Source organism: Triticum aestivum, chromosome 1D (genome assembly GCF_018294505.1).
Source record: "Triticum aestivum cultivar Chinese Spring chromosome 1D, IWGSC CS RefSeq v2.1, whole genome shotgun sequence".
NCBI classification, from domain to species: domain Eukaryota; kingdom Viridiplantae; phylum Streptophyta; class Magnoliopsida; order Poales; family Poaceae; genus Triticum; species Triticum aestivum.
In genome coordinates, this window is record NC_057796.1 from 61455985 (window position 1) to 61528073 (window position 72089).

Below are 72089 nucleotides of genomic sequence, written 5' to 3' on the forward strand. Positions count from 1 at the left end.
AAGCAACTCATGCCAAGCCGGACTGTGTTCCATGGCATCGTACCCGGCCTGTCCTGTTCACCAATAGGCAAGATCAAGATAGATGTTCTCTTCGGAGACAAGGATCACTTCCGCCAAGAAGAAGTCTGGTGTGAAGTGGTGGATCTAGAGAGCCCTTACCACGCATTGCTTGGCCGACCTGCCCTAGCCAAGTTTATGGCTGTGCGCCACTACGCCTACCTCAAGATGAAGATGCCAAGTTCAAAGGGGATCATCACCATAGCCGGAGACTACAAGAAATCCTCTGAGTGTGCTGTAGCCAGCAGCCGGCTAGCCGAGTCCCTCGTGATTGCTGAAGAAAAAAAGATGCTGGACCGAGTCGTGGCCATGGCCGGCAAGCAGCCGGCCCTGTCCCCTGACCCTAAGGAATATGATGCTCAAGGCTCCTTCCAGCCGGCCAAGGAAACAAAGAAGATACCTCTGGACCCAGAGAACCCGGAGAGGTTTGCCGTCATTGGAGCAAACCTGGACATCAAATAGGAAGGCCAGCTCGTCAATTTCCTCCGTGAGAATCGGGACATCTTTGCATGGTCCCCAAAGGACATGCCAGGTGTTCCGAAGGATTTCGCCAAGCACAAGCTACACGTCCGAGCAGACGCAAAACTAGTCAAACAACCTCTCCGCCGACTATCGGAGGAAAAGACAAGGATTGTAGGAGAAGAGATAGCTCGGCTTCTGGCAGTCGGCTTCATTATGGAGGTGTTTTTTCCAGAGTGGCTTGCCAACTCGGTCCTTGTATTGAAGAAAAACAATAAATGGCGCATGTGTATAGATTATACCAGCCTCAACAAAGCCTGCCCCAAAGATCCGTTTGCCTTACCTCGAATCGATCAAGTGATAGACTCCACAGCCGGATGTCAGCTGTTGAGTTTCTTGGATGCTTACTCAGGCTACCATCAGATCAAGTTGGATCCAGCCGACCGCCTGAAGACCACCTTCATCACACCATTCGGAGCTTTCTGCTACCTGACTATGACATTCGGCTTGAGAAACGCCGGTGCCACTTTTCAGCGTTGCATGCAGAAATGCCTCCTCAAGCAACTCGGCAGAAATGCCCACGTCTATGTAGACGATACTGTGGTGAAGACGGAGAAGCGCGGCACCCTACTGGAAGACCTCAGAGAAACATTTGACAACTTGCGCCGGTTTCAGATCAAGCTCAACCCTGAGAAATGCGTGTCCGGAGTACTAGCCAGCCAGCTTCTAGGCTTCTTGGTCTCCGAACGCGGCATCGAGTGCAACCCAGTGAAGATCAAGGCCATAGAGAGAATGGAGATTCCTACCAAGCTGTGAGACGTCCAAAAGTTTGCCGGGTGCCTGGCCTCACTGAACCACTTCATCAACCGGCTAGGAGAGAAGGCTCTCCCCCTGTACCGACTCATGAAAAAGTCCACCCACTTCGAGTGGAATGACCAAGCAGGCCGAGCTTTTCACGAGTTGAAGAAGATGCTGACCATGCCACCTGTCTTGGCGGCGCCGACTAAGAAAGAGCCCATGCTCCTTTACATTGCCGCGACTAGCCGAGTGGTCAGCACAGTTATTGTGGTCCAACGCCCAGAAGAAGGCCGGGCTCAGTTAGTCCAGAGGCCGGTGTATTATTTGAGCGAAGTACTGTCCACCTCGAAGCAAAGTTATCCGCACTACCAAAAGATGTGCTATGGAGTATACTTTGCCGCCAAGAAGCTGAAGCCCTACTTTCAAGAGCATCCCATCACGGTCGTATGTACTGCCCCGCTTGCCGAGATCATAGGCAGCCGGGATGCATCCGGCCGGGTGGCCAAGTGGGCCATTTCGCTGGCTCCTTACACGATCTCTTACCAGCCTCACACCGCCATAAAGTCCCAAGCATTGGCCGACTTTCTGGTCGACTGGGCCGAGACCCAGTACCTACCGCTGGCTCCCGACTCCACTCATTGGCAAATGCACTTTGATGGATCCAAGATGCGCACCGGCTTGGGAGCCGGCATCGTCCTCACCTCTCCCAAGGGCAACAAATTCAGATACACATTACAAATTAATTTTGCAACCTCCAACAACGTGGCCGAGTACGAGGCGCTCATACATGGGCTCCGGCTAGCCAAAGAGCTCGGCATCCGCCGGATCCTGTGCTATGGCGACTCGGATTTGGTAGTCCAACAATCATCCGGCGATTGGGACGCCAAGGACGCAAACATGGCGAGCTACCGATTCCTCGTTCAGCAAATCAGCAGATACTTTGAAGGATGCGAGTTCCTCCACGTGCCTCGGGCCGACAACGAGCAAGCAGATGCCCTGGCATGAATCGGCTCCACCCGACAAACTATACCAACCGGCGTCTCTCTCCAACGCCTCCTCAAACCGTCTGTCAAGCCGTCTCCAGAATTAGACTCCATCTTCGTACCGCCTGACCCTGATGCAGTTAGATCTGACTTGGGGAACCCAATAGGCGGCTCGGGGACTTTGGCATGCGGCCCGGGGACTGCCGTAGTCGCACCCGGCTCGGGGACTTCAAAACCCGGCCCGGGGACTGCAGCAGTCGGCCCGGGGACTACAACAGTCGGCCCAGGGACTGCAACGACACAACAGGCGGTGGCCGACTCCAACTCTTCACCACCCAACCCACCCACCCTGGTCGCAGTAGCTATATTGGCAATAGAAGAAGTCACAGCTCCATCATGGGCCCAACCCATCCTCAACTTCCTGGTAAACAGAGAGCCGCCAACTGACGAGATCTCGGCAAGACAAGTTCAACGCCGAGCCAGAGCATACACAATAATAAACAGAGAACTCCTTAGGCGCAGCGTCACTAGAGTCTTCCAGTGCTGCGTCAAGCCAGAGAAGGGCATAGCAATCCTCAAGGACATCCACCAAGGCGAATGCGGCCACCACGCGGCCTCAAGATCACTTGTCGCCAAAGCTTTCCGCCATGGGTTCTTCTGGCCGACTGCTTTGGAAGACGCCAAGGAATTAGTCAAATGTTGCAAAGGGTGCCAAGTCTTCAGCTCCAAGCAACACCTGCCGGCTTCTGCACTCAAGACCATCCCCCTCACCTGGCCCTTTGCCGTCTGGGGATTGGACATGGTGGGCCCATTCAAGACGGCGCGCGGCGGCATGACACATCTGCTTGTCGCCGTGGACAAATTCACCAAGTGGATTGAAGCGAAGCCAATCAAGAAGCTGAACGGGCCGACTGCCGTGACATTCATCGCAGATATCACCACCCGGTATGGCGTACCACACAGCATCATCACCGACAATGGCACGAATTTTGCCAAAGGAGCACTGGCACGTTTCTGTGTGACACAGGGCATCCGACTGGACTTAGCGTCCGTTGCCCACCCGCAGTCAAACGGCCAAGTCGAGCGAGCAAACGGCCTCATCCTCTCCGGCATCAAGCCCCGACTGGTTGTACCACTGGAGCGTTCGGCCGGCTGCTGGCTCGACGAGCTGCCGGCCGTCCTCTGGAGTCTGCGTACTACCCCGAACAAGTCAACCGGCTTCACCCCTTTCTTCCTTGTATATGGTGCCGAGGCTGTCATCCCAACTGACATTGAGTTCGACTCACCTCGGGTCACCATGTACACGGAGGCGGAGGCCAAGGAAGCGCGAGAAGACGGTGTTGACCTGCTGGAAGAGGTCCGGCTGTTAGCACTCAGCCGGTCCGCCATCTACCAGCAGGGTTTGCGCCGTTACCACAACCGGAAGGTCAAGCCAAGATCCTTCCAAGAAGGCGATCTTGTGCTCCGGCTGATCCAGCGAACAGCCGGCCAGCACAAGCTCTCGGCCCCTTGGGAAGGCCCCTTCGTCATCAGCAAGGCCCTAGGCAACGACTCCTACTACCTGATCGACGCACAGAAGCCGAAGGCACGCAAGAGAGATGATTCCGGCAAGGAGTCGGAACGACCATGGAACGCCAATCTCCTCCGAAGATTTTACAGTTAAAAGCAGTATGTACCACGCTACCTTTTGTATTAAGTACAAGACAACGGGCCCCCCGAGGAGCACTCGGGGACTACCATCTTTTATCTATGTATGACGAGTGTCATACCTATGAATGTATTACTACATTTGTTTTTCTGTCCGGCACCGGGTTCGATCAGTCGGCCCGGGGACTTGCCGCCTTGAGTTATATTAAAGTTCTACCTGCAGTCAGACAAGTAGTGTGCCGGCACCCAAGCCCTCTCTTGTTGAAAGTCGCAGCTCGAAGAATCGACTGTCCGACTGGCAAGAGTCAAAGGCAGGAAAGGATGCCCACACGAAAAACGGCTAAGGACTAACGAACTTATATAACACAAGCCGGCCTCCCACCCCGCCAACCGGCTGTCAGAACAGCCGGCTGGCCGGCTTCCCATTCACCTTGCTACAATCTAAGAAAGCTAGAGTACTTGCCCTCCCAAACGGCCAAGCCCTTCCCCAGCCACAGACTGCAGAGCAGCTGTCCGGTTGGGAAGAAGGCGACCAAGGGAGGGCGACAAAGGAAACAACCAAAAGGATGAAAAGCAAATACAATCGGAAGCCAAGCACATGCATGATTATATTTACACAAAAGGCCTTCGAAAGGCCGGCATTCAACATAGTTTTAATACACCCCCAGTGGGTGGAACTGCGCAAACTTAACAAGTATTGTTCAAAGAGTAATAAACAGGAAAGCAAAGGTGGCGGATTAGGCTAAAGGTGCAACAGGCGAGCCAGGCAGGTCAGTGGAGACGGCAGTGCTGGCTGGAGGAGTGGTCGGCTGGCGAGTCTCGGCTTGATCATCACCGGCTGCAGGCGGCGCGCTCGCACGCGCCTCGTTGCTGGAGGCACGATCAAGCTGAGGCTGGCCGGTTGCTCCACCGTCTAGCACGACGTCTTCACCATCCTCTCCCTCCTCCTCTTTGCCCTCGTCGCTGGAGTCGATCTCCTCTGCCGAGTCCTCACCATCCGCTGGGTTCAGCCCAAACCACTCCTCCGGCTGAGCAACGCCCTCATCATCCACCTCAGGGGCAAAGACACTGGTGTCAGTGTAGTCGGCGATCGCCGAGGCGCGTTGGATAATAGCCGGCCGCACCGCCTCCAGCTCCTCGTCGGCCTCCTGCCGCCAGGTGGCCAGCTGGTCCATTTCTAGCCCAGGATACCAAGCTCGAATGAACTCGAGCGCCCGCCTGGCGCCTGACCGAGCTGCAGAAGCTTTCCAGGCCTCGAAGCGGCCAACCGCTACCTCCAGCCAGTCGGCAGTCCGACTGGGGGTACGGGGAACCACCTCGCCGGGCCAAAGGGCGGCCAGCACTTGCGCCCCAACGCGCTGAAGACGGCGGACATGCGGTGAGCTGGCTGGAGGCGGGCATGGATCGCCAGAAGCTGCTCCTCAAGCGACCCGCGAGCATCCGGCGCGATCTCAGCTCCAGCCTGCCTTTGCGCCTCGCGGTGGGCCTCGATGACTTGGCTGGCGGCAACAGAGTAACCAGGAAGTACTCTGTACAAGTAAGAAAGGAAGAGAAAAAACACAAAGTCAGAAAATGGACCAAATGGTAGGTGGCAAGCAAAGGAACGAAGAAGAAGGCGGCCTACCGTCAACCAAATCTTCGATCTGGCCGTAGCCGTTGATCAGCGATTGCCTTGCCTCAGCCCGCCTCGCCGCCTCGGTCTCGTATTCGGCTTGGAGGGCGGCCTCGCTGTCCTGCGCCACCTTCAGGGCCGCCTTATGGCTCTCCTCCTGGTCGGCCAGCTTCTTGACCAATCGGTCACGCTCCTGAGCCAAGGCGTTGCACTCGGCTTCCTTGGCACGAAGGGCGGTCTGGGCCCCACCCAACTGCTCCCTCAGGTCGGCATTGGCCTCTGCAGATATGGCAAAGAAGAAAAGAGCAATAAGAAATAAGTCGCCAGGAAAGATCCGGCCCGACTGCTCAGCAGTCGGCCCGAATCTCGGGGACTACACCCAGTGGGTGCGCTGACGCGCCCCCACGTGAGATAAAAGATGAAGCACTTACTCCGGCTCTTAGTCAGATCAGTGGTCTTCTAGTTCAGCTCGCGGGCCTGGGAGTTGAAGGTAGCCACGCGGAGGTTGTGATAGTCCTGCAAATAGGACAGAGGAGCGGATAAGAACAAGATAGCAATCGAAGTCTACTAAGAAGTTCCAAGCCGCCTGCTTAGCAGCCAACTTGGAACTCGGGGACTACACCCAGTGGGTGCGCTGACGCGCCCCCACGGAAGAAATCAAGAAACAAAAAAGCGGGAAGACTCACCTGAATGGCCGTCCGTGTCGCGAGGAACTCTTGAGTATACTGCTTCAGCACGGTGGCCTGGGATTGAAGCCGGTTCCGGACTTCTTGCGCCGCCACGTTCAGCACGGCTGTCCCACCACCCGGCGTCCAGCCCGAGCTGGCGCTGGCCGTCTCCAGATCCTGGGCCGACGAGCTAGAGCCCGCGGCCTTCTGCGGGTCCGGCGCCGAAGTCGCCTTCCCCGTGCGCTGGCGCGATGGCGAATCGGACCACAAGGTCTGCCCTCGCAACCGGCTCGCCCCCAGCCGGTTGCACGGGCGGCGCGCTAGGCCGGCTGCCTTGGTCCGCCCCAGTCGGCGATGGCGGTGCCGCCTCCCTCTCCCGGACGACGACGTCGTCCTCCTCCCTCTCCATCCCCGGCTAGTCGCCACCGGCTTCTTCCGGCGGGGGCTCCGGGATCTCGGGCGCCACAGTTCGCAGGGGGACGACAAGCTGCGGAGGCCGGTTACGCAAGGCCTCCGCCGCCCTCTCTGCGGCTGCAGCCTCCGCCTAAGCCTTGTCCACCGTGTCGGCTTGTGCCTCCGCCGACTCCTCCGCCGTCTCCTGCATCGCCTTGGCAGCGGCCGCCCTCAGCTCCTCCGCCTCCCGCTCCTCCCGCGCCTCCCGCGCATTCCGCTTCATCGCCGATTGAAGCTCGGCACGGGGGTCCACGCGGCGGGCGCTTGTAGATCCTCCCGCCGCTCCAATCACGGAGGCGACAGCGGTCCGCTCAAGAGAAAGCGGAGCCCTATTTTTTAAGTCAAGACATGGACTCAGAAGAATATCGACAAAAAAGAAGAAGGAATACGCGAGAGAATTGACACTTACGCCGAAACCATTTGTGGCTGCTTCACCACCTTGCGGAAGCGGGCAGCCTTCGCGGATGCCTCGTCCCGCTTGGTCGCCGCCGCGTGCTCTTGGGCTTCTTCGGCCGACTGCCGAATAGGCTCGGCGCGGCCCGGCGCTTCTGCGCGCCGCCTCGGGCAGCCGGCGCGGCAGATGACCCGCGCCATGATCGGACGCCGGCTGGCGGCGCGGGACGACTTCTGCCTCGTCATGATCCGGCCAGTCGTCGAAGCTGGCTCCAAGCTCGGAGCCGCCTGCCTCGCCGCCTCCCCCCACGGTGTCGTCGTCCAGAGCGGCCGCCCCCAAGTCGGGGTCGTCCAAGTCGTGCGTCGTTCGGTCGGGGAGATATTGGTGCTCCACCCCCGCTGCCCCGGCTGCCGGTCGAAGGAGGGGGCTCTGTCAAGACCAACCGACTGGTTAGAGTCGGCCAAGACAAACTTGGTCACAAAAGAAAGAAGAGAAGAAAAAGAAAGCTTACCATAGGCAGGGGATTGGCACGGGAGTACGGCTCCATGCCAAACTGCCACTCATCGGTGAGCTTGCAGTTCGCGAGGTAGTTCACCATGAGAGCTACCTCGGCATGAGGCATCTCCTTGTTACACAGCCGACTCGGATCGAGTTGGCCGCTAATTTGACAAATCATATGAGGGCGGCCTTGGAGCGGGAGCACCCGGCGCACCACGAAGGTGGCCAGCAGGTCGGGCCCGGTCAGGCCCTCCGACTGGACCATTACCCGGAGTCGCGCGACGGCGGCGGCTCCAGCAGGCGACAGCGTTCTGGCCCGATAGGACCACTGGGGCCGCCTCCCAGCTGGCGGGCCAGCTACATAAGCCGGCAAGTTGACGAAGTCACCTTGCGGAGCGACATTCTTCACATAGAAGTAGGATTTCTGCCAGAGCTTCACCGACTGGATCAGCGTGATGGGAGGAAAAGGGTTGTCGGCTACCGGCCTCCGCACTGCGATGAACGCGCCGCTCTGAGCCGGCACGCCCCTCATAGCGGTGCCGAGCTTGGACTGGAAGAATTCCCCCCAGAGCTCGAGGGAGGGAAGGACGCCGAGGACGCCCTCGCACAAAGTGACGAAGGCAGACAGCAGCACCACCATGTTTGGAGTGAGGTGGTGCGGCTGGAGCTGGTAGAATTCGAGGAAGGAACGGAAGAAGCCGCTCGCAGGCAGGCCGAGGCCGCGCAGGAAGTGCGAGCGGAAGATTACCCGCTCGCCCTCCTCCGGCGCTAGCGAGATCTCCCTCTCCAGCGCAAGACGGACCCGCACATGGTCCCTGCCGGGCAACCGCCGCGTCCTGCGGAGGAAGTCGATGTGGTCCACGTGGACGTTGGAGCCGTCCCATTCTCCGCCGCGCAACATGAGGGCAAGAAGTCGATGAGAAAGGCGCGGCGACGGCGAAACCACGGCCCCGCGGTGGCGAAGCTGCGGGGTAGTGCGATGACTAGAGGGACGGCGCGGCGGCGAGGGGCTGCAGCGACGGAGAGGAAGAAGAAGAAGATGGCGGAGCGAGGGCGAGCGTGCGAGCGTCTGCCGCTCCCCCTCCTCCCCCTATTTATAGCCTCGTGCGGCGAAGCCGAGGAGGTGAGGTGTAGGGGGACGTGGGATTAACTGCGCCCACTCCCCCACGTCCCACGATTATTGCGCCCAAACGGCGTGCGGAAACTGCCGTTCAAAGGCGAATGGCCCGTTTTGGGCCACAGAAGATCCACACCTGGGCCTAGGCGTGGAAGTGGTGGGCCCCGGCCTACGGCGGCGTCCCGTCACGCGCGTGGGCTGGCAGGCTCTTCCAGCCGGAGGGTTCCACGTGGCGCGCGGGCGGCAAGCGGCCGGCCAACAACCCGGCGTGCGCGCCCGCTGGCTCCCACCTTCAGACTTCAAAACTTCACCAAGACGGTGCACCTGATCAAAGCCGGCTCCTAGCTGCTGGCTCTTCAAGATAGGAAGCTGATTGAGCTTCTCGTCCTCCTTTCAGCCTCGAAGCCCAACCAGCTTCGGGGACTACTGTCGGAGTAAATGACCACGGGTAGCCTAACCGACTCCCCCTGGCTCTTTGAAAATTATCGGGCCGATCGAGCCTTCAAGCACCCAAAGCAGAGGGCCGCCTTCCCCTGGCCGGCTGTCTCACAGGCCGACTACTGGAAGGCGACCCGGCCCTAAAAACCCTCCCGAAGAGAGTCGCAAGAAGGACAACTCCAAGAAGCCGGCCACAAGAGGACCGACTCCCTGAAGCCGGCCACGAGAAGACCGGCTCCAGGATGCCGGCCACAAGAGGGCCGGCTCCCGGCAAGCGGCCAAGAGTGCACCCTCAAGGACTGCAACCACATAACGGTGACGAGACGGGGCGTGGCTACAGTAAAGCCTGCCACCCCCGAATCCCGGAGCACGCGTCGCCACAGTGCGTCGTACGGGTCGGCCATCCCCCGTCCGGCACGACACTGTTGCCATGTTGACCATGACGCCACCCACGACAGGCTGTCAGTACGGCCTGCGGGCGGCGGGCCCCTTCAGCCAGAGAGATGCTCGAAGACGGCCAAGCCTCCCCCAGTCGGCCTGGGGTGTAGCCGGCTCCCAATAGCTGGCTACCTCCCTCCCTCAAAGTATGTGCATCATTAAGGAGACAAGACGAGGTAAGGCTACAGTGAGAGCCCGCCAGGCGCTGGCACTGGAGCCATGCTTACCTCGGCAAAGCCCTTGTCATCAGGGGCGAGGCTACAGTAACCAGCCGCCGGCAAGACCCCCAGGTAGTGGGGCCGGCCTGTCGGCCAAGAGGTCGGCAGCCGGCGGGACCCACCAGTCGGCGGGCCCCAGCGGCCGGCGGAGAAACCGGCGAATACAGACACTGACGGCTAGGACCCGCGTCCAGCCAGATTACCATTGTACCCCTGGGGGTAGGCCTATATAAACCCCCCGGGGCACCCATGCAAAGGGTTGATCTCTGAGAGTTTTAGACACCACATAGGGAGAAGAGGAGAGCTTGCCTTGCCCTTCTTCTTCCTCTAACCAAACAGCTCAAGGAGCCACTTGTAGCCACTTGTGTTGATCTAGTGATCATGCGGAGACCCTGCAGAGCAGGACTAGGGATGTTATCTCCACGGAGAGCCCCGAACCTGGGTAAGATTCGCCGGCGTGCATGTCTTCGCCTTATCCCGTTTCCAGGCACCGGCGATGTCTTACTGGCTCCCACAATGATAAGCCACCCGTTGGCATATGTCGCACCTACCACCCGACAATTGTGGACAAGCACCGTATCCTTATGGGTACGGTGATTGAGAGGGTCCAGTCCGCCAAGAGCGGGCTGACCGAAGCCTACAGCAGCCTGCTGACAGGTTTTGAGGTAAGCGACGCAAAAATCCCAATATAGTCAGTAGCCCCTGAGACACTGTCCCGTGTCTGGAAAGAAAAGCCGGACAGAGGGTCGATCCTTACTAGTAGGAAACTAACTAAATTTGTCGGGAATGAATATGCAGGCGTCGCTGCTGTCCGCGGCCTCACATGCTGCCGAAGTCTCCGAACTTAAGCGAAGACTGGAGAAGGCCGAGGAAGAGCTCGGCCAGGTGAAGAGGCAGCTCCAGGAGAATCAAGGTATGTAATAACCCGAGAAGTATACGAAAAGAGTAGGATGTTATATATTGACCGAAGTGTCTTGATATAAATAGGAGCAACGACCGAGGTCGAGGCCCTGGGCGAAGCCGAGGGGAAGGCCGTCAAGGAGCAGGCTGCCCGTAAGAAGCTCAAGGCCCGGATCAACGAGGTCCAACAAGAGCTCCAGGACGCGGTGAAGAAGTGTAAGACCTTGGAGCATAACGCGTCGGCTAAAGAGGCCGAACTCTCCAAGGCTCGTCAGAGCACGGAGACGGTCCGGAACGGGGCCAAGGGCGCCCTCCAAGAGGTCCAGGAGGCGAGGAAGATTGCGGCGGGTAAGGCATTCAGTATGCATAGCAAATATGCGAAGAGGAAGTATCTTTTACTAACCCGGATTCGGAGTGTTGGGGAACGTAGTAATTTCAAAAAAAATCCTATTAACACGCAAGATCATGGTGATGCATAGCAACGAGAGGGGAGAGTGTTGTCCACGTACCCTCATAGACCGAAATCGGAAGCGTTAACACAACGCGGTTGATGTAGTCGTACGTCTTCACGATCCGACCGATCAAGTACCGAACGCACGGCACCTCCGAGTTCAGCACACGTTCAGCTCGATGACGTCCCTCGAACTCCGATCCAGCCGAGTGTTGAGGGAGAGTTTCATCAGCACGACGGCGTGGTGACGATTATGATGTTCTACCGACGCAGGGCTTCGCCTAAGCACCGCTACGATATTATCGAGGTGTAATATGGTGGAGGGGGGCACCGCACACGGCTAAAAGATCGTTGATCAATTGTGTGTCTATGGGGTGCCCCCTGCCCCCGTACATGAAGGAGCAAGGGGGAGGCCGCCGGCCAAGGAGGAGGGCGCGCCAAGGGGGGAGTCCTACTCCCACCGGGAGTAGGACTCCTCCTTTCCTTGTTGGAGTAGGAAAAGGGAAGGGAGAAGGAGAAAGAAGGAAGGGGGCGCCCCCCTCCCTAGTCCAATTCGGACTAGTCCCTGGGGAGGGGTGCGGCCACCCTTTGGGGCCTTTCTGTCCTTTCCCGTATGGCCCATTAAGGCCCAATACGAATTCTCGTAACTCTCCGGTACTCCGAAAAATACCCGAATCACTCGGAACCTTTCCAAACTACGAATATAGTCGTCCAATATATCGATCTTTACGTCTCGGCCATTTCGAGACTCCTCGTCATGTTCCCGATCTCATCCGGGACTCCGAACTCCTTCGGTACATCAAAACACATAAACTCATAATATAACCGTCATCATAATGTTAAGCGTCCGGACCCTACGGGTTCGAGAACTATGTAGACATGACCGAGACACCTCTCCGGTCAATAACCAATAGCGGAACCTGGATGCTCATATTGGCTCCCACATATTCTACGAAGATCTTTATCAGTTAGACCGCATAACAACATACGTTGTTCCCTTTGTCATCGGTATGTTACTTGCCCGAGATTCGATCGTCGGTATGTCGATACCTAGTTCAATCTCGTTACCGGCAAGTCTCTTTACTCGTTCCGTAATACATAATCCCGCAACTAACTCACTAGTCACAATGCTTGCAAGGCTTATAGTGATGTGTATTACTGAGTGGGCCCAGAGATACCTCTCCGACAATCGGAGTCACAAATCCTAATCCCGAAATACGCCAACCCAACAAGTACCTTTGGAGACACCTGTAGAGCACCTTTATAATCACCCAGTTACGTTGTGATGTTTGGTAGCACACAAAGTGTTCCTCCGGTAAACGGGAGTTGCATAATCTCATAGTCATAGGAACATGTATAAGTCATGAAGAAAGCAATAGCAACATACTAAACGATCGAGTGCTAAGCTAACGGAATGGGTCAAGTCAATCACATCATTCTCCTAATGATGTGATCCCGTTAATCAAATGACAACTCATGTCTATGGCTAGGAAACATAACCATCTTTGATCAACGAGCTATTCAAGTAGAGGCATACTAGTGACACTCTGTTTGTCTATGTATTCACACATGTATCTAGTTTCCAGTTAATACAATTCTAGCATGAATAATAAACATTTATCATGATATAAGGAAATAAATAATAACTTTATTATTGCCTCTAGGGCATATTTCCTTCAGTCTCCCACTTGCACTAGAGTCAATAATCTAGTTCACATCGCCATGTGATTTAACATCAATAGTTCACATCACCATGTGATTAACACCCATAGTTCACATCGTCATGTGACCAACACCCAAAGGGTTTACTAGAGTCAGTAATCTAGTTCACATCGCTTATGTGATTAACACCCAAAGAGTAGTAAGGTGTGATCATGTTTTGCTTGTGAGATAATTTTAGTCAACGGGTCTGTCACACTCAGATCCGTAAGTATTTTGCAAATTTCTATGTCTACAATGCTCTGCACGGAGCTACTCTAGCTAATTGCTCCCACTTTCAATATGTATCTAGATTGAGACTTAGAGTCATGTGGATCAGTGTCAAAACTTGCATCGACGTAACCCTTTACGACGAACCTTTTTGTCACCTCCATAATCGAGAAACATATCCTTATTCCATTAAGGATAATTTTGACCGCTGTCCAGTGATCTACTCCTAGATCACTATTGTACTCCCTTGCCAAAATCAGTGTAGGGTATACAATAGATCTGGTACACAGCATGGCATACTTTATAGAACCTATGGCTGAGGCATAGGGAATGACTTTCATTCTCTTTCTATCTTCTGCCGTGGTCGGGCTTTGAGTCTTACTCAATTTCACACCATGTAACACAGGCAAGAATCTCTTTCTTTGACTGTTCCATTTTGAACCACTTCAAAATCTTGTTAAGGTATGTACTCATTGAAAAAACTTATCAAGCGTCTTGATCTATCTCTATAGATCTTGATGCTCAATATGTAAGCAGCTTCACTGAGGTCTTTCTTTGAAAAACTCCTTTCAAACACTCCTTTATGCTTTGTAGAATAATTCTACATTATTTCCGATCAACAATATGTCATTCACATATACTTATCAGAAATGCTGTAGTGCTCCCACTCACTTTCTTGTAAATACAGGCTTCACCGCAAGTCTGTATAAAACTATATGCTTTGATCAACTTATCAAAGCGTATATTCCAACTCCGAGATACTTGCACCAGTCCATAGATGGTTCGCTGGAGCTTGCATATTTTGTTAGCACCTTTAGGATTGACAAAACCTTCTGGTTGCATCATATACAACTCTTCTTTAATAAATCCATTAAGGAATGCAGTTTTGTTTATCCGTTTGCCATATTTCATAAAATGCGGCAATTGCTAACATGATTCAGACAGACTTAAGCATAGATACGAGTGAGAAACTCTCATCGTAGTCAACACCTTGAACTTGTCGAAAACCTTTTTGCGACAATTCTAGCTTTGTAGACAGTAACACTACTATCACTGTCTGTCTTCCTCTTGAAGATCCATTTAATCTCAATGGCTCGCCGATCATTGGGAAAGTCAATCAAAGTCCATACTTTGTTCTCATATATGGATCTTATCTCAGATTTCATGGCCTCAAGCCATTTCGCGGAATCTGGGCTCATCATCGCTTCCTCATTGTTCGTAGGTTCGTCATGGTCAAATAACATGACCTCCAGAATAGGATTACCGTACCACTCTGGTGTGGATCTCACTCTGGTTTACCTATGAGGTTTGGTAGTAACTTGATGTGAAGTTACATGATCATCATCATTAACTTCCTCAGTAATTGGTGTAGGAGTCACAGGAACAGATTTCTGTGATGAACTACTTTCCAATAAGGGAGCAGGTAGAGTTACCTCATCAAGTTCTACTTTCCTCCCACTCACTTCTTTCGAGAGAAACTCCTTCTCTAGAAAGGATCCATTCTTAGCAACGAATGTCTTGCCTTTGGATCTGTGATAGAAGGTGTACCCAACTGTCTCCTTTGGGTATCCTATGAAGGCACAATTCTCCGATTTGGGTTTGAGCTTATCAGGATGAAACCTTTTCACATAAGCATCGCAACCCCAAACTTTAAGAAACGACAACTTTAGTTTCTTGCCAAACCACAGTTCATAAGATGTCGTCTCAACGGATTTAGATGGTACCCTGTTTAACGTGAATGCAGCTGTCTCTAATGCATAACCCCAAAATGATAGTGGTAGATCGGTAAGAGACATCATATATTGCACCATATCTAATAAAGTACGGTTACGATGTTCGGACACACCATTACACCGTGGTGTTCCAGGTGGCGTGAGTAGTGAAACTATTTCACATTGTTTTAACTGAAGGCCAAACTCGTAACTCAAATACTCTTCTCCACGATCAGATCATAGAAACTTTATTTTCTAGTTACGATGATTTTCCGCTTCACTCTGAAATTATATGAACTTTTCAAATGTTTCAGACTTCTGTTTCATTAAGTAGATATACCCATATCTGCTCAAATCATCTGTGAAGGTCAGAACCTGCTACGAGCCTCAATATTCATCGGACCACATACATCTGTATGTATGATTTCCAACAAATCTGTTGCTCTCTCCATAGTTCCGGAGAACGGCGTTTTAGTCATCTTGCCCATGAGTCACGATTCGCAAGCATCAAGTGATTCCAAAATCCCATCAGTATGGAGTTTCTTCATGCGCTTTACACCAATATGACCTAAACGGCAGTGCCACAAATAAGTTGCACTATCATTATTAACTTTGCATCTTTTGGCTTCATTATTATGAATATGTGTATCACTACGATCGAGATCCAACAAACCATTTTATTGGGGTATGACCATAGAAGGTTTTATTCATGTAAACAGAACAACAATTATTCTCTAATTTAAATGAATAACCGTATTGCAACAAACATGATCAAATCATATTCATGCTCAAGGCAAACACCAAATAACACTTATTTAGTTTCAACACTAATCCCGAAAGTATAGGGAGTGTGCGATGATGATCATATCAATCTTGGAACTACTTCCAACACACATCGTCACCTCGCCTTTTACTAGTCTCTGTTTATTCTGCAATTCCCGTTTCGAGTTACTACTCTTAGCAACAGAACTAGTATCAAATGCTGAGGGGTTGCTACGAACACTAGTAAAATACACATCAATAATCTGTATATCAAATATACCTTTGTTCACTTTGCCATCCTTCTTATCCACCAAATACTTGGGGTAGTTCCGCTTCCAGTGACCAGTCCCTTTGCAATAGAAGCACTTAGTCTCAGGCTTAGGACCAGACTTAGGCTTCTTCACTTGAGCAGCAACTTGCTTGTCGTTCTTCTTGAAGTTCCCCTTCTTCCCTTTGCCCTTTTCTTGAAACTAGTGGTCTCGTCAACCATCAACACTTGATGTTTTTCTTGATTTCTACCTTCGTCGATTTCAGCATGACGAAGAGCTCGGGAATTACTTTCGTCATCCCTTGCATACTATAGTTCATCACGAAGTTCTACTAACTTGGTGATGGTGACTAGAGAATTCTGTCAATCACTATTTTATCTGGAAGATTAACTCCCACTTGATTCAAGCGATTGTAGTACCCAGACAATCTGAGCACATGCTCACTGCTTGAGCTATTCTCCTCCATCTTTTAGCTATAGAACTTGTTGGAGACTTCATATCTCTCAACTCGGGTATTTGCTTGAAATATTAACTTCAACTCCTGGAACATCTCATATGGTCCATGACGTTCAAAATGTCTTTGAAGTCTCGATTCTAAGCCGTTAAGCATGGTGCACTAAACTATCAAGTAGTCATCATATTGAGCTAGCCAAACGTTCATAATGTCTGCATCTGCTCCTGCAACAGGTCTGTCACCTAGCGGTGCATCAAGGACATAATTCTTCTGTGGAGCAATGAGGATAATCCTCAGATCACTCCAATCCGCATCATTGCTACTAACATCTTTCAACATAATTTTTCTCTAGGAACATATCAAAATAAACATAGGGAATCAACAACGCGAGCTATTGATCTACAACATAATTTGCAAAATACTATTAGGACTAAGTTCATGATAAATTTAAGTTCAATTAATCATATTACTTAAGAACTCCCACTTAGATAGACATCCTTCTAATCATCTAAGTGATTACGTGATCCAAATCAACTAAACCATAACCGATCGTCACGTGAAATGGAGTAGTTTTCAATGGTGAACATCACTATGTTGATCATATCTACTATATGATTCATGCTCGACCTTTCGGTCTCAGTGTTCCAAGGCCATATCTGCATATGCTAGGCTCGTCAAGTTTAACCTGAGTATTCTGCGTGTGCAAAAACTGGCTTGCACCCGTTATACATGGACGTAGAGCTTATCACACCCGATCATCACGTCGTGTCTGGGCACGACGAACTTTGGCAACTGTGCATACTCAGGGAGAACACTTTTATCTTGAAATTTTAGTGAGAGATCATCTTATAATGCTACCGTCAATCAAAGCAAGATAAGATGCATAAAAGATAAACATCACATGCAATCAATATAAGTGATATGATATGGCCATCATCATCTTGTGCTTGTGATCTCCATCTCCGAAGCACCGTCATGATCACCATCGTCATCGGCGCGACACCTTGATCTACATCGTAGCATCGTTGTCGTCTCGCCAACTATTGCTTTTACGACTATCGCTACCGCTTAGTGATAAAGTGAAGCAATTACATGGCGATTGCATTGCATACAATAAAGCGACAACCATATGGCTCTTGCCAGTTGCCGATAACTCGGTTACAAAACATGATCATCTCATACAATAAAATATAGCATCATGTCTTGACCATATCACATCACAACATGCCCTGCAAAAACAAGTTAGACGTCCTCTACTTTGTTGTTGCAAGTTTTACGTGGCTGCTACGGGCTTAGCAAGAACCGTTCTTACCTACGCATCAAAACCACAACGATAGTTTGTCAAGTTGGTGCTGTTTTAACCTTCGCAAGGACCGGGAGTAGCCACACTTGGTTCAACTAAAGTGAGAAAGACAGACACACGCCAATCACCTTTAAGCAACGAGTGCTCGCAACGGTGAAACCAGTCTCGCGTAAGCGTACGCGTAATGTCGGTCCGGGCCGCTTCATCTCACAATACCGCTGAACCAAAGTATGACATGCTAGTAAGCAGTATGACTTATATCGCCCACAACTCACTTGTGTTCTACTCGTGCATAACATCAACGCATAAAACCAGGCTCGGATGCCACTGTTGGGGAACGTAGTAATTCAAAAAAATTTCCTACGCACACGCAAGATTATGGTGATGTATAGCAACGAGAGGGGAGAGTGTTGTCCACGTACCCTCGTAGACCGAAAGCGGAAGCGTTAACACAACGCGGTTGATGTAGTCGTACGTCTTCACGATCCGACCGATCAAGTACTGAACGCACGGCACCTCCGAGTTCAGCACACGTTCAGCTCGATGACGTCCCTCGAACTCCGATCCAGCCGAGTGTTGAGGCAGAGTTTCGTTAGCATGACGGCGTGGTGACGATGATGATGTTCTACAGACGCAGGGCTTCGCGTAAGCACTGCTACGATATTTTCGAGGTGTAATATGGTGGAGGGGGGCTCCGCACACGGCTAAAAGATCGTTGATCAATTGTGTGTCTATGGGGTGCCCCCCTGCCCCCGTATATAAAGGAGCAAGGGGGGAGGCGGCCGGCCAAGGAGGAGGGCGCGCCAAGGGGGGAGTCCTACTCCCACCGGGAGTAGGACCCCTCCTTTCCTTGTTGGAGTAGGAAAAGGGAAGGGAGAAGGAGAAAGAAGGAAGGGGGCGCCCCCCCTCCCTAGTCCAATTCGGACTAGTCCATGGGGAGGGGTGCGGCCACCCTTTGGGGCCTTTCTCTCCTTTCCTGTATGGCACATTAAGGCCCAATACGAATTTCCGTAACTCTCCGGTACTCCGAAAAATACCCGAATCACTCGGAACCTTTCCGAAGTCCGAATATAGTCGTCCAATATATCGATCTTTACGTCTCAGCCATTTCAAGACTCCTCGTCATGTTCCCGATCTCATCCGGGACTCCGAACTCCTTCGGTACATAAAAACACATAAACTCATAGTATAACCATCATCATAACGTTAAGCGTGCGGACCCTACAGGTTCGAGAACTATGTAGACATGACCGAGACACCTCTCCGGTCAATAACCAATAGCGGAACCTGGATGCTCATATTGGCTCCCACATATTCTACGAAGTGTTCCTCCGGTAAACGGGAGTTGCATAATCTCATAGTCACAGGAACATGTATAAGTCATGAAGAAAGCAATAGCAACATACTAAACGATCGAGTGCTAAGCTAACGGAATGGGTCAAGTCAATCACATCATTCTCCTAATGATGTGATCCCGTTAATCAAATGACAACTCATGTCTATGGCTAGGAAACATAACCATCTTTGATCAACGAGCTAGTCAAGTAGAGGCATACTAGTGACACTCTGTTTGTCTATGTATTCACACATGTATCTAGTTTCCAGTTAATACAATTCTAGCATGAATAATAAACATTTATCATGATATAAGGAAATAAATAATAACTTTATTATTGCCTCTAGGGCATATTTACTTCACGGAGTTCTCCAGGGGCTTTTGCTGATCTGCCGTGAAGTGTGTCCGACACCGCGGAGTTCTTTCGAGCCGAAGAAGGGAGCTCCATGGAGAAGCTATTTTGGTCGCAATATCTTGCGCCACAGCATCCTGTGCCCTTCACCGATCAGCTGAAATAGCTGGTGGAGCTACATATGGTGGCCGAACTAGCCATGAAGGTTTTGATAATCCGGTTATAGCCAGCCGAAGCTATGCCCGACTGCTCCTTTGGACTTGTGAGGCGGATGGTGAACGCCTGTCCTCGGCTGGACATCGTCAAGCGATCAGCCTGTATTGAAGGTTCTCGTATGGCCTTCGCTCGTTGCAAGATGTGGTGGGTGAAGATGAACATCGTCGAGCTGGCCCGGGGGCCGCCAGAGTGCAAGGAGCACCGCACACCCGAGCGCTATTTTGCGGATGTCCTGGAGGGGTCTCGCATTGTAGCAACGCAGTGTCGGAAGGACATTATTTTTGAATGAATACATTTGTGTTGTCTTTGCCTTGTATGGTGAAACAAAGTGGGTTTGTAATATAATGATTGTTATGTTTTTAATTTTACCTCCTGTGCGGCCGTGTTTATATGAAATCTGAGGGTTGGCCAGTCATCGGCTTCTGCCCCCACGTAGGTAGTACGGAGGTGTTCGGGATGGAATCTAAACAATCTTGATCCAATTATATGGTCCTTGAAGGAGTTGTTTAGCGCAACGAACCAAGCAACCAGACTATTCGGCTTTAACGCCCTCACTTAGCCATAGGAGTTCGACAATAAAAACATTGACGCAGCCCCTAGTTTTCGAACTAGAGTGCTATAAGTGTCTGATCGGGAAGTACCGGTCCTTCGTGCAACGCGGAAGAAATCTCCAACGATTTGCAACCTCCGAACAGCTGACCGGCTCTCGCTGCATCATGACAGTCAGTTTTCGGCTTTCTCTACTGAGGTGCTCCTTTGGATAAACCAGGGCACAATCGCAGTAGTTCTCCCTTTACTACCTTAGCCGATGTAGCGGAACGTAAGGTAGCAAGCACAGGAGCCGGGCAACCCAACTATTGAACAAAGACATGATTCGGAGCCAATGCATATAATGCTAAATTCGGGGTGCCGAACTATACTATAAGAAGTGTTCGGACTTTGTTGCCGTAATGTAGGGCGCCTGGTAGCCCCTGGCAAATATGATACGTACCAAAGTGTACAGGTGCTAGAAGATAAGTTATTAAAGGAAAACAGAGAGAAAGCAGAGGTCATATCTTGGGCCCTTAAACTTGAGCCACGAATTGTTTCCATTATAATTGGGTTAATGCGTCAAAGCGCATTGATGCAAATAGTGCGATAAGCAACCGGCTATTTAACATGCCATCACCAAGGGCGAGCTGCGTGTGGGTCCTGACAACAGGTAGGGTGGTCGTTGAATTTACCTCTAGAGCTTCCCCTATACGTCTTTGCTTCTTGCCATCCTGGTGTTTTTATCCTTTGACAGGACTGGTAGTGGTGTTGTCGAAGAAGGCCTATGTAAAATAAACCTGGAGAAGGAAAAAGGAAATATTGACAGTATATGTGTGTCTGGGATCGGCCGAGCCAAACTGTGGATCACAAGCTACTTGTGCCTCCGTCGATGCCCATGGGATTTCTAGTGCGTAATTATGCACACGTGGTACGAATGCCACAACCTGATCGGGGCTGGGACGGAGGCCAAATTGCTAGTCGAGCTCTTGATGAGCCGAGCTGTCCTGTTGTAGCGTAGTCCGGACCCTTTTTACGATGTCCAGGGGCTCGGCAGCCGGATTACGGTTCTGCTTGAGAAGGCCGCTCTGTACTTCTGCTGCTAGGGCAGCGGTGTGCTCCTCTGTGCGGAGGGAGCGTTCCGTGTTTCCGTTGACCGTTATGACGCCCCGTGGACCCGTCATATTAAGCTTAAGATAAGCATAGTGTGGGACCGCGTTGAACCGAGCGAATGCAGTCCGTCCGAGCAGTGCGTGATAACCACTGCGGAATGGGACGATGTCGAAGATTAACTCCTCGCTTCAGAAGTTGGCGGGGGATCCAAAGACAACCTCTAGTGTGATTGAGCCCGTACAGTGGGCCTCTACACCTGGTATGACTCCTTTGAAGGTAGTCTTTGTTGGCTTGATCCTTGATGGATTAATGCCCATTTTGCACACTGTGTCTTGATAGAGCAGATTGAGGTTGCTACCACCGTCCATGAGGACTCGCGTTAGGTGGAATCCATCAATGATTGGGTCCAGGACTAGTGCCGCTGATCTGCCATGCCGGATACTGGTTGCATGATCCCGACGATCAAAAGTGATCGGGCATGATGACCATGGGTTGAATTTTGGGGCGACTGGTTCTATCGCATAGACGTCCCATAGTGCGCGCTTGCACTCCCTTTTGGGGATGTGTGTAGCATATATCATGTTCACCATTTTGACTTGAGGGGGGAACTTCTTCTGCCCCGCTAAGTTCGGTTGCCGGGGCTCTTCGTCATCGTCCTCACTTTGTGATCCCTTTTCCTTGTTCTTGACGTTTAACTTTCCGGCCTGTTTAAACACCCAGCAATCCCTATTGGTATGATTGGCTGGTTTGTCTGGGGTGCCATGTATCTGGCACGGACGATCGAGTATGCGGTGCAAGCTGGATGGTCCTTGATCGCTCCTTTTATACGGCTTTTTCCGCTGACCAGACTTGGAGCCGCTGAATCTGGCATTAACTGTAGTGTCATCGGTATTATCACCATTGCTTCGGCTCTTGTGTCTATTACGTCGGAGCTTGCCGTTGCTGTTTTTCACCTCAGAGGGGCCCGCCTCACTGGCCGTGTTTTTCTATGAGCCAACCAACTGTCCTCACCCGTGCAAAAGTGGGTCATGAGTGTCGTGAGGGCTGCCATAGATTTGGGCTTTTCTTGGCCGAGATGGCGCGCGGGCCATTCGTCACGGATGCTATGTTTAAGGGTCGCTAGGGCTTCGGCATCCAGACAGTCAACGATCTGGTTCTTTTTAGTTAGGAATCTAGTCCATAATTTCCTGGCTGACTCTCCAGGCTGTTGGAATATGTGACTTAAGTTGTCGACGTCTGGTGGCCAGACGTATGTACCTGGGAAGTTGTCAAGAAAAGCTTCTTCCAAGTCTTCCCAGCTGCCGATGGAAATTTCAGGCAGGCTGTTTAACCAGTGTCGGGTTGGCCCTTTGAGTTTTAGTGGAAGGTATTTGATAGCATGGAGGTCATCTCCGCGGGCCATGTGAATGTGGAGAATAAAATCCTCGATCCATACCGCGGGATCGGTTGTTCCATCGTATGATTCAATATTGACGGGTTCAAACCCTTCGGGGAATTCATGGTCCATTACTTCATCAATTAAGCAGAGAGGGTGTGCGGTGCCTCTATATCTGGCTGCATTGCACCGTAGCTCCGATGGACTTCATCTGCGATTATCGGCTCGGGTGTGACTAGGTTTGTCACGCCCGAATAGGTAGCCATCATCGTGTGTCGAGGGACGTCCTCGCGATCCATAAATCGATCGGGTATGTCCTGCTCTACTATCCAGGGTCTGCCGAAGGTCGTATGTGTGACCCCGAGCTGTTTCGTCTCTATTTTTACGCGGTGGTGGGGCAGGCTGCTGTTCGTCCTGAGCTGCCACTCTGTCCCGACCACGTGGTGGTCGGTCCGCCGCACTGTCCCGACCGCGTGGTGGTCGATCAACCACGTTACGCGGGGGGGGGGGTATGAGCTCCGTCGCCTCTTCATCGAAATGGGGTAGCAGCCTTCGCTTTTGGTAACTCTTGGCTGGGCGTCTGAAGCCATATTCTTCGGCTGCCAGGACATCGGTCCATCTGTGGACGAGCAGATCTTGGTCAGCTTGAAGCTGCTGATGTTTCTTTTTCAGGCTCCTCGCCGTTGCTATTAGCTGGTGCTTGAAGCGCTCCTGCTCGAGAGGTTCCTCAGGCACGATGAAATCTTCGTTGTCGAGGCTTTCCTCATCCTTGGAGAGCGGACGGTAACTACCGTCCTCCGAGTCGTTGGGCCTGGCCTGTTCGTCGGGGCTGGCTTTCCTATTTTCTTGCTCCTCCTGCTCGGATGTTACCTCAGCAAGGTCTTCATTGTTTTTGGTATCGTCCGGAGTATTATTTTCACCGGTGCCAGCATTGCTGTCTTTTGAACGAAGTGACTTAGAGCGGCGCCGAGGACCCCGTCGTTTTTGCTGTGTCTCAGGAGGTTTATTCTCGACTGGATTTTCTTTGTCGTCATCGTTGGTTGTTTTGGGTGTATCAACCATGTACACATCGTACGAAGAAGTGGCCGTCCACTGTCCGGTAAATGGCGGATTTTGGTCTTGCTCCTCATCGGCATCGTCGTCCATACCGTCGATGTCTTCGGAGTCGTAATCAAGCGTGTCGGTAAGGTCCTCGACAGTGGCTATGAAATGGGTGGTGGGTGGGAAGCAAAATTCTCGATCATCAGCCCCCAGTCCGGCCCGGATAGAGTTCAGCTGTGAGTCCCCCGCCAAGGACAGGCGTTTTAATGAGTTTAGCATATCGCCCAAAGGCGAGTGCTAGAAGATGTCTGCGGTGCTGAATTCGAAGATCGATGAGCGATCCAGTTCGGCGTCCGCAGGCTCACATAGTTCGAAACTTATAACCAGAGACAAGTCCACAGTTCCGGTGACATAGATATGGTGTGGGGTTAAATCCATGTGCGGCTCCAACGCCGGGGAATCTGTGGCCTCCGTGGTGGGGTCGAGCCTCCGATCCTTGGATGCCGCTATGTGCTCTGGATCTAAGGCCTGAGTGGTCACTGGAGCTATCTCCTGGATGCGGTCTGACGACTGATTTAAGTCATGTTCATCAAGGTGGACAGGAGCGGTTGCCGCGGTCTCGAATCTGGTGAAGATAAAATCTCCACGGATATCCACAACGTAATTCAAGCTCCCAAACCTGACCTGATGGCCAGGGGCGTAGCTATCTATCTGCTCCAGGTGGCCAAACGAGTTGGTCCGCAGTGCGATGCCGCCGAACACGAAGATCTGTACGGGGAGGAGGGTTTCTCCCTGGCCAGTGTCATTGTTGACGATTGAAGGGGCCATCGAACCTTTCGTCGACGGCACAGTGGAACTCTCAATGAAAGCACCAATGTCGGTGTCAAAACCGGCGGATCTCGGGTAGGGGGTCCCGAACTGTGCGTCTAAGGTCGATGGTAACAGGAGACAGGGGGCATGATGTTTACCTAGGTTCGAGCCCTCTCTATGGAGGTAATACCCTACTTCCTGCTTGATTGATCTTGATGGATATGAGTATTACAAGAGTTGATCTACCACGAGATCGTAGTGGCTAAACCCTAGAAGTCTAGCCTGTATGACTATGGTAATGAATATCTCCGTTTTCGGACTTAGTCTTCCGGTTTATATAGACACCGGGAGGATCTAGGGTTACACAAGGTCGTTTACAAAGAAAGGAATCTACATATTCGATCGCCAAGCTTTCCTTCCACGTCAAGGAGAGTCCCATCCGGACACGGGTTCAGTCTTCGGTCTTCGCATCTTCACAGCCCATCAGTCCGGCCCATGGCTAACTGGCCGGACGTCCGAGGACCCCTTAGTCCAGGACTCCCTCAGGTATTACCTCCATAGAGAGGGCCCGAACTATTGTAAATATCGTGTCCCCGTCTCCTATTACCATCGACCTTAGACGCACAGTTCGGGACCCCCTACCCGAGATCCGCCGGTCTTGACACCGACACCCCTGCAAACTTAAATAATACTAGCAAACGTGCCCGTCTGTTGCAACGGGAGAGTAAACTTTTTTTCATCTGAGCCACTATTTTCATTACGATTCAATTTTGACTGACTCGTCATATTGATGGCGTGCACCTACGACCATACTCATGCAACATCTGGGTCGTGTTCTTCGAAAATGAGGCTGCATCTATAAATTAACTTTATTTAAGAATTCCTATATGTATCACCGTCACATGCAACAGATATAGCATAAACTAAGATCGTATTTATCGGTTCCAATATCAACGTTGGTGACTATCACATGAATAGTTTGGATATTTTCAAAATAAACCTTCATGTACTTATGATGTTCATGAATTTTATAAATGTATGTACATCCTATAAAAATTGTTTGTGTACTCACTAAAATAAATTGTATTGTCCATTGGTAAGTATGTGCGTGGATTTCACCAAGAAAAGGTACATACGTAGGATCTTAGATCATGAAATATGTACAAATAGAGAACACACTGAAAGTATAGCATGCCCAAAGATTTTTTAGCGCCTCCCCTTGCTCTCCTAGCGCCTCCTCCTCCTAGCGCCCCCTCCTCCTAGCGCCAGCCGCTACTCTAGCCGGTAGCCACCACCCCCCTACCAGCGCCGGCCGCCACTCCGGCGCCGGCGACCACCCCCTCGGCCCCCCATGGCTTCGCGTGTCTCTCTCTTGACAGCCTCTTCGGGCTCCCCTTCCCCCTCCCCTCCCCCCTCCACCACCAGCCCTGTGCTCCCTCGTGCTGGTCCCAGATGTGGTGGGCACGACCAACGGCCCAATCTTCCTGGGAGGGCCTTGCGGCGCGTGCCGGCCGACTGCTCCGGCGGGGGCGGGCTGGCAGACCACGCGGAACTGCAGCGACCAGGGCCAACGGCCTTCTTCCCCTCGGCGGTGCGGTTCGGCGGACCTCGACGTCTCCTCACCACCCCCTGCCGACCAGCCAGCCCAGTCCGGATTCGCTTATCCCAACAACGTTGTACGGCTGCTGCTACAACTGCGGTGGCCCCGGGCACATCTCAGCCAAGTGCACCAATGACACCCTGTGTCTGAGGTGCGGTGGGGAGGGCCACATCGAGCGGGGCTGCACCTGGCACCGCAGCCCCTCTCCGGTGGACCAACCACTAAAGCTGCCCCCGGCGATCCGTCAGCTTCAGGCCCTGGTGGACGCCCTGTTAGGGAATGCAGTAATTTCAAAAAAGTTCCTACGCACACGCAAGATCCATCTAGGTGATGCATAGCAACGAGCGGGGAGAGTGTGTCCATGTACCCTCGTAGACCGAAAGCGGAAGTGTTTAGTAATGCGGTTGATGTAGTCGAACGTCGTCTCGATCCAACCGATCCAAGTACCGAACGCACGGTACCTACGCGATCTGCACACGTTCAGCTCGGTGACGTCCCTTGTACTCTTGATCCAGCTGAGACCGAGGGAGAGTTTCGTCAGGACGACGGCGTGATGACGGGGATGATGAAGTTACCGACACAGGGCTTCGCCTAAGCACTACAATGATATGACCGAGGTGGAAATCTGTGGAGGGGGGCACCGCACACGGCTAAGACAACTTTCAACTTGTGTGTCTATGGGGTGCCCCCCTCCCCCGTATATAAAGGAGTGGAGGAGGGGAGGGCCGGCCCTCTCTATGGCGTGCCCAAGGGGGAGTCCTACTCCCGATGGGAGTAGGATTCCCCCCTTCCCTAGTTGGAGTAGGAGAAGAAGGAAGAGGGAGAGGGAGAGAATGAAAGGGGGGTCGGCCCCCTCCCAATTCGGATTGGGCTTAGGGGGCGCGCCCCCACCTTGGCCGCCTCCTGCTCTATCCCACTAAGGCCCAATGACTCCTCGAGGGGTTCCGGTAACCCCCCGGTACTCCGGTAAATGCCCGAACTCACCCGGAACCATTCCGATTTCCAAACATAGCCTTCCAATATATCGATATTTATGTCTCAACCGTTTCGAGACTCCTCATCATGTCCGTGATCACATCCGGGACTCCGAAAAACCTTCGATGCATCAAAACACATAAACTCATAATACCAATCGTCATCGAACGTTAAGTGTGCGGACCCTACGGGTTCGAGAACTATGTAGACACGACTGATACGTCCATTTTGCATCATGCTTTTATATCGATATTTATTGCATTTTGGGCTGTTATTACATGTTATGTCACAATACTTATGCCTATTCTCTCTTATTTACAAGGTTTACATGAAGAGGGAGAATGCCGGCACCTAGAATTCTGGGCTGGAAAAGGAGCAAATATTAGAGACCTATTCTGCACAGCTCCAAAAGTTATTTTTGGAATTAATAAAAATATTGGCGAAAGAATCCACCAGAGGGGGCCCACACCCTGGCCACGAGGGTGAGGGGCGCGCCCTACCCCCTGGGCGCGCCCCCTGCCTTGTGGGCCCCCTGGCAGGCCTCCGGTGCGCATCTTCTGCTATATGAAATCTTTCGTCTGAGAAAAAATCATAAGCAAGCTTTCGGGAAGAAACTCCGCCGCCACGAGGCGGAACCTTGGCAGAACGAATCTAGGGCTCCGGTAGAGCTGTTCTGCCGGGAAACTTCCCTCCGGGAGGGGGAAATCATTGCCATCGTCATCACCAACGATCGTCTCATCGGGAGGGGGTCAATCTCCATCAACATCTTCACCAACACCATCTCCTCTAAAACCCTAGTTCATCTCTTGTATCCAATCTTTGTCCCAAAGCCTTAGATTGGTACCTGTGGGTTGCTAGTAGTGTTGATTACTCCTTGTAGTTGATGCTAGTTGGTTTATTTGGTGGAAGATCATATGTTCAGATCCTTTATGCATATTAATACCCCTTTGATTATGAACATGAATATGATTTGTGAGTAGTTACGTTTGTTCCTGAGGACACGGGAGAAGTCTTGCTATAAGTAGTCATGTGAATTTGGTATTCGTCCGATATTTTGATGAGATGTATGTTGTCTTTCCTCTAGTGGTGTTACGTGAACGTCAACTACATGACACTTCACCTTTGTTTGGGCCTAGATGAAGGCATTGGGAAGTAATAAGTAGATGATGGGTTGCTAGAGTGACAGAAGCTTAAACCCTAGTTTATGCATTGCTTCATAAGGGCTGATTTGGATCCATATGTTTCATGCTATGGTTAGGTTTACCTTAATACTTCTCTTGTAGTTGCGGATGCTTGCGATAGGGGTTAATCATAAGTGGGATGCTTGTCCAAGAAACGGCAGCACCGAAGCACCGGTCCACCCACATACCAAATTATCAAAGTAACGAACGCGAATCATATGAGCGTGATGAAAACTAGCTTGACGATAATTCCCATGTGTCCTCGGGAGCGCTTTTCTTTATATAAGAGTTTTTCCAGGCTTGTCCTTTGCTACAAAAATGATTGGGCCATCTTGCTGCACCTTATTTACTTTCATTACTTGTTACTCATTACAAATCACCTTATCACAAAACTATTTGTTACCGATAATTTCAGTGCTTGCAGAGAATACCTTACTGAAAACCGCTTGTCATTTCCTTCTGCTCCTCGTTGGGTTCGACACACTTATTTATCGAAAGGACTACGATAGATCCCCTATACTTGTGGGTCATCAAGACTCTTTTCTGGCGCCGTTGCCGGGGAGTGAAGCGCCTTTGGTAGGTGGAATTTGGAAAGGAAAAATTTATATAGTGTGCTCAAATTTACTGTCACTTGTTACTATGGAAAGTAATCCTCTGAGGGGCTTGTTCGGGGCATCTTCACCCCGACCAGTAGAGCAAAGAGTTGCTCCTCAACCTACTGAACCTACTGAAAATGTTTACTTTGAAATTCCTTCGGGTATGATAGAGAAACTGCTAGCTAATCCTTTTACACGAGATGGAACATTACATCCTGATTTGCACCTAATCTATGTGGATGAAGTTTGTTGATTATTTAAGCTTGCAGGTATGCCCGAGGATGTTATCAAGAAGAAGGTCTTCCCTTTATCTTTGAAGGGAGAGGCATTGACATGGTTTAGGCTATGTGATGATATGGGATCATGGAACTACAACCGATTGAAATTGGAATTTCATCAGAAGTTTTATCCTATGCATCTTGTTCATCGTGATCGCAATTATATATATAATTTTTGGCCTCGCGAAGGAGAATGCATCGCTCAAGCTTGGGGGAGGCTTAAGTCAATGTTATATTCATGCCCCAATCATGATCTCTCAAGAGAAATCATTATTCAAAAAATTTATGCTCGGCTTTCTCTCAATAATCGCTCCGTGCTCGATACTTCTTGTACTGGATCTTTTATGATGAAGACTATTGAATTCAAATGGGATTTATTGGAAATAATTAAACGCAACTCTGAAGATTGGGACCTCGACGAAGGTAAGGAGTCAGGTATAACACCTAAGTTTGATTGTGTTAAATCTTTTATGGATACCGATGTTTCCCGTGAATTTAGCACTGAATATGGACTTGACTCTGAGATAGTAGCTTATTTTTGTGAATCCTTTGCTACTCATGTTGATCTCCCAAAGGAGAAGTGGTTTAAATATAATCCTCCAATTGAAGTAAAAGTAGTTGCACCTATTAAAGTTGAAGAAAAGACTATCACTTATGATGATCCTGTCGTTCCTACTGCTTATATTGAGAAACCACCTTTCCCTGTTAGAATAAAGGATCATGCTAAAGCTTCAACTGTGATTAGGACACCCAAACCCTCTGAGCAAATTAAAGTTGAACCTAGTATTGCTATGGTTAAAGATCTCTTGGCTGATAATATTGATGGGCATGTTATTTACTTCTGTAATGAAGCTGCTAGAATTGCTAGACCTGATACTAAAAATAAACGTAGACCTGTTGTAGGCATGCCTGTTATTTTTGTTAAGATAGGAGATCATTGTTATCACGGCTTATGTGATATGGGTGCTAGTGCAAGTGCAATACCTCACTCTTTATACAAAGAAATTATGCATGATATTGCACCTACTGAGATAGAAGAAATTGATGTTACAATTAAGCTTGACAATAGAGACACTATTTCACCAGTTGGGATTGTTAGAGATGTTGAAGTCTTGTGTGGCAAAGTTAAATATCCTACTGATTTTCTTGTTCTTGGTTCCCCACAAGATGACTTATGTCCCATCATATTTGGTAGACCCTTCTTGAATACTGTTAATGCTAGGATAGACTGCGAAAAGGATGTTGTTACTATTGGTTTGGGGGATATGTCTCATGAGTTTAACTTTGCTAAATTTCGTAGACAACCCCGTGATGAGGAATTGCCTAGTAAAGATGAAATTATTGGTCTTGCTTCTATTGCCGTGCCTCCTAATGATCCTTTAGAACAATATTTGCTTGACCATGCAAATGATATGTTTATGAATGAAAGAAGGGAAATTGATGAAGTATTCTTTAAACAGGGACCTATTTTGAAACACAACTTGCCTGTTGAAATCCTAGGGGATCCTCCTCCACCCAAGGGTGATCCCGTGTTTGAGCTTAAACCGTTACCTGATACTCTTAAATATGCTTATCTTGATGAAAAGAAGATATATCCTGTTATTATTTGTGCTAACCTTTTAGAGCATAAAGAAAAGAGATTATTGAAAACTCTGAAGAAGCACTGGGCTGCTATTGGGTATACTCTTGATGATCTTAAGGGCATTAGTCCCACTTTATGCCAGCACAAAATAAAATTGGAGAAAGACGCTAAACTAGTTGCTGATCACAAACGAAGGTTAAATCCTAAGATGAAAGAAGTGGTAAGAAAAGAAATACTAAAGCTTCTGGAGGCAGGTATAATTTATCCCGTTGCTGATAGTCAGTGGGTAAGTCCTGTCCATTGTGTCCCTAAGAAAGGAGGAATTACTGTTGTTCCTAATGATAAAGATGAATTGATCCCACAAAGAATTATTATAGGTTATAGAATGGTAATTGATTTCCGCAAATTAAATAAAGCTACTAAAAAGGATCATTACCGTTTACCTTTTATTGATCAAATGCTAGAAAGATTATCCAAACATACACATTGTGCTTTCTAGATGGTTATTCTGGTTTCTCTCAAATACCTGTGTCAAAAGAGGATCAAGAAAAGACCCGTTTTACTTGTCCTTTCGTTACCTTTGCTTATAGACGTATGCCTTTTGGTTTATGTAATGCACCTGCTACCTTTCAAAGATGCATGATGGCTATATTCTCTATTTTTTGTGAAAGGATTGTTGAGATTTTCATGGATGATTTCTCCGTATATGGAACTTCTTTTGATGATTGCTTGAGCAACCTTGATCCAGTTTTGCAGAGATGTGAAGAAACTAATCTTGTCTTGAATTGGGAGAAGTGCCACTTTATGGTTAATGAAGGTATTGTCTTGGGACATAAAATTTCTGAAAGAGGTATTGAAGTTGACAAAGCTAAAGTTCATGCTATTGAAAAGATGCTGTGTCCCGAGGACAATAAAGGTATAAGAAGTTTCCTTGGTCATGCCGGTTTTTATAGGAGGTTCATTAAGGGCTTCTCCAAAATCTCCAAGCCTCTGACTAATCTCTTACAGAAAGATATTCCTTTTGTCTTTGATGATGATTGTGTAGAAGCATTTGAAATACTTAAGAAAGCATTGATTTCTGCACCTATTGTTCAACCACCTGATTGGAATTTACCCTTTGAAATTATGTGTGATGCTAGTGATTATGTTGTAGGTGCTGTTCTAGGGCAAAGAGTTGATAAGAAATTAAATGTTATTCAATATGCTAGTAAAACTCTAGACAGTGCCTAGAGAAATCATGCTACTACTGAAAAAGAATTTTTAGCAGTTGTTTTTGCTTGTGATAAGTTCAGACCTTACATTGTAGATTCTAAAGTAACTGTTCACACTGATCATGCTGCTATTAAATATCTTATGGAAAAGAAAGATGGTAAACCTAGACTTATTAGATGGGTTCTCTTGCTACAAGAATTTGACTTGCATATTATTGATAGAAAGGGAGCTGAGAACCCCGTTGCAGACAACTTGTCTAGGTTAGAGAACGTTCTTGATGACCCACTACCTATTGATGATAGCTTTCCTGATAAACAATTAGCTGTCATAAATGCTTCTCGTACTACTCCATGGTATGCTGATTATGCTAATTACATTGTTGCTAAATTTATACCAGCAAAAGAAAAAGTTTTTCTATGATTTAAGACATTACTTCTGGGATGACCCACACCTGTATAAAGAAGGAGTAGATGGTGTTATTAGACGTTGTATACCTGAGCATGAATAGGAACAGATCCTACGCAAGTGTCACTCCGAAGCTTATGGAGGACACCACGCTGGAGATAGAACTGCGCATAAGGTATTGCAATTCGATTTTTATTGGCCTGCTCTCTTCAAAGATGCCCGTAAGTTTGTATTATCTTGTGATGAATATCAAAGAATTGGTAATATTAGTAGACGTCAAGAAATGCCTATGAATTATTCACTTGTTATTGAACCATTTGATGTTTGGGGCTTTGATTATATGGGACCGTTTCCTTCCTCTAATGGGTATACACATATTTTAGTTGCTATTGATTACGTTACTAAGTGGGTAGAAGCTATTCCAACTAGTAGTGCTGATCATAACACCTCTATTAAGATGCTTAAAGAAGTTATTTTCCGAGGTTTGGAGTCCCTAGATATTTAATGACTGATGGTGGTTCACATTTTATTCATGGTGCTTTTCGTAAGATGCTTGCTAAGTATGATGTTAATCATAGAATTGCATCTCTGTATCACCCGTAGTCTAGTGGTCAAGTAGAATTGAGGAATAGAGAGCTCAAATAAATTTTGCAACAGACTGTCAATAGATCTAGAAAGAATTGGTCCAAGAAACTTGATGATGCATTATGGGCCTATAGAACTGCATATAAAAATCCTATGGGTATGTCTCCGTATAAAATGGTTTATGGAAAAGCATGTCACTTACCTCTCGAACTAGAACTTAAGGCATAATTGGCCATTAAAGAACTCAATTATGATTTCAAACTTGCCGGTGAGAAGAGGTTATTTGACATTAGCTCACTTGATGAATGGAGAACCCAGGCCTATGAGAATGCCAAACTGTTTAAAGAAAAAGTTAAAAGATGGCATGACAAAAGGATACAAAAGCGTGACTTTAATGTAGGTGATTATGTGTTGCTATTCAACTCTTGTTTAAGATTTTTTGCAGGAAAACTTCTCTCCAAATGGGAAGGTCCTTACGTTATCGAGGAGGTCTATCGTTCCGGTGCCATAAAAATCAACAACTTCGAAGGCACAAATCCGAAGGTGGTGAATGGTCAAAGAATCAAACATTATATCTCAGGTAATCCTATAAATGTTCAAATCAATGTTATTGAAACCGTAACCCCGGAGGAATACATAAGAGACACTTTCCAGAACGTTTCAGACTCCTAAAAGGAATAGGTATGTGGTACGGTAAATAAACCGACTCCAAAACAGTTCTCATGGCAATTTTTCTCCGTTTTGGAATATTTAAGAAAATAGGAAAATAAGAAGTAGTCCGGGAAGGACACAAGGCGTCCAGAAGAGTGGAGGGCGTGCCCTACTTCCCTGGGCGCGCCCCCTGCCTCGTGGGAACCTCGTGTGCTCTCCGGACTCCATTTTTTTTCACGATACTTCTTTTGGTCGGTAAAAATTCATTATATAATCTGCTACCTCTTGAGCACTGCGTTGGTTTTCCCTTGAAGAGGAAAGGGTCATGCAGCAAAGTAGCGTAAGTATTTCCCTCAGTTTTTGAGAACCAAGGTATCAATCCAGTAGGAGGCCACGCACAAGTCCCTCGCACCTACAGAAACAAATAAATCCTCGCAACCAACGCAATAAAGGGGTTGTCAATCCCTTCACGGTCACTTATGAGAGTGAGATCTGATAGATATGATAAGATAATATTTTTGGTATTTTTATGATAAAGATGCAAAGTAAAGAAAGTAAAATAAAAGTGGCGCCAGAAATAGCTTGTTGTCGGGAGATTAATATGATGGAAAATAGACCCGGGGGCCATAGGTTTCACTAGTGGCTTCTCTCAAGAGCATAAGTATTACGGTGGGTGAACAAATTACTGTTGAGCAATTGACAGAATTGAGCATAGTTATGAGAATATCTAGGTATGATCATGTATATAGGCATCACGTCCGAGACAAGTAGACCGACTCCTGCCTGCATCTACTACTATTACTCCACACATCGACCGCTATCCAGCATGCATCTAGAGTATTAAGTTCATAAGAACAGAGTAATGCTTTAAGCAAGATGACATGATGTAGAGGGATAAACTCATGCAATATGATATAAACCCCATCTTGTTATCCTCGATGGCAACAATACAATACGTGCCTTGCTGCCCCTACTGTCACTGGGAAAGGACACCGCAAGATTGAACCCAAAGCTAAGCACTTCTCCCATTGCAAGAAAGATCAATCTAGTAGGCGAAACCAAACTAATAATTCAAAGAGACTTGCAAAAATATCCAATCATACATAAAAGAATTTAGAAGATTCAAATATAGTTGATAGATAAACTTGATCATAAACGCACAATTCATCGGTCTCAACAAACACACTGCAAAAGATATTACATCGAATAGATCTCCACGAGAGAGGGGGAGAACATTGTATTGAGATCCAAAAAGAGAGAAGAAGCCATCTTGCTAATAACTATGGACCCGAAGGTCTGAGGTAAACTACTCACACATCATCGGAGAGGCTATGGTGTTGATGTAGAAGCCCTCCGTGATCGATGCCCCCTCCGGCGGAGCTCCGGAACAGGCCCCAAGATGGGATCTCACGGGTACAGAAGGTTGCGGCGGTGGAATTTGTTGGGGAACGTAGTAATTTCAAAAAATTTCCTACGCACACGCAAGATCATGGTGATGCATAGCAACGAGAGGGGAGAGTGTTGTCCACGTACCCACGTAGACCGATAGCGGAAGCGTTATCACAACGCGGTTGATGTAGTCATACGTCTTCACGATCCGACCGATCAAGTACCGAACGCACGGCACCTCCGAGTTTTGCACACGTTCAGCTCGATGACATCCCTCGAACTCCGATCCAGCTGAGTGTTGAGGGAGAGTTTCGTCAGCACGACGGCATGGTGACGATGATGATGTTCCACCGACGTAGGGCTTTGACTAAGCTCCGCAACGGTATTATCGAGGTGTAATTTGGTGGAGGGGGCACCGCACACGGCTAAGAGATCACAAGGATCAATTGTTGTGTCTCTGGGGTGCCCCCCTGCCCCGTATATAAAGGAGCAAGGGGGAGGCAGCCGGCCAAGGGGAGAGGCGCGCCATAGGGGGGAGTCCTACTCCCACCGGGAGTAGGACTCCTCCTTTCCTTGTGGGAGTAGGAGAAGGGAAGGGGGAAGGAGAAAGAAGGAAGGGTGCGCCCCCCTTCCCTAGTCCAATTCAGACCAGACCATGGGGAGGGGTGCGGCCACCTTTTGAGGCCTTTCTCTCCTTTCCCGTATGGCCCATTAAGGCCCAATACGAATTCCCGTAACTCTCCGGTACTCCGAAAAATACCCGAATCACTCGGAACCTTTCCGAAGTCCGAATATAGTCGCCAATATATCGATTTTTACGTCTCGACCATTTCAAGACTCCTCGTCATATCCCCGATCTCATCCGGGACTCCAAACTCCTTCGGTACATCAAAACTCAATAAAACTGTCATCGTAACGTTAAGCGTGCGGACCCTACGGGTTCGAGAACTATGTAGACATGACCGAGACACGTCTCCGGTCAATAACCAATAGCGGGACCTGGATTCCCATATTGGCTCCCACATATTTTACGAAGATCTTTATCGGTCAGACCGCATAACAACATACGTTGTTCCCTTTGTCATTGGTATGTTACTTGCCCGAGATTCGATCGTCGGTATCTCGATACCTAGTTCAATCTCGTTACCGGCAAGTCTCTTTAATCGTTCCGTAACACATCATCCCGCAACTAACTCATTAGTCACAATGCTTGCAAGGCTTATTGTGATGTGCATTACCGAGTGGGCCCAGAGATACCTCTCCGACAATTGGAGTGACAAATCCTAATCTCGAAATATGCCAACCCAAAAAGTACCTTTGGAGACACCTGTAGAGCACCTTTATAATCACCCATTTACGTTGTGACGTTTGGTAGCACACAAAGTGTTCCTCCGGTAAACGGGAGTTGCATAATCTCATAGTCATAGGAACATGTATAGGTCATGAAGAAAGCAATAGCAACATACGAAACGATCGGGTGCTATGCTAACGGAATGGGTCAAGTCAATCACGTCATTCTCCTAATGAGGTGATCCCGTTAATCAAATGACAACTCATGTCTATGGCTAGGAAACATAACCATCTTTGATTAACGAGCTAGTCAAGTAGAGGCATACTAGTGACACTCTGTTTGTCTATGTATTCACACATGTATTATGTTTCCGGTTAATACAATTTTAGCATGAATAATAAACATTTATCATGATATAAGGAAATAAATAATAACTTTATTATTGCCTCTAGGGCATATTTCCTTCACTATCCCACTTGCACTAGAGTCAATAATCTAGTTCACATCGCCATGTGATTTAACATGAATAGTTCACATCACCATGTGATTAACACCCATAGTTCACATCGTCATGTGACCATCACCCAAAGGGTTTACTAGAGTCAGTAATCTAGTTCACATCGCTATGTGATTAACACCCAAAGAGTACTAAGGTGTGATCATGTTTTGCTTGTGAGATAATTTTAGTCAACGGGTCTGTCATATTCAGATCCGTAAGTATTTTGCAAATTTCCATGTCTACAATGCTCTGCATGAAGCTACTCTAGCTAATTGCTCCCACTTTCAATATGTATCTAGACCGAGACTTAGAGTTATCTAGATTAGTGTCAAAACTTGCATTGACGTAACCTTTTACGACGAGCCTTTTGGCACTTCCATAATCGAGAAACATATCCTTATTCTAGTAAGGATAATTTTGACCGCTGTCTAGTGATCTACTCCTAGATCACTATTGTACTCCCTTGCCAAAATCAGTGTAGGGTATATAATAGATCTGGTACACAGCATGGCATACTTTATAGAACCTATGGCCGAGGCATAGGGAATGACTTTCATTCTTTTTCTATCTTCTGTCGTGGTCGGGTTTTGATTCTTACTCAATTTCACACCTTGTAACACAGGCAAGAACTCTTTCTTTGACTGTTCTATTTTGAAGTACTTCAAAATCTTGTTAAGGTATGTACTCATTGAAAACTTTATCAAGCGTCTTGATCTATCTCTATAGATCTTGATGCTCAATATGTAAGCAGCTTCACCGAAGTCTTTCTTTGAAAAACTCCTTTCAAACACTCCTTTATGCTTTGCAGAATAATTCTACATTATTTCCGATCAACAATATGTCATTCACATATACTTATCAGAAATGCTGTAGTGCTCCCACTCACTTTCTTGTAAATACAGGCTTCACCGCAAGTCTGTATAAAACTATATCCTTTGATCAACTTATCAAAGCGTATATTCCAACTCCGAGATGCTTGCACCAGTCCATAGATGGATCGCTGGAGTTTGTATATTTTGTTAGCACCTTTAGGATTGACAAAACCTTCTGGTTGCATCATATACAACTCTTCTTTAATAAATCCATTAAGGAATGTAGTTTTGTTTATCCATTTGCCAGATTTCATAAAATGCGGCAATTGCTAACATGATTCAGACAGACTTAAGCATAGATACGAGTGAGAAACTCTCATCGTAGTCAACACCTTGAACTTGTCGAAAAACCTTTTTGCGACAATTCTAGGTTTGTAGATAGTAACACTACTATCAGCGTTCGTCTTCGTCTTGACGATCCATTTATTCTCAATTGCTTGCCGATCATCGGGCAAGTCAACCAAAGTCCACACTTTGTTCTTCATACATGGATCTCATCTCAGATTTCATGGCCTCAAGCCATTTTGCGGAATCTGGGCTCATCATCGGTTCCTCATAGTTCGTAGGTTCGTCATGGTCAAGTAACATGACCTCCAGAACTGAATTACCCTACCACTCTGGTGCGGATCTCACTCTGGTTGACCTACGAGGTTCAGTAATAACTTGATCTGAAGTTCCATGATCATCATCATTAACTTCCTCACTAATTGGTATAGGCGTCATAGAAACTGGTTTCTGCGATGAACTACTTTCCAATAAGGGAGCAGGTACAATTACCTCATCAAGTTCTACTTTCCTCCCACTCACTTCTTTTGAGAGAAACTCCTTCTCTAGAAAGGATCCATACTAAGCAACGAATGTCTTGCCTTCGGATCTGTGATAGAAGGTGTACGGTATCCTATGAAGACACATTTCTCCGATTTGGGTTTGAGCTTATCAGGATGAAACTTTTCCACATAAGCATCGCAACCCCAAACTTTAAGAAACGACAACTTTGGTTTCTTGCCAAACCACAGTTCATAAGGTGTCGTCTCAACGGATTTTAGATGGTGCCCTTATTAAACGTGAATGCAGCTGTCTCTAATGCATAACCCCAAAACAATAGTGGTAGATCGGTAAGAGACATCATATATCGCACCATATCTAATAAAGTACGGTTACGATGTTCGGACACACCATTACACTGTGGTGTTCCAGGTGGCATGAGTAGTGAAACTATTTCACATTGTTTTTACTGAAGGCCAAACTCGTAACTCAAATACTTTTCTCCACGATCAGATCGTAGAAACTTTATTTTCTTGTTACGATGATTTTCCGCTTCACTCTGAAATTATATGAACTTTTCAAATGTTTCAGACTTCTGTTTCATTAAGTAGATATACCCATATCGGCTCAAATCATCTGTGAAGGTCAGAAAATAATGATACCTGCTACGAGCCTCAATATTCATCGGACCACATACATCTGTATGTATGATTTCCAACAAATCTGTTGCTCTCTCCATAGTTCCGGAGAATGGCGTTTTAGTCATCTTGCCCATGAGGCACGGTTCGCAAGCATCAAGTGATTCATAATCAAGTGATTCCAAAAATCCCATCAGTATGAAGTTTCTTCATGCGCTTTACACTAATATGACCTAAACGGCAGTGCCACAAATAAGTTGCACTATCATTATTAACTTTGCATCTTTTGGCTTCATTATTATGATTATGTATATCACTACGATCGAGATCCAACAAACCATTTTCGTTGGTGTGTATGACCATAGAAGGTTTTTATTCATGTAAACAGAACAACAATTGTTCTCTAACTTAAATGAATAACCGTATTGCAATAAATATGATCAAATCATATTCATGCTCAACGTAAACACCAAATAACACTTATTTAGTTTCAACACTAATCCCGAAAGTATAGGGAGTGTGCGATGATGATTATATCAATCATGGAACTACTTCCAACACACATCGTCACCTCTCCTTTTACTAGTCTCTGTTTATTATGCAACTCCCGTTTTCTAGTTACTACTCTTTAGCAACTGAACCAGTGTCAATTACCGAGGGGTTGCTATAAACACTAGTAAAGTACACATCAATAATCTATATATCAAATATACCTTTGTTCACTTTGCCATCCTTCTTATCCACCAAATAGTTGAGGTAGTTCCGCTTCCAGTGACCAGTCCCTTTGCAATAGAAGCACTTAGTCTCAGGCTTAGGACCAGACTTAGGCTTCTTCACTTGAGCAGCAACTTGCTTGTCGTTCTTCTTGAAGTTCCCCTTCTTCCCTTTGCCCTTTTCTTGAAACTAGTGGTCTCGTCAACCATCAACACTTGATGTTTTTCTTGATTTCTACCTTCTTTGATTTCAGCATCACGAAGAGCTCGGGAATTACTTTCTCATCCCTTGCATTCTATAGTTCATCACGAAGTTCTACTAACTTGGTGATGGTGACTAGAGAATTCTGTCAATCACTATTTTATCTGGAAGATTAACTCCCACTTGATTCAAGCGATTGTAGTACCCAGACAATCTGAGCACATGCTCACTAGTTGAGCGATTCTCTTCCATCTTTTAGCTATAGAACTTGTTGGAGACTTCATATCTCTCAACTCGGGTATTTGCTTGAAATATTAACTTCAACTCCTGGAACATCTCATATGGTCCATGACGTTCAAAACGTCTTTGAAGTCCCGATTCTAAGCGTTTAAGCATGGTGCACTAAACTATCAAGTAGTCATCATATTGAGCTAGCCAAACGTTCATAACGTCTGCATCTGCTCCTGCACATAGGTCTGTCACCTAGCGGTGCATCAAGGACATAATTTTTCTGTGCAGCAATGAGGATAATCCTCAGATCACGGATCCAATCCGCATCTTTGCTACTGACATCTTTCAACATAATTTTCTCTAGGAACATATCAAAATAAAACAGGGAAGCAACAACGCGAGCTATTGATCTACAACATAATTTGCAAAATACTATCAGGACTAAGTTCATGATAAATTTAAGTTCAATTAATCATATTACTTAAGAACTCCCACTTAGATAGACATCCCTCTAATCCTCTAAGTGATCACGTGATCCATATCAACTAAACCATGTCCGATCATCACGTGAGATGGAGTAGTTTCAACGGTGAACATCACTATGTTGATCATATCTACTATATGATTCACGCTCGACCTTTCGGTCTCCGTGTTCCGAGGCCATATCTGTTATATGCTAGGCTCGTCAAGTTTAACCTGAGTATTCCGCGTGTGCAACTGTTTTGCACCCGTTGTATTTGAACGTAGAGCCTATCACACCCGATCATCACGTGGTGTCTCAGCACGAAGAACTTTCGCAACGGTGCATACTCAGGGAGAACACTTATACTTTGATAATTTAGTGAAGGATCATCTTATAATGCTACCGTCAAACAAAGCAAGATAAGATGCATAAAGGATTAACATCACATGCAATCAATATAAGTGATATGATATGGCCATCATCATCTTGTGCTTGTGATCTCCATCTCCGAAGCACCGTGCTTGTGATCTCCATCTCCGAAGCACCGTCATGATCACCATCGTCACCGGCGCGACACCTTGATCTCCATCGTAGCATCGTTGTCGTCTCGCCAACTTCTTGCTTTTACGACTATCGCTACCGATTAGTGATAAAGTAAAACTATTACATGGCGATTGCATCTCATACAATAAAGCGACAACCATATGGCTCCTGCCAGTTGCCGATAACTCGGTTACAAAACATGATCATCTCATACAACACATTATATCACATCATGTCTTGACCATATCACATCACAACATGCCCTGCAAAAACAAGTTAGACATCCTCTACTTTGTTGTTGCATGTTTTACGTGGCTGCTACGGGCTTAGCAAGAACCGTTCTTACCTACGCATCAAAACCACAACGATAGTTTGTCAAGTTGGTGCTGTTTTAACCTTCGCAAGGACCGGGCGTAGCCACACTCGGTTCAACTAAAGTGAGAGAGATAGACACCCGCCGGTCACCTTTAAGCAACGAGTGCTCGCAACGGTGAAACCAGTCTCGCGTAAGCGTACGCGTAATGTCGGTCCGGGCCGCTTCATCTCACAATACCGATGAACCAAAGTATGACATGCTGGTAAGCAGTATGACTTATATCGCCCACAACTCACTTGTGTTCTACTCGTGCATAGCATCAACGCATAAAACCAGGCTCGGATGCCACAGTTGGGGAACGTAGTAATTTCAAAAAAATTCCTACGCACACGCAAGATCATGGTGATGCATAGCAACGAGAGGGGAGAGTGTTGTCCACGTACCCTCGTAGACCGACAGCGGAAGCGTTATCACAACGCGGTTGATGTAGTCGTATGTCTTCACGATCCGACCGATCAAGTACCGAACGCACGGCACCTCCGAGTTCTGCACACGTTCAGCTCGATGACGTCCCTTGAACTCCGATCCAGCCGAGTGTTGAGGGAGAGTTTCGTCAGCACGACGGCGTGGTGACGATGATGATGTTCCACCGACGCAGGGCTTTGCCTAAGCTCCGCAACGGTATTATCGAGGTGTAATTTGGTGGAGGGGGGCACCGCACACGGCTAAGAGATCACAAGGATCAATTGTTGTGTCTCTGGGGTGCCACCCTGCCCCCGTATATAAAGGAGCAAGGGGGAGGCAGCCGGCCAAGGGGAGAGGCGCGCCATAGGGGGGAGTCCTACTCCCACCGGGAGTAGGACTCCTCCTTTCCTTGTGGGAGTAGGAGAAGGGAAGGGGGGAGGAGAAAGAAGGAAGGGTGCGCCCCCCTTCCCTAGTCCAATTCGGACCAGACCATGGGGAGGGGTGCGGCCACCTTTTGAGGCCTTTCTCTCCTTTCCCGTATGGCCTATTAAGGCCCAATACGAATTCCCGTAACTCTCCGGTACTCCGAAAAATACCCGAATCACTCGGAACCATTCCGAAGTCCGAATATAGTCGTCCAATATATCGATTTTTACGTCTCGACCATTTCGAGACTCCTCGTCATATCCCCGATCTCATCCGGGACTCCAAACTCCTTCGGTACATCAAAACTCAATAAAACTATCATCGTAACGTTAAGCGTGCGGACCCTACGGGTTCGAGAACTATGTAGACATGACCAAGACACGTCTCCGGTCAATAACCAATAGCGGGACCTGGATGCCCATATTGGCTCCCACATATTCTACGAAGATCTTTATCGGTCAGACCGCATTACAACATACGTTGTTCCCTTTGTCATCGGTATGTTACTTGCCCAAGATTCGATCGTCGGTATCTCGATACCTAGTTCAATCTCGTTACCGGCAAGTCTCTTTACTCGTTCCGTAACACATCATCCCGCAACTAACTCATTAGTCACAATGCTTGCAAGGCTTATAGTGATGTGCATTACCGAGTGGGCCCAGAGATACCTCTCCGACAATTGGAGTGACAAATTCTAATCTCGAAATACGCCAACCCAACAAGTACCTTTGGAGACACCTATAGAGCACCTTTATAATCACCCATTTACGTTGTGACGTTTGGTAGCACACAAAGTGTTCCTCTGGTAAACGGGAGTTGCATAATCTCATAGTCATAGGAACATGTATAGGTCATGAAGAAAGCAATAGCAACATACTAAACGATCGGGTGCTAAGCTAACGGAATGGGTCAAGTCAATCACGTAATTCTCCTAATGAGGTGATCCCGTTAATCAAATGACAACTCATGTCTATGGCTAGGAAACATAACCATCTTTGATTAACGAGCTAGTCAAGTAGAGGCATACTAGTGACACTCTGTTTGTCTATATATTCACACATGTATTATGTTTCCGGTTAATACAATTCTAGCATGAATAATAAACATTTATCATGATATAAGGAAATAAATAATAACTTTATTATTGCCTCTAGGGCATATTTCCTTCAGAATTAGGTTTTTGGCTCCGTATCTGGTAGTTTGGGGGTACGTAGGTATATATAGGAGGAAGGAGTACGTCGATGGTGCAACAGGGGGCCCACGAGGGTGGAGGGCGCGCCCAGGGGGGTAGGCACGCCCCCCTACCTCGTGCCCTCCTGGTTGATGTCTTGACGTAGGGTCCAAGTCCTCTCGATCACGTTCGTTCCGAAAATCACGTTCCCGAAGGTTTCATTCCGTTTGGACTCCGTTTGATATTTATCTGCGAAACTCTGAAATAGGCAAAAAACAGCAATTCTGGGCTGGGCCTCCGGTTAATAGGTTAGTCCCAAAAATGATATAAAAGTGTATAATAAAGCCCAATAATGTCCAAAACAGAATATAATATAGCATGGAACAATAAAAAATTATAGATACGTTGGAGACGTATCAAGCATCCCCAAGCTTAATTCCTGCTCGTCCTCGAGTAGGTAAATGATAAAGATAGAATTTTTGATGTGGAATGCTACTTGGTATAATTTCAATGTAATTCTTCTTAATTGTGGTATGAATATTCAGATCCGAAAGGTTCAAGATAAAAGTTCAATATTGACATAAAAATAATAATACTTCAAGCATACTAACTAAGCAATTATGTCCTCTCAAAATAACATGGCCAAAGAAAGTTCATCCCTACAAAATCATATAGTTTAGTCATGCTCCATTTTCGTCACACAAGAATGCTCTCATCATGCACAACCCCGATGACAAGCCAAGCAATTGTTTCATACTTTAGTAATCTCAAACTTTTTCAACCTTCACGCAATACGTGAGCGTGAGCCATGGATATAGCACTATGGGTGGAATAGAATATAATGATGGGGGCTATGTGGAGAAGACAAAAAAGGAGAAAGTCTCACATCAACGAGGCTAATCAATGAGCTATGGAGATGCCCATCGATTGATGTTAATGAAAGGAGTAGGGATTGCCATGCAACGGATGCACTAGAGCTATAAATAAGTGAAAGCTCAACAAAAGAAACTAAGTGGGTGTGCATCCAACTTGCTTGCTCACGAAGACCTAGGGCACTTGAGGAGGCCCATCGTTGGAATATACAAGCCAAGTTCTATAATGAAAAATTCCCACTAGTATATGAAGGTGACAAAACAAGAGAGTCTCTATCATGAAGATCATGGTGCTACTTTGAAGCAAGTGTGGTAAAAAGGATAGTAGCATTGTCCCTTCTCTCTTTTTCTCTCATTTGGGGGGGGGCTTCTTCTTTTTTTATGGCCTTTCTCTTTTTTTTATTCCTCACTTGGGACAATGCTCTACAAAATTATGATCATCACACTTCTATTTATTTACAACTCAATGATTAAACTCGATACTAGAACAAAGTATGACTCTATATGAATGCCTCCGGCGGTGTACCGGGATATGCAATGAACCAAGAGTGATATGTATGAAAGAATTATGAACGGTGGCTTTGCCACAAATAATATGTCAACTACATGATCATGCAAAGCAACATGACAATGATGAACGTGCCATGATAAATGGAATGGTGGAAAGTTGCATGGCAATATATCTCGGAATGGCTATGGAAATGCCATAATAGGTAGGTATGGTGGCTGTTTTGAGGAAGATATAAGGAGGTTTATGTGTCAAAGAGCGTATCATATCACGGGGTTTGGATGCACCGGCGAAGTTTGCACCAACTCTCAATGTGAGAAAGGGCAATGCACGGTACTGAAGAGGCTAGCAATGATGGAAAGGTGAGAGTGCGTATAATCCATGGACTCAACATTAGTCATAAAGAACTCACATACTTATTGCAAAAATCTACAAGTGATCAAAAACCAAGCACTACGCGCATGCTCCTAGGGGGATAGATTGGTAGCAAAAGACCATCGCTCGTCCCCGACCGCCACTCATAAGGAAGACACTCAAAGAACACCTCATGTTTCAAATTTGTTACATAACGTTTACCATACGTGCATGCTACGGGACTTGCAAACTTCAACACAAGTATTTCTCAAATTCACAACTACTCAACTAGCACAACTTTGATATCACTACCTCCATGTCTCAAAAAAATCATCAAGCATCAAACTTCTCTTAGTATTCAATGCACTCATAAGAAAGTTTTTACTAGTCTTGAATACCTAGTATATTAGGATTATTTAAGCCAATTACGATGCTATTTAAGGCTCTCAAAATAATCTAAGTGAAGCATGAGAGATCAATAGTTTCTATAAAACAAATCCACAACCGTGCTCTAAAAGATATAAGTGAAGTACTAGAGCAAAAACTATATAACTCAAAAGATATAAGTAAAGCACATAGAGTATTCTAATAATTTCCGAATCATGTGTGTCTCTCTCAAAAGGTGTGTACAGCAAAGATGATTGTGGTAAACTAAAAAAATAAAGACTCAAATCATACAAGACGCTCCAAGCAAAACACATATCATGTGGTGAATAAAAATATAGCTCCAAGTAAAGTTACCGATGGAAGTAGACGAAAGAGGGGATGCCTTCTGGGGCATCCCCAAGCTTTGGCTTTTAGGTGTCCTCATATTATCTTGGGGGTGCCATGGGCATCCCCAAGCTTAGGCTCTTCCCACTCCTTGTTCCATAATCCATCAAATCTTTCAACCAAAACTTGAAAACTTCACAACACAAAACTTAACAGAAAATCTCGTGAGCCCGTTAGCGAAAGAAAACAAAAGACCACTTCAAGGTACTGTAATGAACTCATTCTTTATTTATATTGGTGTTAAACCTACTGTATTACAAATTCTCTATGGTTTATAAACTATTTTACTAGCCATAGATTCATCAAAATAAGCAAACAACACACGAAAAACAGAATCTGTCAAAAACAGAATAGTCTGTAGTAATATGTAACTAACGTAAACTTCTGGAACTCCAAAAATTCAGCCAAAATAGGACGACCTAGAAAATTTGTTTATTGATCAGCAGCAATTGAATCAATATTTTATCGTGTTCTGGTGATTTTTAACAATTGTTTTCGTGAATAGAAAGTTTCTGAAATTTACAGCAAGATCAAATAACTATCATCCAAGAAGATCCTATAGGTTTAACTTGGCACAGACACTAATTAAAACATAAAAAAAATCTAACCAGAGGCTAGAAAAAATATTTATTCCTAGACAGAAGCAAAAAGCAAAAAACTAAAAATAAAATTGGGTTGCCTCCCAACAAGCGCTATCGTTTAACGCCCCTAGCTAGGCATAAAAGCAAGGATAGATCTAGGTATTGCCATCTTTGGTAGGCAATCCATAAGTGGCTCTCATGATAGATTCATAAGGTTATTTTATTTTATTTCTAGGGAACTGTTCCATGCCTTTCTTTAATGGAAATTGGAATATAATATTCCCTTCCTTCATATCAATAATTGCACCAATCGTTCTAAGGAAAGGTCTACCAAGAATAATAGGACATGAAGGATTGCAATCTATATCAAGAACAATAAAATCTATGGGCACATAGTTCCTATTTGCAAAAATAAGAACATCATTAATTCTTCCCATAGGTTTCTTAATAGTGCAATCCGCAAGGTGCAAGTTTAAAGAGCAATCATCAAAATCATGGAAACCAAGCAAATCGCACAAAGTTTCTGGAATCGTGGAAACACTAGCACCCAAATCACACAAAGCATAGCATTCATGATCTTTAATTTTAATTTTAATAGTAGGTTCCAACTCATCATAAAGTTTCCTAGGTATAGAAACTTCCAACACAAGTTTTTCTTCATAAGATTACATCAAAGCATCAACGATATGTTTGGTAAAGGCTTTATTTTGACTATAAGCATGAGGAGAATTTATCACGGATTGTAACAAGGAAATACAATCTATCAAAGAGCAATTATCATAATTAAATTCCTTGAAATCCAAAATAGTGGGTTCATTAATATCTAATGTTTTGATCTCTTCAATCCCACTTTTATCAATTTTAGCATCAAGATCTAAAACCTCTGAATTTTTGGAACGCCTTCTAGGTAAAGGTGGATCATATTCAGTCCCATCATTATCAAGATTCATATTGCAAAACAAAGATTTAATAGGGGACACATCAATAACTTTTAGATCTTCATCTTTATTTTCATAGAAATTTGAAGAACACGCTTTCACAAAGCAATCTTTCATAGCACGCATCCTAGCGGTTCTTTCTTTGCACTCATCAATGGAAATTCTCATGGCTTTGAGAGACTCATTGATATCATGCTTAGGAGGAATAGATCTAAGTTTTAAAGAATCAACATCAAGAGAAATTCTATCAACGTTCCTAGCCAATTCATCAACTTTAAGCAATTTTTCTTCAAGCAAAGCATTGAAATTCTTTTGCGAATTCATAAATTCCTTCACACTAGTCTCAAATTCAGAAGGCATCTTATTAAAGTTTCCATAAGAATTGTTGTAGGAATTACCATAATTATTAGAGGAATTACTAGGGTAAGGCCTAGGATTAAAGTTTCCTCTATATGCGTTGTTACCAAAATTATTCCTACCAACAAAATTCACATCCATAGGTTCATTATTATTCTCAATCAAAGTAGACAAAGGAAAATCATTAGGATCAGAAGAAACACTCTTAGTAGCAAATAATTTCATAAGTTCATCCATCTTTCCACTCAGAACATTAATTTCTTCTATCGCATGCACTTTTTTATTAGTAGATCTTTCAGTGTGCCATTGAGAATAATTAACCATAATATTATCTTGGATTTTAGTAGCTTCTCCTAAAGTGATTTCCATAAAAGTGCCTCCCGCGGCCAAATCTAAAAGATTTCTAGAAGCAAAATTCAATCCGGCATAAATTTTTTGTATAATCATCCACAAATTCAAACCATGCGTAGGGTAATTACGTATCATTAATTTCATCCTCTCCCAAGCTTGTGCAACATGTTCATGATCAAGTTACTTAAAATTCATAATGTCGTTTCTAAGAGAGATGATCTTAGCGGGAGGAAAATACTTATAGATAAAAGCATCTTTGCACTTATTCCAAGAATCAATACTATTTTTAGGCAAAGACGAAAACCAAGCTTTAGCACGATCTCTAAGTGAAAAAGGAAATAGCTTCAATTTAACAATATCATTGTCCACATCTTTTTTCTTTTGCATGTCACACAAATCAACGAAGCTATTTAGATGGGTAGCAGCATCTTCACTAGGAAGGCCAGCGAATTGATCTTTCATGACAAGATTCAACAAAGCAGCATTGATTTAACAAGATTCAGTATCGGTAAGAGGAGCAATCGGAGTGCTAAGGAAATCATTATTGTTGGTATTGGTAAAGTCACATAATTTGGTATTATCTTGAGCCATCGTGACAAGCAAGCAATCCAACACACGAGCAAACAAGAAGCGAACAAAAAGAGGCGAACGGAAAAGAGAGGGCGAATAAAACGGCAAGGGTGAAGTGGGGGAGAGGAAAATGAGAGGCAAATGGCAAATAATGTAATGCGGGAGATAAGGGTTTGTGATGGGGACTTGGTATGTTGACTTTTGCGTAGACTCCCCGGCAACGGCGCCAGAAATGGCTCGTTGTCAGGGGTCAAATCTTGACTTGACTTCGCGTAAGCCTCCCCGGCAACGGCACCAGAAATCCTTCTTGATACCTCTTGAGCACTGTGTTGGTTTTCCCTTGAAGAGGAAAGGGTGATGCAGCAAAGTGGCGTAAGTATTTCCCTCTGTTTTTGAGAACCAAGGTATCAATCAAGTAGGAGGCCACGCACGAGTCCCTCGCACCTACAGAAACAAATAAATCCTCGCAACCAACGCGATAAGGGGTTGTCAATCCCTACATGGTCACTTACGAGAGTGAGATCTGATAGATATGATAAGATAATATTTTTGGTATTTTTATGATAAAGATGCAAAGTAAAGAAAGTAAAATAAAAACGGCGCCAGAAATAGCTTGTTGTCGGGAGATTAATATGATGGAAAATAGACCCGGGGGCCATAGGTTTCACTAGTGGCTTCTCTCAAGAGCATAAGTATTACGGTGGGTGAACAAATTACTGTTGAGCAATTGACAGAATTGAGCATAGGTATGAGAATATCTAGGTATGATCATGTATATAGGCATCACGTCCGAGAGAAGTAGACCGACTCCTGCCTCCAGCTACTACTATTACTCCACACATCGACCGCTATCCAGCATGCATCTAGAGTATTAAGTTCATAAGAACAGAGTAATGCTTTAAGCAAGATGACATGATGTAGAGGGAAAAACTCATGCAATATGATATAAACCCCATCTTGTTATCCTCGATGGAAACAATACAATACGTGCCTTGTTGCTCCTACTGTCACTGGGAAAGGACACCGCAAGATTGAACCCAAAGCTAAGCACTTCTCCCATTGCAAGAAAGATCAATCTAGTAGGCCAAACCAAACTGATAATTCAAAGAGACTTGCAAAGATAACCTATCATACATAAAAGAATTCAGAAGATTCAAATATTGTTCATAGATAAACTTGTTCATAAACGCACAATTCATTGGTCTCAACAAACACACCGCAAAAGAAGATTACATCGAATAGATCTCCACGAGAGAGGGGAGAACATTGTATTGAGATCCAAAAAGAGAGAAGAAGCCATCTAGCTAATAACTATGGACCCGAAGGTCTGAGGTAAACTACTCACACATCATCGGAGAGGCCATGGTGTTGATGTAGAAGCCCTCCGTGATCGATGCCCCCTCCGGCGGAGCTCCGGAACAGGCCCCAAGATGGGATCTCATGGGTACAGAAGGTTGCGGCGGTGGAATTAGGTTTTTGGCTCCGTATCTGGTAGTTTGTGGGTAAGTAGGTATATATAGGTGGAAGGAGTACGTCGGTGGAGCAACATGGGGCCCACGAGGGTGGACGGCACGCCCAGGGGGGTAGGCGCACCCCCTACCTCGTGCCCTCCTGGTTGATGTCTTGACGTAGGGTCCAAGTCCTCTCGATCACGTTCGTTCCGAAAATCACATTCCCGAAGGTTTCATTCCGTTTGGACTCCGTTTGATATTCTTTTTCTGCGAAACTCTGAAATAGGCAAAAAACAGCACATCTGGGCTGGGCCTCCGGTTAATAGGTTAGTCCCAAAAATTATATAAAAGTGTATAATAAAGCCCAATAATGTCCAAAACAGAATATAATATAGCATGGAACAATCAAAAATTCTAGATACGTTGGAGACGTATCGTAATCTCCCGAAGGTTTTGACCACAGTACCACGCAAATATCCTTTGTTTTCGTTTCGAGCTATTTTATGCCAGAGTTGTCAAGGCCAGGCATCATGTCGTCCCCCTCCTCCAACAATGGTGACAACGATGCTTGGCTAATGAAGATAGAGCTGAAGAGAGAAGAACCCAGGGAAATCAACAAGGATGATGGGATCAAGAAGGCCATGGAGGACCAAGTTCCGGCAGCAGAAGATGAAGACATCCTCCAACCTCATCACAATCTTCTTACCCCAACGGAGATTGAAGCTTTCAAGATGATTGAGTTAGCTCGCATACAAAATAAGTATCTCACACGTGAAAATATTTTGTTGAAGGAGCATATCACCACACTCAAGGGCTTTATTCGCAAATTGGAGGATCTCCTAAGCTCGATGTGCGACTACCCGTCATCACCACCATCTCCTTCACCAACAAAAGAGATATAATCACATGGGTATGGGCACTCCCCTTGGTAACTGCCAAGCTTGGGGTAGGTGCCCCGGTATCGTATCACCATCACACTCCTATCTTTACCATTTTTCTTAGTTCGATCCTTTTGGTAATATCTTGATCTAGTAGAATAAAGTTTTAGTATGATTTAGTTTTGAGTTTTGCTTTATGATCCTTCTATGTAATCGAGTCCGTGTGCTATATATAATAAAGATTAGTGTTGAGTCAAGGGCTTGATTATCTTGGTATGATCTTGAGAGAAAAGAGAAAGTATAAAAAGAAGTAAAGAGATGATATTGACCATATGGAGAGTAATGACTTCACATATAAACAGTATGATGAATAAAGGATGTTGAGAGTTGACCAACATAGTTTTGGTCACCGCTGTAATTAATAAGAAGTAATAAAGAAAGAGAGGTTTTAACATATAAATATACTATCTTGGACAACTTTTATGATTGTGAGCACTCACTAAAATATGACATGCTAAAAAGTTGATGTTGGACAAGGAAGACAACGTAATGGGTTATGTTTTCTTATATATGAAATAAAGTATATTGTCATGGATCATCCAACATGTTGAGCTTGCCTTTCCCTCTCATGCTAGCCAAATTCTTTGCACCAAGTAGAGATACTACTTGTGCTTCCGAATACCCTTAAAACCAGTTTTGCCATGAGTGTCCACCATATCTACCTATGGATTGAGTAAGATCCTTCAAGTAAGTTGTAATGTTGCATGCAATAAAAATTGCTCTCTAAATATGTATGATTTATTAGTGTGGAGAAAATAAACTTTATACGATCTTGTGATATGGAAGCAATAAAAGCGACGGACTGCATAATAAAGGTCCACATCACAAGTGGCAATATAAAGTGATGTTCTTTTGCATTAATATTTCATGCATCCAACCATAAAAGCACAACCTCTGCTTCCCTCTGCGAAGGGCCTATCTTTTATTCTTGTCTTATACCTTATACAAGAGTCATGGTGATCTTCACCTTTCCTTTTTACATTTTATCCTTTGGCAAGCACCTGGTGTTGGAAAGATCTTGATATATATATCCAATTGGATGTAACTTAGCATGAATCATTATTGTTGACATTACCCTTGAGGTAAAAGGTTGGGAGGCAACACTATAAGCCCTATCTTTCTCTATTTCCGATTAAAACTCCATACCCATAAGTATTGCGTGAGTGTTAGCAATTGTGAAAGACTATATGATAGTTGAGTATGTGGACTTGCTGAAAAGCTCTTATATTGACTCTTTCCGATGTTATGATAAATTGCAATTGCTTCAATGACTGAGATTATAGTTTGTTAGTTCTCAATGAAGTTTCTGATTCATACTTGACATTGTGAATAGATTGTTACTTGAGCATAAGAAATCATATGACAATATCCATATATGTTGCTGTTATAAGAATAATCATGATGCCCTCATGTCCATATTTTATTTTATCGACACCTCTATCTCTAAACATGTGGACATATTTATCGTTATCCGCTTCCGCTTTAGGAAAAACGAGGTCTAAGCTTGGGGGAGTTGATACATCCATTTGGCATCATGCTTTTATATCGATATTTATTGCATTTTGGGTTGTTATTACACATTATGTCACAATACTTATGCCTATTCTCTCTTATTTTACAAGGTTTACATGAAGAGGGAGAATGCCGGCAGCTGGAATTCTGGGCTAGAAAAGGAGCAAATATTAGGGACCTATTTTGCACAGCTCAAAATGTCATGAAACTTCACGGATGTTATTTTTGGAATTAATAAAAAATACTGGCGAAAGAATCCACCAGAGGGGGCCCACACCCTGACCACAAGGGTGGGGGCGCGCCCTACCCCCCTGGGCGCGCCCCTGCCTCGTGGGCCCCCTGGCAGGCCTCCGGTGCCCATCTTCTGCTATATGAAGTCTTTCGTCCGAGAAAAAAATCATAAGCAAGCATTCGGGAAGAAACTCCGCCGCCACGAGGCGGAACCTTGGCGGAACCAATCTAGGGCTCCGGTAGAGCTGTTCTGCCAGGGAAACTTCCCTCCGGGAGGGGGAAATCATCGCCATCGTCATCACCAATGATCCTTTCATCGGGAGGGGGTCAATCTCCATCAACACCTTCACCAGCACCATCTCCTCTAAAACCCTAGTTCATCTCTTGTATCCAATATTTGTCCCAAAGCCTCAGATTGGTACCTGTGGGTTGCTAGTCGTGTTGATTACTCGTTGTAGTTGAGGCTAGTTGGTTTATTTGGTGGAAGATCATATGTTCAGATCCTTTATGCATATTAATACACCTCTAATTATGAACATGAATATGATTTGTGAGTAATTACGTTTGTTCCTGAGGACATGGGAGAAGTCTTGCTATAAGTAGTCATGTGAATTTGATATTCGTTTGATATTTTGATGAGATGTATGTTGTCTTTCCTCTAGTGGTGTTATGTGAACGTCGACTACATGACACTTCACCATTGTTTGGGCCTAGAGGAAGGCATTGGGAAGTAATAAGTAGATGATGGGTTGCTAGAGTGACAGAAGCTTAAACCCTAGTTTATGCGTTGCTTCGTAAGGGGCTGATTTGGATCCATATGTTTCATGCTATGGTTAGGTTTACCTTAATACTTCTCTTGTAGTTGCGGATGCTTGCAATAGGGGTTAATCATAAGTGGGATGCTTGTCCAAGAAAGGGCAGCACCCAAGCACCGGTCCACCCACATACCAAATTATCAAAGTAACAAACGCGAATCATATGAGCGTGATGAAAACTAGCTTGACGATAATTCCCATGTGTCCTCGGGAGCGCTTTTCTCTATATAAGAGTTTGTCCAGGCTTGTCCTTTGCCACAAAAAGGATTGGGCCATCTTGCTGCACCTTATTTACTTTCATTACTTGTTACTCGTTACAAATCACCTTATCACAAAACTATTTGTTACCGATAATTTCAGTGCTTGCAGAGAATACCTTACTGAAAACCGCCTGTCATTTCCTTCTGCCCCTCGTTGGGTTCGACACTCTTACTTATCGAAAGGACTATGATAGATCCCCTATACTTGTGGGTCATCAATGATCGAGACTCATCTCCGGTCAATAACCAATAGCAGAACCTGGATGCTCATATTGGTTCCTACATATTCTATGAAGATCTTTATCGGTCAAACCGCATAACAACATACGTTGTTCTCTTTGTCATCGGTATGTTACTTGCCCGAGATTCGATCGTCGGTATCTCAATACATAGTTCAATCTCCTTACCAGCAAGTCTCTTTACTCGTTCCGTAATGCATCATCCCGTAACTAACTCATTAGTCGCATTGCTTGCAAGGCTTATAGTGATGTGCATTACCGAGAGGGCCCAGAGATACCTCTTCGACAATCAGAGTGACAAATCCTAATCTCGATCTATGCCAACTCAACAAACACCATCGGAGACACCTGTAGAGCATCTTTATAATCACCCAGTTATGTTGTGACGTTTGATAGCAAACTAAGTGTTCCTCCGGTATTCGGGAGTTTCATAATCTCAGAGTTATAGGAACATGTATAAGTTATGAAGAAAGCAATAGCAATAAACTAAACGATCATAGTGCTAAGCTAACGGATGGGTCAAGTCAATCACATCATTCTCTAATGATGTGATCCCATTAATGAAATGATAACTCATGTCCATGGCTAGGAAACTTAACCATCTTTGATTAACGAGCTAGTCAAGTAGAGGCATACTAGTGACACTCAGTTTGTCTATGTATTCATACAAGTACTAAGTTTCCGGTTAATACAATTCTAGCATGAATAATAAATATTTATCATGATATAAGGAAATATAAATAACAATTTTATTATTGCCTCTAGGGCATATTTCCTTCATGCCCCACCTGCTTCGCCCTCTCCGCCGGCCTCATCGTTCCCCCCTCCCCCGCCAGGCCCGCCTCCTCCCGGGGTTGTCCGGGTCGGGCGCACCTGGTGCCAGGTCGTGCGCACGGGTTCGGCGGAGAGCTCCACCAGCGATGGCCCCGGGTTCTCGGTCCCCTTCGTGCCCCTGGGTGCCACCATGGATCGCCGGCCTGTGGAAGATGAGGTGGACTGTTGTTACCTCGAGGAAGGGGATGACTTGTGGCGCATGGAGGATGAGCTCTCTAGGGCGGTCGTGGTCACCATCACGGGAGCACGTCCGCAGGTGGACTTGGACACTGCCGCGGCAGCTCTTCATGCGGAGTTCAACATCGGCCCCGACGACATGTCCATCTGGGACTTCCATCCAGAGAATTTCTTGGTCCTGTGCAGGAGGTAGAGCACTTGGGACAAGATGATCAGGCAGGGCAGTATGTCCTCGTCGGCGCATGGGTTCTCGCTCTCCCTATGCCCATGGCTCCGGCAGGCTCAGGCAACGGGCATCTCACTGCCTTTTCTCGTGCCTCTTGCTCTGGTAGGCGTGCCAGCTCACGCGTGGACTAGGCGGACGACGAACTACATCTTGCGGGGCTCGGGTCTGGTGGTCGGCATGGCGGAGAGCACGGCCACGCGGCGCGACATGTCATGCTTCAAGGTCTGGGTGCGCACAGACAGGCCGGACTGCATCTAGGAGCGCAAGCGGATATACATTGAGGAGCCTCGCCGGTGCAGACGCGGGATCTGGGCTCGCACGGGGTGTACGGCGTCTCTGTGGTACAACATCAAGATCTACAAGCTGGCCGAGCCGGTGATTGACGAAGAAGATGACCCGGAGCTTCCCCCGTTTCTTCCTTCTCGCGATGGTGGTAGCTCTCCGGAAGGGAGCGAGGATGACCGGGACCCTACGGCCGGCGGTGGAGATGCCATGCCGGAGTCTGGCACGCCGGCGGCCAGGCGCCAGGGTTTGCCGGAGCGGATGCCCAGTGTTCAAATTCCTAGGGCCCCGCGGGGGAACGCTCTCGTTAGCATCGTGGCTGCCATCACGGGCGGTGCGGACCAACCCGCGCTGGCTCCAGCTGTCCAGAGGGGAGAAGACCGACCATTGGCGAACCGACAGGTGGAAAGTGCGGAAGCTGATCAGGTGCTTTCTCTTGAAAGCGGAGTTGTCAGGCCTGATCCATGCCCGGTGTCCTCTTGCGCATCAGGGCCCCTAGCCTCCCTGCCCGAGGCGGTGTCGGAGGGGGGGTCTCCTGCCTCGGTTACCCTCACACGGTGGCATGTAGCGGATCAGGACGGCCAACTGGCCAATGAGAACTCAAGCGTGGCTTTTCGTGTGGGGTCGGTGGATCTTTTGGTAGTGGAAGGTGCAACGACCGATGACACCTACCCCGCAGGGGATCCGAGGAATCTGGGGGATGAGACGTGCACCATGCAGCCAGCCATGCCGCCCCACGTGGACCAACCAAGTACGCTGATCCCTTCGGTCTCCATGCAGGGAGCCACACCACGTACCCCCTCTTCTATGCCGAGTCTTTCAAGTTTTGGCGGACTGGAACCAAGCGGCGCAAGCCACCCAGTCCAGATCAGGCCCCAGTCATGGGACACAATTATGGTTAGCCTCTCGGAAGGTGTTTCTTCGACATTGGCAGATCTTCATGCGGACGGAGCGCAGCAGCTCGCCCAGGCCACTCCCACTGAGGCGTGCATTCGATTGAGCAACTTCTCCACGCGTGTCAGGCGCGCACTCTCCCCCATCCTGCCCGTACTCGCGTGCCGTGCGCAGCAGCCACCCAAGCGTGTGAGGCAGCGTAGACAGCCACTCCTGACCACACCGCGCCGTAGTGTCAAGCTCGCTAAGGGTGCGGGTCGTGGATCGGCAGTGACCAAACAGCAACAACTCATCATCCGCAAGCTTTTCTTGGCACACGAGGGCGGCACAATTGGAGATGAGGCCCTTCAAGCATACATTCGACTATTCGACAACCCCCTTGACGATGGGCAGATCGCGCCATCCTCGCCTTGTTCGGTTGGGAATCTCCGGCTGCACCAATGCAAGGGGATGTGGAGGCAGTGGATGGATGAGCATATGCTCTCCTTTTGGGCAGAGCTTGTAGGCTTTTCTCATGGCTTCACAACCGCTCAAGTTGATAGTCTGGAATGTACATGGACTTAACAGCCCTGCGCGGCGTAGAGCAGTCTATCAGATGGTCGTCGAGGCGGATCCGAGCTTGATCTGCTTCCAAGATACAAAAATGGAGATGTTAACTTTGGACATTGTTTTGCAATGTGTGGGCAATAAACTCAAGGAATTTTACTACTTGCCAGCCTCGGGCACATGTGGAGGGATCCTTCTAGCATGGGACCCTCTCGTGGTAACTCTATCGAGCCCACACCTCACCGAGAACACCATCTCGGTAGTTGTCTCCTCCCCTGGGTCGGAACCATGGTGGATTACGGGCGTGTAGGCCCCAATCTCGAGGCGGCCAAGCTTGATTTCATGCGTGAACTGGAGGATGTTCGAGAACTGCAAGCAGGGTCGTGGCTGCTGGTCAGGGACTTCAACTTGTTGGTCAATCCCGAGGATAAGAATAACAACTTGATTAACCGCAGAATGATCTCACGATTTCGGGCAAGACAAAATCCGCTAGAGCTCAAGGAGATTTACCTCAATGGGAGGAGGTACACATGGTCCAATGAACGTGAGCGAGCAACTTTGGAGAAGATCGACCACATTTTTGCTGCAAATTCTTGGGAGGATCTATACCCCTCCTGCTTCCTCACGGCACTGGGATCATCGGTCTCTGATCACTGTCCATTGCTTTTGGACCTTCACGCGGATTTCTCCTTCGGGAAGCGATTCAAATTTGAATCTTTTTGGCCAAAAGCTCCTGGTTTCTTGGAAACTGTTCATGTGGCTTGGCACTCTTGCCCGTCGGCCCGCAATCCTTACACAGTGCTGAACCGCAAACTCCGCGTCACGACGCGCAAGTTGCAAGTGTGGAGCTCTAAGTGGATCGGCAATGTGCGGCTTCAGATCGCCATTGCCCTTGAAATCATCCTCCACCTAGACATAGCTATGGAATCGCGGATGCTTAACGCGGGCGAGTATGAACTCCGGCGAACCCTAAAGAGGAAACTCCTTGGCCTTTCTTCTCTCCGGCACACGATCACTCGTCAGAAGTCGCGGCTGCTACTCTTGTCAGATGGGGATGCCAGTACTCGGTTCTTCCACCAACACGCACGCCATCGCCAGAGGAAAAATGTGCTCATGGCTCTGTGCCACAACGGCCAAGTCATCTCAGGGCAAGAGGAGATCGCTTCGGTGGTGGATGGATTCTATGAGAGACTTCTGGGCACAAGCACGCTGCGCGATCATGGACTACACCTTGATGCCCTAAACATGCCCACGCGGGACCTGAGAAGGCTGAAGAGCCCTTCTCCGAGGGTGAGATCTTTCAAACCATAAAATCCATGCCCTTGGACAAGGCACCGGGCCCGGACGACTTCATAGGCAGATTCTACACGACTTAGTGGTCCATCATCAAAGTAGACAGAATGAGGGCTTTCTCGCTGTTTTATAGTGGTGACATGAGGGGATTGACAACACTCAACAAAGCATTGGTCACTCTCCTACCAAAGAAAGAAGGCGCAGACGAGCTACTCCACTATAGACCAGTCAGCCTAATGCATGGAATTGCAAAGATCTTTGACAAGGCACTTGCTTGCAGACTTGCGGAGGAACTGCCGCACCTAGTGGGAATTCACCAGAGCGCGTTTGTCAAAGGGAGAGCGCTGCATGACAATTTCATGTTGGTCCAGAGCACCGCGAGATGGCTACACGCACTACGGCAACCTTCAATCATGCTTAAACTGGATATTTGAAGGCCTTCGACACGGTGCAGTGGCCTTTTCTGTTCGAAGTTCTCCGTGCTCTGCTTGACACCTCATCTACCCGTATCATGGTTAATGGCGTACCCGGAGCTCCGATCTTCAACTGCAACGGACTACGGCGAGGTGGCCCTCTATCCCCCATGCTCTTCATCCTCATAATGGAGCCGCTCCACCATCTGTTTCGGCTTGCTACGGACATGGAAGTACTGATGCCGCTTGCAAGTCAAGGGCTAAGGCAACGGGTATCCCTCTTCGCTGACGACACAATTGTCTTCCTTAAGCCGACAGAAAACGATCTTCAAGCTTGCTCGCGCATCTTGCGCCTGTTCAGGACAGCCTCTGGCCATCAGGCGAACTTCAACAAGATAGCAGCAATTCCCATCCGCTGCTCCGATGGTGAGAAGGCGCTCACCGCTGCTACCTTGGGCTGTGAGCTCAGAACTTTTCCATGTCGATACCTTGGAGTGCCACTATGCCTGCGCAAGCCATCTGCCGCCCAGCTGCACAGCCTCATAGAGCGCTTTGCCCAATGTCTGCCAAAGTGGAAGGCGGCCACACTGCCAAAGAGCGGCAGACTCACCCTCGTCCTTTCGGTACTCTGCTCTATTCCAATACACGCGATGCTTGCGCTCGCTATTCCGAAGAAGACGATACATGCCATCAACAAGATCATCAGCGGGTTTTTGTGGTGCGGAAAGTCTCAAGCAAACGGTGGAAACTGCTCGGTTGCTTGGGCAACGGTTTGCACGCCGAAGTGGGCAGGTGGTCTAGGTATTCCAGACCTTGCTTGGCTCAGCGTGGCTTTGCACGCGCGTTGGCCCTGGCTGCAGCCTGTGGATCAGCAGAGGCCGTGGAGCGAGTTCAACATCAAGTTCCCCAAAGACTCGATTGCCCTTTGCAATGCCATGACAAGGATAACAATTGGAGACTGGAATCTGACGCTTTTTTGGGAGGATCGCTGGTTAGATGGATTCTGCCACCAGGAGATCGCACCGCTAGTATATGCAGCCGTCCCTCTGCGTAAAAGGAAGTTGAGATCACTTAAAGAGGTTGTCGCTATAGGAATCTGGGCAATGGATATAAACCCAGACTTAGGACTTGAAGCTCTGAGGCAGTATCTACGTGTGTGGCTACGGGTTCAGGAGGTCAATTTGCAAGAGGGAGTGCCGGATACCATAGCTTGGGCTTGGGAAAGTAATGGTATGTTCTCTGCCAAGTCTTCCTATGCGGCAATGTTTGCGGGAAGGGAGGTGTCAGCCACAGCACAGTTCACGTGGAAATCAAATGCCCCGCTACGCTATCGTTTCTTCCTCTGGCTGGCTATGAAAAACAAATGCTAGACGGCAGATCGACTTGCTCGACGAGGCCTACCGCACCCGGATGCCTGCCCATTCTATGACCAGCAGGAAGACACACTGGACCACATCAAGCTAACCTGTGTTTTTGCGCGAACGATCTAGAGAATGCTATGCACCATGATTGGCAAGGCATGCTGGACTCCCGAGGGCCATGAAACTTTGGTGGACTGGTGCGCGGACAAGCCTAAGAACATGTGCGTCATCATCACCCTAGTCCTTTAGGAGATGTGGAAGCACCGCAACGTGATCGTCTTTGATGGCGCTTCACCCTTGCTGATTGGGCTCATCATGAAGATTGTGGAAGAGGGAAACACTTGGTGTATGGCGGGCCTGATCAAGGGTAATTGGAATGGAGTGGCCGCGGAGCTAGTAAGGTGGGCCCGACGTGAGTAGTGGCCATATATAGGTTCTCCTCCTCGAGGAGTAGTAGATGTGGGAGCTCGGCTCATGATGTACTAAGTTGTAACATTAACGGTGGATTTGGGTTCTTTACCCACCCCTTCTTTATAATATGATACGCACACTCGTGCGTATTTGAGAAATAAGATCATATTTTTTCCTTTGCTCGCTCCTTGCCAACCAGCACACAACATTGTGTACGGCATGTTCGTATGCAATACGGATCCACACCGGTATGAAATAAAGACAGATCGTGCGTCATTGATTAGCATGCATTTGAAAAATAATGAACATGTAAAATAATATCATATTCACATTCTACACATTTTTCTAATCAAGTTTCATATGTAACATGTTAAATTTGGAGTTACGGTTTAAAAGATATGGTTATTTGAAAAAATATATTCTTAATAGACTGTGGGGTGATTAACATAGATATCAAGGGGGGTTTATGTAAAACTGAAACTTTTTGACTTGAAAAAGGACTGCGAGTTAATTATTGAGAAAGGGAGGGGGTTTTCTACAAAACGTGCAATGACAGACGACCATAAGCACTATTTGCTTTATTATTAGGGAAAGATTTAGATTGTCAAATACAATGCTTAACTTGAATTAGTTACTTGGCATATGATCATGTTCTCTTTTACCAGAAAATGTTTTCAATCGTTTATCATATTATTGGTAGAAGTAATTTTTTGCATTGTTTCTTTGGTCCGTTCAATTTTTACAATGGATGGTATGGCTTCAGATTTGGCTGGTTGATCATCTACCTTTAGACCTTTAATTTAACTTCATACTCTCATATTTGTCTAAGCCAAACAAGAATTCAAAGCTTATTTGTCGGGTTAATGCCTGTGTAAATCGGCGGAATATCTTTTGTATATGACATCGAGATAACTCCGAAGAATACATATTCTTTCACTTTGGATGTTGAGGTTTTTGTTTTTGATGCTTTGTTTCTGGTTTCATGGAGAAGTTTGGGCCGAATTTCAGTGAGATTGTGGCTTACATACCTAGCTCGACCACAAAGTACTAAGTTTCATAGAAAACTCACATATATGTTATAGAATGTATGTTTATTTTCTATTGTTGGTTAATAAGTTTTTGCTAGGAATAATGTTGATATATATTATTTTTCCAGCCAATCTCCGAGGCCCACCGCATAAAAATATGCACAGTCGTTCATGGCATAGATCATATAGACTAGGTTAGGTTAATTGAGGCCATTTGCTTCTTTTCCTCTTTGGGGAACTGCTTCTTACTTTCTTCTGAGTATTTAGTGTTAGGGTTAAAGTCTAAAGGAGCCTACACGTTGTTAAATGATAAGCTGGCTGAAGTACTTGGTTCCTTCACATTTCAGTTAGTACCTGCTATTTTCTACATTAGCAAATTAACTACCATCAAGTATTTTCTATGCGTAAGTTGGTCATCATGGAAGTTATATGTGTTTATGTGGCATCCCATCCTCGGTTTTTAGCCTTACTTTCTCTAAGAAATTTGCAGTTATCACATTGAGCTCAAGTTTGTTGAGATACAACCAGCCGATCTAATCATACTCTGGTGGCGTATCCGATTTTTTTTCAGAATTGTGACTTTTTTTTATAAAATTCGGAAACTATAGCACATAAGGGTAAAAAAGCAATACTATGACCCCGTCGGCCTTCCGTTGGCCGAAGACGGGCTTTTTGGCCGAGCCTTAGCCGAAGAGAGCTCTTCGACCTGCTATTGCCCGCAGAGTGGCTCGTCTAGGCCGGAGACTGGCTGTCGGTGGGGGAGCGACCGAAGTGGGCCGTTTTTGGCCTACCAGCGGCCGAAGAGCTCTTCGGCCATCGGTTGACCGAAGAGGTCGGGATAAGGCAGACCACATCGTCTCCTTCCTCTGGTCGCCTGTTCTTCCTCTCTCTCTCTCTCTCTCTCTCTCTCTCTCTCTCGTTTCTCTGTATACCTCCCCACCCCGTGCCGATCTCCTCCATTTTCCAGCCATTTTCAAATCCAATCCATAGAATCGGTAGATCATAGCAATCCCCAGCGGCCTACGGTCATTTTTTTGCTATGGGATACTTTTGTGTGCGTGTGGGGAGGAGCAGCCATGCTGGGGTGGAGGAGGTGCGGTTGGGGAAGAGGTGATGGTGAGGAGGATCAGTAGCTGTGTAGGAGGAGGTGGTGAGGAGGAGGTGCAGCTTGGGGGTTATCCAGTGTTGAACCTTCGGTCGTCGAGGGGGGGGGGCGGTGGTGTTTTCGTTGTCTGGTGGTGCAAGTACTCCGCGAGCTGGACGGTGCTGCTTAGTTGAAGAGAGGAGCAAGAAGGCGGGGACACACGTGTCGAAGGTATAACAATGTCCTCACAAATTTTCTTTCAGTTGTACAGTTCAGTTAGTTTCGATAAGTCATATATGCGAAATGTAGTGTTAAATTGTCTGTCGTGGGATTTGAGCGGATAGTTAGTGCAGTGGGTAATAATTGTATTTTCTCTTATTAATGAGAAGATGGCAATGTGTGACAGGTGAAAATGTCTGAATCGGTAAATTTGACTGTTTACTGCGGCCCTGGTCATGTTCGATATAATGAGTTGGGGGTTGATTTTAGCGAGTTTAAAAATGGCGTCATGACACTTTCAGACCCGGACAGACTGTACATTAGACAGTTGAAGTACTGGTTGACTACTAGTTTTGGGCTAGATCCTAAAGTATGTTCTGTCATTATTCATGCATTGTGGACCAAATCCTGTAAAGAGGTCAAGTGGGAGTTGATGCCGATAGATAGGAGCCAGCTTTGGTTGACCTTGTTAAGTCGTTGCCGAGACCGAAGAATCCACCCATATGTCCTAGTGCAGCCTGTGCCGAAGGAGGAGAATACCGTACAATTGCACGTGGGGTATGAACCTGGCCAGGGGAGTCAAGTGGATAACGAGATAGATTTATCCGGGTCACTTCCTCCGGACGTGGATGCTTGCCAACCCGAGAAAAAGTCAGACTACCTTCCACACAATGTTTGTGGTCAGGATACTGGGCATAGTAGTCAGTCGATAATATTAGTTGGTTCTAGTTTTGCTGATGGGGATGAGGAAGGGGAGGAAATCCGTAGGGTGATGGAGGAAGAGGACGAGCATGGTTTTGCGGAGGATCTGGATTCTGAAAATTTCGAGGATGGAGTGGAGGTACCCATTCCTTCTGCATGGGATCAGGACATATTGACCGGCCTTAAGGTCAATGATGGTCATGAGACTCCGTGGCAGTATAATATGAACCAAGTCCAGATAGGGGCTATGTTTGATACGAAGAAAAAACTGAAGTATGTGGTGATAAAGTGGGCTATGTCTACGCAGAGGGTTTTCCGGACACATATATCAAGTCCAACAAACTACATTGTGAAGTGTGTTGAAAATGTTGTCCTGGGAAGGTCCACGGGCACGTGCCGAAGTATGACATTCACTGTGTTGTCACCGATGTCGTCCCACACAATTGTGTGAGGAAAACCCTTCTAGTGAATCATCCAAACCTGACTTCAACTCTCATTGCGCAACTCATGTATACTGAGATAGTGGAGAAGAAATATATGGAAGCAAAACACATCCAGACAGCAGCGAAGGTCAGATGGAATTATAAGATTACTTATGGAAAGGCTCGGAGGGCTAAGTAGAAGGCTATGGAGGAAAGTTTGGGACGTTCTTCGACTCATATGATATTGTTGTCCGTCTCCTGGACGTACTGAAGGAGAGGAATCCCGGCACTTATGTTAACATACAACACACAAGGTTGCTGAGTATACCAGGTTTCAAGGTGTTGAAACGGGTATTCTTCTCTTTTGCTATGTGCATCGAAGCTTTCCCGCATTGTCCTCCTGTGATGTTTGTGGATGGTACATTCCTGACTGGTCAGTACAAAGGGCAAATCCTGACTGCTATTGGCGTGGATGGGAACAATCAAATCATCCCACTTTCCATGGCATTTGTGGAGGATGATTACTTTTCGAGCTGGGTATGGTTCTTCCAGCTAGTGAAAATTGCCATCGTGAAGGACCGACCAAACGTTTGTGTCATTCATGATAGGCATGGTGGTATATTGAAGGCTATGAAGACACTAAGGAATCCAACAGTAGATGAACCAACACCTTGGAAGGATTTGTAGAGCCGGTGGTGCATGCACCATCTTGGGGCTAACTTCTTCTCACAGTTCAAGAACAAGCGGTTGATGAACTTGTTTAAAAAATTATGTAAGCAGAACCAGGAGCGTAACTACCAATTTATTTGGTCAAAACTTGATGAGTTTACTAAGAAGCAGGTCCGTGCCAGGAAGAAAATGGAAAAAGACCAACAACAATTAGCAACACTCATGGCGGAGCTGGAGGAGCCAGTTGGTCTTTGTAATTTGCCAGCAATTGACCCTCCTAATACTACGAGAAAGAAGGGGAGGGCAATAAAGGAGTTTTGAGAGTGGATAGAGAAAGAGCCTCCTATGAATTGGTCTTTGCTGCATGACACCCATGGAGCTAGGTATGGCCACATGACAACCAACCTTGCAGAGGTGTATAACTTTGTACTCAAAGGCTAGCGGGAATAGAGCATTGCCACTCACAGCTATTGTGAAGGCTGTATTCCATGGCACTTTGAGATATTTCAGAGACCGGCACGAGTTAGCAAAGAAGCATATTACAAATAATCAGAACACACCTTACTATAGCCGTGTCATGGAGTACATGGCAAAGAAGATAGAGAAAGCAAAGAAGCACAATGTGATACTAGTAGGTAATCAGGAAAGGAGGTATGAGGTTCAACTACCTACCGATGGTTTTGGTTCTGCGAATGAGGTGAAGACGCATGAGGTAAAAATTGGAACAGAATTTTATCCAACATGTGAGTGTACATGCAACAAACCAAAGTTGTTGCACCTACCTTTCTCGCATGTGTTGGCTGCCTGTGGCCAGATTGAGTTGGACGCCATCTCATTTGTGTCCCCATACTACTCAAAAGAGGCTGTACTCAACACATGGACCGGTGAGATGATAGGGTTTAGAGTCATCGGCAATTTCAACAAGGTTAACGACATGAGAGAGTATACATCCCGGATCCAGAACTTCGGCGAACAAGCAGGGGTCGGTGTAAGGCCTATCGAATCCAAAACGATATGGACCAATCTGAAGCTGGTGGAGCAACCAGACAATGTTTGCTATGCGCGGCTTATGGGCTGATACGTCTTCGTCATATCTATAATATTTGATTGTTTCATGCCAATATTATACAGCTTTCACATATTTTTGGCACCTTTTTATATGATTTATTGGACTAACCTAGGCTGTGGATGCTGGCCAACCCGAGAAAGAGTCAGACTACTTGCCACACAACGTTTGTAGTCAGGATACTGGGCATAGTAGTCAGTCGATAATATTAGCTGGTTCTAGTTTTGCTGATGGGGATGAGGAAGGGGAGGAAATCCACAGGGTGATGGAGGAAGAGGACGAGGATGGATTTGCGGAGGATCTGGATTCTGAAAATTTCTAGGATGAAGTGGAGGTACCCATTCCTTTCGCATGGGATCAGGACATATCGACCGGCCTTAAGGACAACGATGGTCATGAGACTCCGTGGCAGTATAATATGAACCAAGTCCAGATAGGGGCTATGTTTGATACATAGAAAAAAAATTGAAGTATGCAGTGATAAAGTGGGCTATGTCTACGCAGAGGGTTTTCCGGACACACATATCAAGTCCAACAAACTACACCGTGAAGTGTGTTGAAAAATGTTGTCCTGGGAAGGTCCACGGGCACGTGTTTAAGTATGACATCCACTGGGTTGTCACCGATGTCGTCCCACATAATAGTGTGAGGAAAAACCTTCTGGTGAATCATCCAAACCTGACTTGAACTCTCATTGCGCAACTCATGTATACTGAGACAGTGGACAAGAAAGATATGGAAGCAAAACACATCCAGACAACAGTGAAGGTCGGATGGAATTATAACATTCCTTATGGGAAGGCTTGGAGGGCTAAGAAGAAGGCTATGGAGGAAAGTTTGGGACGTTCTTCGACTCATATGATATTGTTGTCCATCTCCTGGACGTACTGAAGGAGAGGAATCCCGGCACTTATGTTAACATACAACACACAAGGTTGCTGAGTATACCAGGTTTCAAGGTGTTGAAATGGGTATTCTTCTCTTTTGCTATGTGCATCGAAGCTTTCCGGCATTGTCCTCCTGTGATGTTTGTGGATGGTACATTCCTGACTGGTCAATACAAAGGGCAAATCCTGACTGCCATTTGTGTTGATGGGAACAATCAATTCATCCCACTTGCCATGGCATTTGTGGAGGGTGAGAACTTTTCGAGCTGGGTATGGTTCTTCCAGCAAGTGAAAATTGCCATCATGAAGGACCGACCAAACGCGTGTGTCATTCATGATAGGCATGCTGGTATATTGAAGGCTGTGAAGACACTAAGGAATCCAACAGTAGATGAACCAACACCTTGGAAGGATTTGTAGAGGTGATGGTGCATGCGCCATCTTGGGGCTAACCTTTTCACACAGTTCAAGAACAAGCGGTTGATGAACTTGTTTAAAAAATTATGCAAGCAGAACTAGGAGCGTAAGTACCAATTTATTTGGTCAAAAGTTGATGAGTTTACTAAGAAGCAGATCCGTCCCAGGAAGAAAATGGAAAAAGACCAGCAACAATTAGCAACACTCATGGCGGAGCTTGAGGAGCCAGTTGGTCATTGTGACTTGCCAGCAATTGACCCTCCTAATACTACGAGAAAGAAGGGGAGGGCAATAAAGGATTTTTTTAGAGTGGATAGAGAAAGAGCCTCCCGTGAATTGGTCTTTGCTGCATGACACCCATGGAGGGTATGGCCACATGTCAACCAACCTTGTAGAGGTGTATAAATTTGGACTCAGAGGGAATAGACCATTGCCACACACAGCTATTGTGGATGCTATATTCCATGGCACTTTGAGATATTTCAGAGACCGGCACGAGTTAGCAGAGAAGCATATTATAGATAATCAGAACACAACTTACTATAGCCATGTCATGGAGTACATGGCAAACAAGATAGAGAAAGCAAAGAAGGTATGAGGTTCAGCTACCTACCAATGGTTTTGGTTCTGTGAATGAGGTGAAGACGCATGAGGTAAAAATTGGAACAAAATTTTATCCAACATGTGAATGTACATGCAACAAACCAAAGTTGTTGCACCTACCTTGCTCACATGTGTTGGCTGCCTGTGGCCAGATTGAGTTGGACACCATCTCATTTGTGTCCCTATACTACTCAAAAGAGGTTGTACTCAACACATGGACTGGTGAGATGACAGGGTTTAGAGTCGTCGGCAATTTCAGCAAGGTTAACGAGGATGAGAGAGTATACATCCGGGATCCAGAACTTCGGCGAACAAGCAGGGGTCGGCGTAAGGGCCGTCGAATCCAAAATGATATGGACGATTCTGAAGCAGGTGGAGCAACTAGACAATGTTTGCTATGCGCGGCTTATGGGCTGATCCGTCTCCGTCGTATCTATACACTACAAAAAAATATACATCCGTGATGATATGTGTTTGTCACAGTAGGTCACATTTTCTGTCATGCATGTACATCCATGACAATTTTATGGCAGAATCAAGATAGTCATACCTGTGCTGTCGTAGAAGTGTTCCATGACATTACAAAAATTATCATCACGAAAGTGTCCACTTCCATGACGATAAATCTCGCGTCACAGAAGTGCTTTCGTCAAGGGTGACAGACACGTGGCATCCACCGTAATGGAACGCCGTTAAGTTATCGGGTCCAGTTTTGGATTCGATAACCCGTTAACAGACCCGACCAATGGGGATTTTCCACGTGTAAAATCATCATTGGCTGGAGGAAACACGTGTCGGCTCACCGTTGGCACCGATGTCATCCACTCATTGGACACAAAGCGCCTATGATACGTCGACACGTGGCATGGCCCAATAGAGGCCCATTCCTATGAAAAGGCCGGCCTGTTTGACTTGGTCAAAAGGTGGCGGGCCGGCCCACGGCAAGCCTGTTAACGGTCTGTTCACATATAGCCCATTTACAGCCCGCTAACCCAGGGCCCGTTTACGGCCTATCCGAATTAGGCCCAGTAGCGTCATCTGGGCCGTCCAATATAATTCCAGCCCATTTTAACTTCCGGCACATGTATGGCCCATGACGTCTTTCGGCCCATATGAGGCCCTTTGTAACTCTCGGCCCATGAACGGCCCATGGTAAAACTAGCCCGTAATGAACAGTGTATCGCTTTATACCCATTAACGGCACGTGGTGAAACTGGCTCGTAATGAACAGTGTATCACTTCATACCCATTAACGGCCCATTATTCCATTGGGCCGTTTCCAGCCCATGTTATCTTTTGGCCTTCTCAGGGCCCGTTTATTCTTGGGCTCATTTCCAGCATTCATTTACTTATGGCCCGTTACTGTCATTTTCTGCTTGTGCGCCAAATTCAGCCTATGGTTACAGTCGGCCCGTTTGTGGCCCGTTAATACGTTGGGCTGTTTTCATGTCAAAAAACCCGTTGGGATATTTTCATAGAGTTATCAAATACAACCTATTAACGGCCCGTCATTGTCCACGAATAGTACGTCCCATGATTGGCGAAATGATGATACGCCCCGTAGAAGGCCCATGGATCCTACGACCCGTAAAAGGCCCATGGATCGTACGGCCCGTAGAAGGTCCATTGATCCTACGGCCTGTATAGAAGGCCAATGGATCCTATGGCCCGTAGAAGGCCCATGGATCATACGGCTTGCAGGAGGCCCATGGTTACAAAAGTCCGTGTGTTGCCATGATTATTTTGGCCTAGTTTCCAAAAATAGGTTATTGTGGCCACTAGAAAAACACAGAAAAAGAACTGCAGTGACTACAAGCAAACAACTAAACAAGACAATAAGGAAATAAATAAGCAAGCAATTAACGCTAGCCTATTACCGCTATTACACATATTACATCCACTGGGCATCAAAGTTCGCCACCAGTGCAAATATAGGGAACAAAGCAGCATATTACATACACTGGCCGTCAAAATTGGCCACGAGTGCAAATAAACGCGGCAGCAAAACAAGAGCATAGCTGAAACAACTTCAGAAGAGCTCAAGAAACGTTATCCTGGGTATCCACCATGCTAGCAATAAGCTTAGCAAGCTTATTAGCTTTGTCCTGTTTGGCGCTAAAATCCTCCAACGCTTGCTGTTGCACTAGAAAGTATGCATCTGAATGCTCCAGGGACTTCCGCAGTCCTTCCGCTTCTTGTCGCAGCACAGCTGATCGATGTCTTTCAGCTTGTAGTTGAGACTCAAGAAACTGAACTGATTCAGACAGTGAGTTTGAATAGCTTGTGCAAGCGGTAGTGGCTAGTAACTCGAACACTAAACCAAGACGGGACTTTGGGGTTGTCTCATTGTCTTCGAGATAGTCTTCCTTAGCTGTTTTATCAGCTTTGTTGGAGACCAACAAGGATGTGTCACTATCCTGAACCTTATCTGCATTACTTCCTTTACCATTGCTTAATAAGGCACTCTTCCCCAATATCCTGTCAGCATTCTAAAAGAAGAAACAAGCAGACACATAACAGGTTTAGCATGTACTAGTATATGAAACTCATTTCGGTGAACCAGTTCATTAGTAAGGTGGACAGGATTAAACTACCAAGTCTTCTATTGCCAAGTACTAGTACATAATAAAAGCATCAGTCCTATGGTCACTGCACTGTCTTGCCAAATCAAAATAGAGACACGGTTCAAATCATATCAGTTCAAGACAAAGCAGCAGTGAAAGAATACAAAGCGTGGGAAACTACAAGGCACAACAAGATTTCAGATGGGTACCATGGGTCTACATGTACAACAACACTATTGGCTCTGTTGTGATGCTAGTAGTGTGCATGATATGAGAAGTCAACTGTATACACAATTGAAATTGAAATCAACAGAGCTATTGATAAGAGCAAGCCTGTTAAGGAAACATGCGTGAACATACCTGCTGTGCCATTGGAGTTTCGATCAGATCCTTCAATTTAAAAATAAGTTTGTATGAGTAAATACAGTGATACAAGCGCTTAGGCGCGCCTAGGCTCTAGGCGTTGGCAAAATGCATTGCGCATAACTACGCTTAATCTGTGCATAACTGCGCATAAGCATGCACTTTGGTCAGTAAAGTGCAAAGCGGTGGAAAACGCACAATTAACGCCTAGCGCTTTTTTGAACTATGATAGAAATGGAACCTTAAATTAGAACAGTTGTTCTTCAGGTTTAGGCACTTGTTCTACATGAAAAGAGTACAGTAAGACGCAAGAATATAGTACCTAAAAATAGAAAATGAGCTCATAGACCTTACCACATTCTTGGTTCGGGACCAGTACAGAACAAGGCATTCCCAGTCATCGTCTAGTAAATGTGTCTCAGGAGAACGTTAGGGAATTTGATGAGTTTCTTTGCCGGTGAAGTACGTTTTCTTCAAGTAATTCTGATACTGCCACCAAGCATTCTTGAAGATAGCAGAGGTATTAGCACATGTTACCTCATCCTGAGTTTCCAAATTGGTCCTTCTATATAGAGAAAAATGGGAAAATATGCTGTATTATAACCATCATGGAGGTAGGATGTACGGGACAAAGAAAAGTAATTGCCATGAATAACATTACTTACACATAACTCCTGGACAAACACCTGCAACTGGCATTTCCTTCATCTTCAGTATAATATTTCCAAGAAGGGAAGATACCCACATACGATTTAACAACATCAAATGCGATAGATGCTAAACTACGACTAGCTGGTTGTGCTTCCTCCACAGGAATAGGCGTACTAACTGGTGGAGTTGGGGTTCGCCGTGGTAGTACTGGCCCTTTGGGCACTGTAGCTGCCTTACTAACAGCTCTTGTTTGGGAGCTCTGTGGTGGAGATGGTGCTGTGTCAACAGGAACTGGGTTACTATCTGCTGGGGTTGGGGTTAGATTGGGTGAAGCTGGTTCTCTGTCCATCGCAGTAGGGGTACAATCTGCGAGAGTTTGGGTTATGTGTGGTAGGGCTGGTTCTCATGCATGTATAACCGGGGTGCTATCTCCACCAAGATGTAGCACTGTTTTATTTGAAGACCGTGTTTTTAGTCCGCTAGATACTGGCATCACCCGCTCCAATTCAAATGGCTGATAAACAGGAAACATAGTTGAATGTATAGACATTGTATGAGAGACAGATGCAATAGATAGTGTGGAAGAGGACATGAAATAGTTGACATGTATATTGTTTAACTAAAACGGATAGCATGACATAATTTCACATATATGATGTCTATCTAAACTGGATAGCATAGCATAAGATAATTCAAAGATATGATGAATAACTAAACAGGATCGCATGACATAATTCACCTACATGTTATCTAAGTAATAAGGATCACATCATTTAATTCACATATGTGATTTATATGCTAAACAGAGGGCATTACATATTATGTCTGAACTAAGAACTTGGTGTTGAA